The sequence below is a fragment of the Pseudorca crassidens genome, chromosome 16 (genome assembly GCF_039906515.1).
Source record: "Pseudorca crassidens isolate mPseCra1 chromosome 16, mPseCra1.hap1, whole genome shotgun sequence".
Taxonomy (NCBI): domain Eukaryota; kingdom Metazoa; phylum Chordata; class Mammalia; order Artiodactyla; family Delphinidae; genus Pseudorca; species Pseudorca crassidens.
This window is the reverse complement of record NC_090311.1, coordinates 14,217,492-14,279,570: the sequence shown is the minus strand read 5'-3', so window position 1 is coordinate 14,279,570 and position 62,079 is coordinate 14,217,492. Positions and strand designations below refer to the sequence as shown.

Sequence of the window (62,079 nt, the reverse complement as noted above, 5' to 3'; positions counted from 1 at the left end):
ATTGGTTTTGTAGCTAAAATATCAGTGTGAATTAGAGATCTGCCAGTTATTTGCACAACTAACACACAATGGCATATACATAAACTCTTACTGATATAACAGTCTTGTCATGTCTTCACATCATATAGAATATCTAGATTAATATTCAGTAATGAATCAGAATTCATATGAATTGAATTTGAGACAAAATGGGAGGTTCATAACATATTTTCATTATTTCAAAATGCTTAAAATGCGTATTTTAGGATTTAAACTATTTTTTTTCAAACAATCGAATGATTGTTTTGGCACTGCATGGTAGAGTAATACAGTTCACTGCCCGTGTAATACCAACCAAAATAACTGGGACTATTAGAATCAATGTAATCAAAGGCACAAGTTCACTGAAAAAAGGAAATACAACAATCAATAGAAATTGCAGTGTATGAACCTACACTGTCAGTACACCAGCAGATTAGGTCTGCTTTTAGATTTTTTAAGAATTCGTAATTCATACAACTCTTAAGTAGGAAAAATAACTGAAATTATCTAAGTAAAAGTGTGTCTCAGACTGACTTTACTCTGGAAGTAAGACTTTGGCTATATAAAAAGGCAATTTTTAAATTAATGCTCATTCATTAAATAAATTCACTAAATTTTCCCTATACTTAGTTATAACCAAAGCCTAACTAACCCAGAGTAACACTGATACATCTCTGAGGTTCCTGGCATGCCACCATAGTTCTTTACTCTAATGGAAGTTCTTTCAGAAGCAACTTCCTAATTATCAGCCTTCCACTGGGGATAATACTAGGATGTAGAGATAGTTTGCTGCGTATTTTTCCTGCTGATTAATGGAGCTATTTGGCTAGGGGAAAGACAGCAACAAAATGATAGGATGTAGAACATGACCACTGGACTGGAAATTCCTTTCTTTATTCCCTGGCCTAATTATTGAAATGGGAGGAAAAAGCAAAGAAAAGGAAAAGTTTTAAAGTGTGTACAGTCAGGAAGATTTCTAAAGTACTCATTGTTTTATCAATAGTAAAGTTTTCTTCTGTAAAAGAAACAAAAATTGAGGAGCACATTGTCTGCCTATCTTTTTTCTCTTGAAACGTGTAAAACCATGACGAGATTCTTAAAGTCCAAGATAAGTTTGAAGTCATTGTATTGTAATGAATTGGAATCTAGAAATGACTCTAAAACAGAGTCAATTGAGATTTGGTAATTTATTGTAGAGTAGAAATTATGCTAAGAAAAATCTATTGAGTCTTTTACCAGAAGGGCAATCAGTAGCTGCAGATATACAGACAGCATGCACTAGACAGGCCCTGTTCTAATCTATGCTGAGGACAAAGTCCCTTTCTATTTCATACCAATCAGTCATACATAACTGTGTCACATTGTTATGAATATGTCATTTATTTGCAGTTCAGAAAACAGTAGCAGTTCAGTGACATGATTAGAAATAAATATGATATGGTTTTTAATCCTGGGAATAGAAGGGTAAGGTGTTCTGTCATTCAAATATTTATTTATAGTATGAAATTTGATATTTAAAGTTGTTCATTATACTAAAAATATTTTAGTATTTGAAGCAGATTATTTTAGTTCAACTTTCATGTTTCTTCTTGACTCCTCTTCTCTCCTTTGTCATCCTGAAAAACTTAAATGAAGCAAATACATTTGCCTTTCAGAGTCTAGTTCAGAGCATTTTCTGTCAAGGGAATTTTTTTCAAGATGTGAACTAAAAATGAAAAATATTTTTTGTCATTAGCCTGAAGCAGGGATTAGGTCTTGGAGTTTTTAAGAACAGATTTTTCTTTTAATGGAAGAATGGGAAGAATGAAGTTATCTTTGAAAATGTTGGAGGTAGGAAATGAATAATTAGTTGCATTTGTGCTTTCTAAACATTGTATTTTCAAGTTTAAATAAGTTTTTGCTTGGCCTGTTAACGATAAAATCATCATACCAGTGAAGAAGCTTTATTTTCTTATTAACTTGATGTTTGACAAAAGAATAATACTGAGACAGCATTGACTAATATATGAATGAAATAATGTGATAACTGTCTTGTCTCTTAGGGAAAATCGGGATTTCATTGCTTTGTTGTTATTCATTGTACTGAGGGTCACATTCATTAAACATGAGGAAAATTTTTTAGGGTAATGCTGTTTGTAAGAACATATTTACTTTGATTGGAGGAAAAAAAGAAAGCATAACAAAGAAAACCATGACTGATGGTAAAATGCTCTCCTAGCTGCTGCTATGAAAAGTATCAAGAGCAAAGCTGTCAGAACCAAATGCTCATTTAAACAACTGCTTTTGGTACATAGCGAATTTATCTTTAAAAGACCTTTGTGAAATTGACAGCAGCAGAATTCAAATGTCTAGGAAAATAAAGAGTAAATAAAAATGTGAAATTAATAACAATGACTGAAATAAGTAGCTGTGCAAAATGAGGCCCACAGCGGGGGAGAAAAATGATTTTTTTTTTTTCTTACAACCAGAAAAGCTGTACTATTCTGTTAATTCTAGGTTAATTATTGTCATACTTGTAATAAATTGTCATTCTAATTAGTTGGTAAATAAAATCTTGTTAAAATAAAATCCTCTCAATCTACGTTTAATAGATACAAATACAATTACTAATAAATATTTCTGGATAGGGCTTTGTGATTGCTGAGAGAAGGTGTAAATTCAAACCACCATGACATGATGTGGGCAGCTTTCGTGACTTTAGACAAAGAAGCTCCTGGTTGGGCATGGGTGACATGAGAGCAATCATAGAGTCAGTGTAACATCACCTCTAAGATCTGGTGCCAATTAAAATTTATAAAATGAAGGTTATATTTATAAAAATATTTTTATCCAATAAAATCAAAGATCTCTATTGAGATTCTAGTTGGAGACCAAGCATATATCCCAGTTTTTTTCAGGAAGAACTGAGATTTTGATTAATGATCTGGTCCGTGTGAGGTCACAGAGGGCAGTGGGCCTCTTTATTTACTGTTTAATTGCTTGGGCTTCAGTTCCAAAAATCTTAAAAATACATTGCTTTTGAAAATATGCTTACAATAAACTTTTAGACAGCAGGTAAATATTAGAAGATAAGAGAAACTTGAGAATTATTTAAATCACTCTTTTGGTACCAGAAAACATGGATTAATCAGAATCAGTGAATGAATCTTGAATTAATTAAGAATATCCTTTACACTCCATGAGAAGAAAGAGGCAAATCAGTACAAAACAGACTCAAATCAAGTACTATGGAAAATTCACCTTCTGGGTATCTCTTGAAATTAATACCTATTCACCCTACTTTACATTTTCTGCAGATTTTTTTTTCAGTGCTACCCTGTGGTCATTGATAATTTAAGGTGGTAACCTGAGGGATGGCATCTTCTTAAAATATCAAATAATAAGAGTTATATTCATTTTTTCAGTACCTGCTAAGGCAGGAATATGGACTAATGGAGAACTTCCAGAAAGATCAACATGTAAAAGAATCTCTGATTAACGTAAAAGTAGCCCTCTTCTTATTTCTTTCTTTTCCCTATCTGTTGTTCCTTCCATCCATTCTTGCATCCATTCATCCTGGCTCCTAGCTACCTCTTGGAACTCACGCCATACACTCTCCTCCTTGCACTTTCCTCTCTAGCCGCACTGCCGTTCTTTCTGCTCCCCAAATAGGCCCGACTCACTCTGGCCTTGGGATCATTTTGGAAGCTGTGTTCCCTCTGCCTGGGACGCTCCTCCTCCTGATCTTTGTATGGCTGTCTGTTCCTGTAGTCCAGGTGTCAGCTGAAATGTCACCTCCTGGGAGAAGCCTTCCTTTAAACAGTCAGTCTAAAGTATTCACATCATCACATTATCGCACACTCTAGTTTAATTCTCTTCATACTATTTGTGATTTCTGATCTCTTTCTTGTTTGTTTGTTTCTATTTATCACTACTAAACCACAGGTTCCATGAGAGCAGGGATATAATTTGTCTTACGCACCACTTTTTTTCAGAGCCTGGAACAGTGTCAGCATACAGGAAGTGTTCAATAAATGTGCGTTGAAGTATGACTTGAATTAACTTGTTCATTTAACCCATATTTATTAATTGAGGATTTATTGATTATCCAGTTAAAGAAACTGTGTTCATTTATTTTTGATTCTCTTTCTTGGTTGAGTTACCATATCCCCTAATTTTCTTACTCTTTCTGAGCCTCTGTTTACTTAGTTGAAAATGGTAGTAATAATGTTTCCTAATTTCAGAACCCATCTATATAGAATAACCAATAAAAGCATTGAAAAGAGACTGGAAGAAAATAATGATCCCATATTCCATCATGGGAAAAGCTTGTGAGTCTCTCAATGGCAACTTACAGCTTTCTATTATCAAGCTGTTGATTGGCAGGTAATGATTATGAATGCTTACTTTCCACCAGCTGCTAGAATAGGAAGTGAAAATTGTAAGTTGCTTGCAAGCCATGAATGTGCATTAGAGTAGCTTAAAAGCATTATTTCTCCATGGTAATAGAAAATTTTGAAATGTGTTTGCTTTCAACTGTGATTTATTCGGTCTTTCTTGTCTGAAATACAAAGTTTAAACAATTCTGTTTTTAATTCAGCATCATATTTAGAAAAATGTATGAGTGCCATCTGCTGGATTTCTCTGGTACCACCTTGAACAAGATGATAAAATTGTAAGAGTGACCCTTCCTCCCTTTCCTTCTTCCCTCCTTCCTTTCCCATTTATGTAAGTATAAATTTAAAATTTCTCTCCATATATATTTTCCAATTGCTCCATACATAATTTTCAAATACCATGTATTTGATGCTTATTTTCAAATTAGTGTCACATGTACCCTTGAGAAAATATAAAGTTTAAGGGACATAAAAGTGAAATTTCAGTAACATTACAGTACTGTTTTTACTTTTGCTAAACTTAAAAGAGCCTTATTGGTTAATCAACACATTTTCTTTATTTTTGAATTAAAAAATATAAGTAACAGACTTTCACCCTGAGACCACATGAAAAGTTGATGTTAGTTTAAGTTGTTGATTATTTATATAACTTCTGGGTGTGTTAATCTTGATTATTTAGTCTTTGTCTTTAGTCTTCAAATATTCATTCATGAATTATTGGTCCATCGAATAAAGTGAAGTCATTCTACTTAGGATCTTTGGTAATTGACCTGCCAATCAGCTTTATCACCAGGTATGTGTTTCCTTTAAAGCTTTACTTAAAAATTCCTATCTCCTTATCATTTAACATCTATAGAATTCATGATGTCAGAATTCATGTTGTTTCATGAATTAAGTGATTGGAGTATTTCCTAGTGCAGTGCTGTTGATGAAGGGAAATTGGGCTGAATGTCTGTTGACTCCAAGAATATCCTAATAGTTGAATATTTTACAATACTTCATGTGTCCAATCCATCAGCAAATCCTGTTGTTTTTACCTTCAAAATATATGCAGAATCTGGAACCTCTCTTCATTATACCATGGCTACTGCCCTGGTGTAGGCTCCCTGATACTTCCTGTCTTTCTTTTCTGCTTTATTTATGTCTTAGCACTTATCTGATATATTTTACTTATTTATGAATTCTGTCATATTCACCATCTATCGTTCCGACTAGAATGTAGAGGATTTTTGTCTCTTGTTCACTGCAATCTCCCCAGTGCCTCAGACAATGCCTGACACATAGTATGTACTCATATAGCATATTTCTTACACAAACGAATTTGCTTTGAGTTATTTTCCTCTTTCTCAAAATATTTTATAAATTATATTAGTAGGGACATATTCTCGGTGCTTTTGTCAACTCTAAATTAAAATGTCCAAATAAGTATAACTTTCTTATCCTTTACATACAGTCAGTTTGACTATCTCTCCCTATATTTTAAAGTGAAAAATTAGCACCTACTATCAGGATATCATGATAGTTGTGGCATAGGTGACTAAGATATGGTCCTCGTGCTTAAGGAACAACAACAGCGATACTTGGATGAACAATCCAACAGTTGGTTTCACAATTCACAAGAGAGGTGATGAGAATCTCACAGATATGGGGAAGGTAAATTCCGGAATCATAACTATGTACCAGCCTAGAGAGCAGTCAATCCAAATGAGAGCAGCCTCCAGAGAGATGTTTCCAAGAAGATTAAATTGCTAGAATACCTGATATGTTGGAACTATTGAGAGAAGTTTTAAACAATTGGGATAAATTTTTTGGTATAAATCAGTGATAAGTGCATAGAAAACTAAGCAAATGAAAGAAGCAAACCGCAAGGATATCACTAACTCCAGGGAAAACAAAAAGTTGTGCAAGGAAGGAAAAGTAATACTAATCATAATACTAGACAGATCATCTGTGGATATTTTCATAACCATATTAGTGTAAATACTGAATATTGATCTAACTAAAAGTATAACACAATGTTTCAAGGATGGGAGTGGTGTGAAATGTGTTTTTGATGGTGGCAGGCGTTTTGTGGAAAAGAAGACTAAATTCATATCTTCCGTATTGGGAAATCAGTAGATAATGCCAAAACTGAAAAAATAAGTAGCAGCATGAGCGTATCATTTAGTGACATGAAGGCAAATCCAAAAGTAAACAGCCAAAAGAGTTGAAATCATTGCTTGGGAGTAGTGGTGATAAGATGAAAAGGGGAGCAGGGAAGGAGGTATTGTTAGTCTCCATTATTACAAGTAATCTTTCTAGAACTATATTTTGGAAAGTTTGCTTTGTTTATTGACCATAACTCTAGACATGACATGCAAAGCAGATCTTTATTTAAATACAAATCATAAATCCAGTCGTGTGCTAATAAACCAGCTCTTGGGGTGGGAGTGGGTTTGGGGAGGCCTGATTTGTAATGTGTTGCAAAGACTTCTACATGGCCAATTTTGAGCTAACAATAGTTTAACAGCTAGCTTCCAAAGTTCCTAAAATTTAACAATCACTTCTTTCAAGGCAGTGTAAATCAACTTATAAAGACTTCAATAAATGTACCTGTTTTTTCTAAGTAAAAATTCCTCTCTGACTTGCATGAAAAACTCAGTGTTGCTATATAATACATGGTTCTATATTTTTCTTTGCTGTTGTTTTTTTTTCTTTAAATTTAAATCAATTTTTGAGATGTAATTCACATACAATAAAATGCAGTTTTTAAGTGAACAGTTTGATGAGTTTTAACAAAGGTAAACACCCATGTAACTACCACTCAAAGGAAGGGATAGAACAATTTCATCATTCCTGAGAGCTTCCCATGTCTCCTTGCAGTCAGTTCTTAGTCCCACCCCTGTCTCTGCCTCAGGTAAACACTGTTTTGATTATTTTATTTTTTTTTTTTTACTGTAGATTAGTTTTGCCTGCACTTGAACTTTATATAACTGAATTATACAGTGTGTACTCACTTGATTCTGGCCTCAGACAATGTCTTTTAGATTCACCTGTGTTGCATATAACGGCAGTTCAGTCATTCAGCGTACCAAGTATTTTATTATATGTATACACCTCAGTGTTTAAGATTTTATGCTGCATATTGTGTGGGATAACATTGTAATGAATTTTGATTATGACATCTTCTATTAAAGAGTGTTTCATTTTATCCCAACAGTCATTTAGATTACTAGGAAATTCTTTTGATCTTGTTGGTTTTGGTTTTATTGTTTGGGCGGTTCTATTTTCATTATGAACTTAGTTTTAGGGCAGGGCCCTTACTCTAGGGTGTGGTCTGTATACTAAGGCGTGGCTTTCCTGAAGGTCTTAACCCCACCCCTACTTCTTACCCTGCACCCCCCACTCAGGCCTCTTCTCCCACCCTGTTGGGTAGAAGCCTCCTCTTAAGTAGCCCGCCCCACAAATTACAGCTGCTTTGGCTACCTGGAACTTGAGTCTGTGCCTTCTCAGCTCAGGAAAACCACCTATCTCACCTCTCTCTACTTGGGACTTACCTCGCTGTGCAACAGAAACAAAATTGCCGCAGGCTCACCTACCTGTGGTTCCTGTCTCAGAGGCTGTGATTCTGCTCTGCCTGTCCTCCGTGCCTGAAAAAGTTGTCTCATATATTTTGTCCCATTTTCTCCTTGTTTTCAGTGGGATAGCAAGTCCAGTGCCCATTACTCTGTCATGACTAGATAGAAGCAGAAATGTATAGAAGAATTTGACTTTTTAAGTTATAACTTGGATAAAACTAAAAACTGAGGAAAAACAACTAGCATCTTTCCTTTTCATTGCCTCTTTTGAGAAGAGCCTTCAAATGGTAACTGAGCTCCTAGAGAGAGAAGTGGTGCTTCATCCACTGTTCACACTCCAGGGCCGAGCACTGGACCCAGCACTGTCAGCTGTCAATGAATGATTATGTAAGTGAATGAATGAACAAATGACTGAATGACTACACATGCAACAATGCTAAAAACTTTGAAAAATATTAAAGCATGGTATATTTGTCCTTTGATCTCCTCTCCCCCACTCCATAGGATCAAGGCAGATAAGGGACTGGTTAGTTTAGCTGGAGGCTAGGTATAACTGGTAATAGGTGATAAGGGGGCTAGTCTAAGGACCATTGACTTGTTAAAACAAGGAATTAAGAGTTTTTGTTCCTTATAGAATGGAAGGATTTTTTTTTTAAGTTTCTGCTCCTACAGCAGTAGCCACCTGTGGCCCTGGAATCCTGGCCTGCACTTGGCCTCTGTAGCAACACCTCAGAATTTGTCTCTTATTAAAGAAAGGTGAGTGTGTGAAATGAATCTCCTTGGAGGATGAGGTCATCAATGTAATCTCATACCTCTGCTCCTGGAGGAAGGTGGATATGGTTAAGACCTTGTCTGCAAAGATTGTGTGCTTTAGCAAAACTTTGCAGGTACCCCACGGGTAGCCTGGAAAAGGCATGATGTCCCTTTGGAGGTAAAGGCAAACAGCAGCTGAGAGTCTGCTGAAGTAGGCACTGAACAGAACATGTTAGCCAGATCTATAAGAGCAAAATATTTATAGTTGTTGACTGAAGTCAGTAAGTTTAATAATATTGGGTATTGAGTATGAGGCCTTAATGGATAGGATGCCAGCGTTAAGTAGTAATCCACCTTGGGACGCCCTTTATTTTATTCCAGGTTTAAGAACAGGTGAAATTGGGCTGTTAAATGGAGAAGTCGTGAGAATGATCATCCCTCCGTTAATTAGGTTTTATATAGTAAGTTTTTATCCTTGAAGGCTCTGTTTTAATATGCATTGGGTCATATTAACTATTTTAACTGGGAGTCCATAAGGTCTCATTTATCAAGCCAATTTATAAGTCTGAGAACTTACTTTGATATTCATTTATTATTCACTGTGTTAGAGCATTTATACCCAATATGGGATATTTTAGGGCAATGAGTACTATGATTATGGGAAATTTAGGCAAGGCTACAGTTGAAGTGAGAAGGCAGATTCAAATGAGTACATACTGTATAATTCATTTATATCGAGTTCAAGTCCGGGCAAAACTAATCCACAGTGAAAAATAATCAAAACAGTGGTTACCTGAGGCAGAGGCAGGGGTGGGAGTAAGAAACATACAAAGAACTCTTAAAACTCATCAAGAAAGTAAACAACCCGATTGAAAAATCAGCCAAAGACCTTAACAGACACCTCACCAAAGATATTCAGATGGCAAGTAAGCGTATGAAATGATGCTCCACATGACAGGGGAGTTAATGTTTAGTGGGTACAGAGTTTCAGTCTGGGTTACGAAGTTCTGGAAATGGATGGTGGTGATGGCTGCAAAACAATGTTAGTGTACTTAATGCCATTGAACGATGTACTTTAAAATGGTTAAAATGATAGATTTTATCATTATCTATAATTCACCACAATTTTTAAAAAATACTCATTGAAATGAACACTGGATTTTGTTCATTGAACAAAATTCAATGAACAAAATTCAAATGAACATTGAATATTCAGTTAAGTCTGAGAAATACTTTAATGGTTCTGGTATTATTTAGTTCCTTGGGGGAAAACATCTTCCAGGTGGCCATTCCAGAGCTGTTGGCCCATCTGCACACTGTACTGGGTATTTGAAAGTTGGATTCCTCAGCACCCACGGCAGGAAACAACCCTGGTAACTCTATAGTTTTTTGCAAAGACCAATCTGTTAAAAAAAAAAAAAAATGTGAAGGGAGGTACAGGTAAGGGAGCAGCCTTAATGACTGTCCTGTGAATTCTCAGTTTACTTGAGACAGCTGAAGCCAAGTGAGGCACCATCTTCTTGTCTTCACTGGACAGACTTTGATTTTAAAAATTAAATATGGGACAATTGATACTGGAGTGATAAGAAACCCGGTGAGCCTTAATGGCAGTTTTCTTCAAAGTGATAATCCTTGTTATCTACATCATCCATTCTACTTGACTAAATGCTGGAGGCAAAGGACAGTTCAAATAATCACAGACTGCCCAGTATCAGCATAGACAAAACTGATTCACTCATTTAGACTCTGGGTCAGAAACCATCTGATCTAGTGATCCGCCAGTTGCAGGTAACTACTATACAACTATGGTTGTGTCACAAAAAGTCTATTTTGTTGTTGGTGGCTGAGAGCCAAAGATAATTATTTTGTTTTTCATACCTTTCAGTTGCACTCCTCTGTAGGATATTGTGGAAATTGGGGAAGTGTGGATTATACTGATGTATCTCTATCTCTGTCAGCAGTTTTGGGGGTTTTTTCCCCCCTGTAAACCTGCAGTGCTTGGCTCTCTTGCCTCTTCCTGGTCTCCTTCCTATTTGGAGAAAAAAAATCATTGGACACTGTTCTGGCTATGAGGGGTCATATTCCTGAACCTGGATATCCTCTTCTGGATACCTCCTCTCTACCAAGGTTCTGACACCTGACTTCGTGTGAATAAGGCTGGGATTCTCCTTGCTCTTCCTGTCAGAAAGTTCAGGTCCTGTTTATCCAACCACCTGTTTGCTACTCCCACCAGCCTTAACTATTTACACTAAGACTCTTACAATGTCTTCTCTCTGTCCACTACTTCAAAGCGCATGCATCCTCCTTGTAGTCCAGAAAGCAACTTGTGATCAATGTAAATTATATAGACATAATTGTTCTATATAAAAGTTCTAGAATAATGTCCAGAACTTCTCAACTCTGAGATAGGATCAAGGGCTTCCTTTATTTGGTTCCATTGTGAAGATGACGTTGTCCTTTAAGAACGAGCATTTGCTCCCTCAGCACCGTCTGATTTCTTAGTGTGAAGCAGAAGAAATTGTGGCTTGTGTTTGCAATGTTGTGGCACAAATTCAAGACTCAGTACCTGCTTGATATTCCAGAAAGCATCTCTGGGCTGGTGAATTTAATATCATGGAGCAACATTATTCTAGTGGGCTATAAAATAATTCAGCAGTAGTTCACATTTATTGAAGCAAGATATGGTAAAAACTGAGGCGCTCGAAAGCACTAAATATAGGTGCTTAGATTCTTATTTGATGGATAACTGGTGGTCTCTCAACATGTTCCTGTAGTTCTATGTTTGGGACCTTTCTCAAGGGACTTGGTGTAGTCCAACTGGGGTCGTCCCACTAGTCTGAGGCCCTCTTTTTCCATTAACTTAATTGGTGCCCGTTGTTTTCCGCTTAAAACAAGAGAGACATATTTCCGTTTTCAAGTAAATGGTGTAACGTCTGAATCCAGGTGGATTATACAGGTTTCTTTTCATAAGCTCGCAGGTCCCTGAATTATATTTTAGGAAATTTGTGAATCATTTCTTTCCCAGACACTTTTATAAGCTGTCCCCCTGCCTGAGTTGCTGTTGCCCTTCTTTGCACTCTTTCTAGCTACATCAGATGTGGTGCTTATCTGTGCAACAGACCATGTGAGGAAGTAGTCACCGTTGATTGACTCCCAAGAACTGCAGTAGACATTACCAAGTCATGGCCATTTCGAGGGCTACTGCTAATGTTTCCCTGCCTTAAGGTATATGCCCTAGCATAGACCCTCTGAGTAAAACCCTTTTATAGTCAAGGTCACATGAATATTCGTATCCAGTCATGAAATTTATTATACTATTGCTAAGTTTTCATCCTAATGGCAGGTTCACACGAAGTGGCGTTTCCTGAGAAAATATTCATATGGTATCCTTGAATTTGTAGGTAAAGCTTTAGATACCACATAGCCAAAGCCATATTGGGCTTGTCTCCTTGTATTATGATGCATGCAGTTCCTGTGTTCTGCTGACTCTGTGGGCAGTAGCTTTCTCCTTGTGTAATACGGACGTTAGTATTAGGATATATTTCTTTAGTTATCGTGATGCTTGGTTATGTGGTCTCACTGGCTGGGGAATTTACTTGGGCTGAGTTCAGTCAGAAAGTATATGAGGAGGATTTTATTGGTAACTCCATGTAAGATTTTGTCCTATGTTGTCTAAGAAATGCAAAAAATTTAAATGTTGACAAAAGATATATAGGTCTTTGACCTAAGCAACTTAGTTCTTGGTTCCACTTGTGAAGGGGTAACCTTTGAGCAATGTCTGATGTTACGGCTCTGATGAACAATGGTACTACTATAAGTAAAGCAGTAACGATGGAAAGCCTTATCAAAATTCATGAGCAAAGGGCTTCCCTGGTGGCACAGTGGTTGAGAGTCTGCCTGCCGATGCAGGGGACACAGGTTCGTGCCCCAGTCCGGGAAGATCCCACATGTCGCGGAGCGGCTAGGCCCGTGAGCCCTGGCCACTGGGCCTGCACGTCCGGAGCCTGTGCTCAGCAACGGGAGAGGCCACAACAGTGAGAGGCCTGCGTCCCGCAAAAAAAATAAAAAAAAATAATAAAAAAAAATACATGAGCAAATTCCATAAACTGCTCAGAGACATCTGTTTCTTTGTGCAAAGGAAAGCCATTAAAGAAATCCTGGGACATATACTGATCAACATCTAACTCATCAGTACATCCCAAAGTGCTCATTTTAAAACAAAGGATCTACTTAAGTACCAGATGGAGATCAGGAATGATGAGAATGAGTTGATTATGCCCTTCTTGGTCCAGTTTTCTTTTCAACAGAATCCCACCTTTGTCTCCAAAAAATAGATAGAAGGTAACCCAATTCTTCCATTTACCTTTTTATTGGATAAAAAGCAATTCTAACCCCACCTTATTCTAAAATATTGCCATATGCAACACAGGAATTGAAAGGGGACAAAAATTCTAACAATTGATCAAAATGGTCTTTGACATGGCAAAACTTTAGTTTCTAATCCAATGGTATTTCTTTCATCCCTATCCTGTGGTCATCAGAAACCAGCCCAAACTTTCAGATCTCAATAGATGAATACAAATTTTTGAGTTATTTTCACTAATTATTTTCTGTATTTAAAATCAATAACAGTAATTATTCTTCTTTGGGGCTTACCTACAGTCCTGGTTAATGAGATGTTGTCTTCATTTCTCTTCTAAAAAGACTTATGGCCATGGCTACAAATAGAATCTCAACTAATGGCCTTTCACCCATTCATTAATTCCTTCAACACTCTTACTAAACTCTTCCTAATTCTCTTGCACTCTGCTAGGTGTTGGAGCTAAAATGATAAATAAAACAGGGCCCTGCCCTTGAAGAATTCACAGTGTAATGGGGTAGTTAGGCTTGTGCACAACCTCGGTGCAAACTTGGTTCCTGCCAATTAGGAGGTTGCAACTGACAGGTGGCAAGAACACATTATCTTTGTTTAAGAATTGACTAGACTTGGTTTAATTTCCTGCATTCCCCTACTGCCCTTCTCCCCACACCATCCCCTCAATTAAAAACAAATGGGAGTGAAATCTTCTTTGGAAAAGGCTCCTCATAGTCAGCTGTGGAAAATGACATGACATTCGAGAGCAGGGAAAAGATTCCATTTTAGGTCCACACTTGATTTTGTAGAGCCAGGGGGAGATAACCAGTGAGAGCTATCAATTCTGTGTAGTGTTAAAGCAATCAGACGTTTGGGATTTTTTAATTTTATTTATTTATTTATTTTTGGCTGCGTTGGGTCTTCGTGGCAGTGCGTGGGCTTCTCATTGCGGTGGCTTCTCTTCTTGCAGAGCATGGGCTCTAGGCGCATGGGCTTCAGTAGTTCTGGCTCGTGGGCTCGGGCTCTAGAGTGCAGGCTCAGTAGTTGTGGCCCATGGGTTTAGTTGCTCCGCAGCATGTGGGATCCTTCCGGACCAGGGATTGAACCCGTGTCCCCTGCATTGGCAGGCGGATTCTTAACCACTGCACCACCAGGAAAGTCTGCAATCAGGTGTTTTCATCCTGTGTTTCTTAAATGACGGAATCACCTTTGCTTAGCGTTAGGTATTTCATACTTTACTTGCATATTTAATAAACGGACGTAAATGCAAAAATGGACGGATTAAATGGATGGAGCTATAAATCTAAGCTTTTCATTTGTGAGAATTTTCGGTTTGAAACATAATGCAAACATTTAAAACAATTTAAATTATAACCACTTTTATGTGTGATTATTTAAAACAAAGATATATCTGTGTAGATTTTTAGTTTTACATGGATATAATAGCAGATATTAAGGCAGAAAAAGAGAAGCGCATAGGTTATATGACATATTATTCTTTTTCAAAAAAAAAAAATCTTAGCAACAGCAGACTCTATGAAAATAAACTAACATTGAAACATTAGAAAGCCTACCTTTATAATTTGATATTGATAATATGAAAAAGCGACAAATTGAAGTTGTAGAACTGCAAAACAATAAGTAACTGAAAATTAAATACAGTGATGTTGGAATGTCATAACTGAACACTTGTCCAACAATAACCCTCATGTAAAGAGAGTCTATACATGTTAAGTAGCACTGGTGTTTGTAAATTCCATTTTTGCATATGAAATTGAGTAAATCCGGTTATTGCACCTAGTTAAAGGATTTGTGGTTTAGGTTTACATGGTCTGATGGTGATATGTTAGGTTCAATGATAAGTCAAGAAATAATAAATTATGAAAGAAAACTTAAGTAATGAAATATTTCTACTTTTTCAATGTTATTTTTTATTTTAAAGTTTCATGTGTCTCTAAAAAACCGTACATACCTGTTTATATTAATACACATTCAGAAAATATAAAGTAAATTTGGTTGTTTTTCTGACACTTGATTTCTCTCACGTCTCATCTGCTTCACTTATTTCCGTGACTGGCTGGCCCTTGTAAGCATTTGAATGAGTAACCCCTAAGCCTCTATGTGATGCGCAGTCATCCTTTGTTGAAAGATTGTATTAAAGGGAATGACTGTATGGTGTCTGTAAACAGATTCGGGAAGCGAGAGTTTGTCAGAGTGTCTCCAGCACTGTCTAGGGGGGACATGTACCTAACCAGTGGCCTCAGGGATATTGTTACTGTGGAGATAGATGCATCAGTCTTTTCTTAGGTGGATAACAGTGGCCATAACTATCATTCAACTAGCTATCCTTGATCAGATGCTATGCTCACCAAGTAACAGGAACATTATTGATCTGGCCTAGGGGAGAGACCATAATTATCAGGCACCAGAGTATCTTTTCTCCTTAGAAGTGAATTTTTCCTTTACACATTAATAAATTTGCTTTCCAGTTTACATAGCAGCCTCTTGTCAGTTTGGGTGGCTAAATCATTTGCTAGGGCCTTATCGCCCTTAGGTGTAAGAACAGAGTAAGTGTCTTGACCCATAAACAACAGACCAGATCCTGCTACTTATTTATTGGTAACTCAGTGTTCTAAAAATGGTTGGACCATACCCATTACTGTTCAACTGAATTTATGTATGAGTATTTAGAAACAACATTGAGAGGCTCCCCTACCACAATAATTTAGAAATAAAAGTAATCTTTGAAAGCCCACATAAAATGGATGAGCTTAGGCATTGGTGAAGACTTTTGGAGAAATTTGGGGATTATTTAAAATGCTAATCAAAATAGCTTGTGAGTAGTTCCAGGAAAAGATGTTTATACTAATGCTTTTTTTTTTTTTCCTGCTGTATTTTAATCTAATCCAGTGGCTTTACATTTTGAAAAATGTACCTAGCAGGCTAGTTAAATATGAATTTACTGTTAATAGAAGTTACATTAAGGAAGATTGTAGACTGAGCTGCAGGGCTCCCAACCACGGCCTGCAAATGCCAGCACTTCACTAGATGAGGCACAGGCCAAGAGGGTAATGGCCCTGGTGGGCTTTTCCTCAATAAATTAACGTGAGTTTACATTCTTCTCAGAGAGAATTGGTGTTCTCTGACGTGCACCCATTAATATAAGTTAAGAGACGAAGTAGTTTAATTATATATCACGCCACATAAGGCTTTATAACTTGTACCAAGACTGTCAATATTGGAGTCAATAAAAGTTAAGTGACTGTGAAATAAGATTCTGAACAATTAATTTTAAAACCAGAATAGTATGAAGAGCAAATGGAAATTATAGATGTATGTAAGTTTATTACATTAGTCCCATTTTTCTGGTTTGTATTATATAAAATAATTAAGTTTTACTTTAAAAAATCCATCATGATTATACTGGAAAGAACATTGGTACCTGCCTTTCTAGGAATAGTTTTAAATGTGCTGTATTGGCTTTTTAAAACTGGTTGAATTCTCAGAAACATGTTTTAAGTAAATTAAGAATGTTTGTTTTGGGACTTCCCTGGTGGCACAGTTGTTAAGAATCCACCTGCCAATGCAGGAGACAGGGGTTCGATCCCTGGTCAGGGAAGATCCCATATGCCGCAGAGCAACTAAGCCTGTGTGCCACAACTACTGAGCCTGTGCTCTAGAGCCCGCGAACCACAGCTACTAAGCCGGCGTGCTGCAACTACTGAAGCCCGTGCGCCTAGAGCCCGTGCTGCGCAAGCCCGCGCTTGCCACAGCTAGAGAAAGCCCACACACAGCAACGAAGACCCAACGCAGCCAAAAAATTAATAAATAAGTTTATTGAAGAAAAGAATGTTTGTTTTAAGAGCTTGTGTTGGAAAATGATTTCTTACATTTCTGCAAGAAAAAAGTATCTAACTAGCTGTGAGTGGAACAGAAAATCAGACAATCCTGTTTTTTAAAAAATCCTTACTATAGTGATAGTTTTAATAAAACCACAAAGCATTTGTTGGAAAGGATCTTGAAGGTCATGTATAATAGTTAACTTTCTACCAGATGTGTAAATCTCTCTTACGTCACCCCAAATAGTCATGCAGGCTCTCCTTAAACAGTGCCACTGATATTGGATTTATTACCTTTCTACTCAGTTCATAAATCTTACCTTCTGTCTGGTTTTAGAGCTCTTTATGTATATGATGTATGACTTCTACTAGACTGTAGTCTCCTTGAGGGCAGATTCAATATTTAAATCCCTAATATCCTGTTTATAATAAGTGTTTTCCCTGTAACAACGTTCTCAAATGTATTATTATTATTTTTTAAAATATTTATTTATTGGGCTTCCCTGGTGGCACAGTGGTTGAGAGTCCGCCTGCTGATGCAGGGGACACGGGTTCGTGCCCCGGTCCGGGATGATCCTGCATGCCGCGGAGTGGCTGGGCCCGTGAGCCATGGCCGCTGAGCCTGCACTTCCGGAGCCTGTGCTCCGCAATGGGAGAGGCCACAACAGTGAGAGACCCGCATACCACACACACTCACACACACACACAAATTTATTTATTTGGCTGCGTCTTAGTTGCGGCATGCGGGATCTTCATTGCGGCATGTGGGCAGCATGGGGGATCTTTAGTTGTGGCATGCGAACTCCTATTTGTGGCATGTGGGATCTGGTTCCCTGACCAGGGATTGAACTCGGGCCCCCTGCATTGGGAGCATGGAGTCCCAGCCACTGGACCACCAGGGAAGTCCCATCAAATGTATTATTGAAGTAATCAATCAATAAGTTCTAATTTGGGGACATTCTACTTATTAGAAAATTGCTCCTTAAATTGAACTCTTCAACTTCTGTCAGCTGGTCCTATTCCTTTCTGCAGAGTCTCCCAGCCCAAGGGTGGGGCTTCATCTTTAAGGTGAAGCAGCTCCTTATTATTGCTCCCTTGTTCTTCCCTTCCACAGTGAGGGGTTGGGGCGGGGTGGGGAAGCTGATCTCAGTTGATGGGTTTCTTTGAAACAACAGTGGTATTCATTTCCCTTTGCCGCTGCAAGGTCTCAGATTTGACTGGACCTAAATCAACTCCTTTACTCACCAAAGCACACGGCTTCTTTGCTTTGTTTTTTTTTTTTTTTTTAGTTGCAATTCCAGTCATGCTCCATTCTTAAAATTACTTCATGATATCCTGCTCAAGAGAAGAGTTCCTTTCTGGATGGTGCCAAGAGTCAGCACCTGGCTGTGGTAAACACCGAGTCAGTATAGATGGTAAGAAATAATCACTTTAGGGTGGTTTTATGGTTACAGCACCAGAATTATTGTGAGAGAGGTCCCTCCTCCCCTCAGGAGAAGAACTTACACAAATATCTGTGAATATGACTCTTAAAATTCAAAGCATAGACTGTTTTAGAACCACAAAGGATATTATATTACAAAGTTCAACTTCCTCATTTTATAGACAAGGGAGTCACATTCAGAGTGTATTGTCCTAAGTTAGCTAGCTAGTGGTGGTATGAGAAGCAGAGACCAACACCCTTTATTTCTATTATCTCTCTGTGTCCAGAGTACTTTCTCATACAGCTCTCTTCAGATGTCAAATTAGGTTGTCTTTTCTGTATCATGTACTGTCACGTAAAATTTAAATATAAAATCCACCAGAGGGAAATAAATGCTTTGGTTAAAATGTGTCCTGTGATTTATCATGTAAGGAGCTTAAGGGTATGTATTCAATAAACCTCAAGTAGTAGCATGTCATTCTGTCTATAGCAGCCCAAATACTGACTCGCTAGTGAAGAGAGAAAACCCAATTGTCTTCACGTTGCCCCTAAGTCATCTTTTTCTCAGAAAATTTAAATTCATTAAAGTGGCAACTAGACATTTCGGAAATATAGGATCATAAATAAATAAAATTGAACTAGTTAATGAAATAATCCAATATTTAACCTGATTAGAGGTAAATAGTCATCAGTGCCAAAGGTGAACTCTTGGCATTATTTGTTGTGGGAACACATATATTTGTTATATTGGGATACACGTACCAGTTTTACTGTCTCAGTGAGAGCAATACGTAATGGTGATCCTTGGATTTCAGAGAATGGGAACCAGGCCTGAAGCTGATTTTTTAAGTGCCTACATGTACTAGAAAAAAAGGAGAATGGAATGAATGAACTTGTAGAATTGCTTCCTTCTCCATAAGTTGTTGAAAGTTATAATTATAAAAATTTGGACCACAGACAAGAATTTACTTTTTTTTTTTTTTTTTTTTTTTTGCGGTACATGGGCCTCTCACTGTTGTGGCCTCTCCCGTTGCTGAGCACAGGCTCTGGACATGCAGGCCCAGTGGCCAGGGCTCACGGGCCCAGCCGCTCCGTGGCATGTGGGATCTTCCCAGACCGGGGCACGAACCCGTGTCCCCTGCATCGGCAGGCAGACTCTCAACCACTGCGCCACCAGGGGAGCCCTATACTTGTGACTTTTAATTTTTCTTTTAATAACAAAATCACTTAAATTCATAGCATTCTATAAGACTTCGAGAGTTTGGTTATAAAAACCATCCAACAAAGTACAAGAAATACAAAACAATATTTAACATAATCCCATAAAATTCTCTTTAATAAGCTGTTGTATTTCATGTGGTGAAAGTCTAACCTCTATTCCTCATCCATAAAGTGCGGTGGACAATCTATTCTGCCACCTTTGCAGCTTGCTTCTAAGTCTCCAGTAAGATAATTCTCATGAATTATGTTGACAACTGAAAAATACTATACCAAAGTAAGGCTTACTGAAATTCTGATCGAAACTGACCCAACATTGTCTTATGAACATTGCCTCAAAACCAAACATGTTTATTTCCTTTATGATAAAATTTGTATATTGCACTTCGTAATGCATTAATAATTTCTTGGTACTTTTGCAATATGTAGCAGTAACTATTTCTTTGATAAAAATGTATTAAAGAAGGCTGTTAAAATCAAATTTAGAGGAAGACTTTTGAGCAAATTTAGAATAATTTTACTAAATAGTAAATAATTTTCAATTATTTTACCTTAATTTCTTTTCACCTGAAACAGGAAATCAGTGCAGCTAATTATTTAACTCTCCAAGCCTCACACTTCGGAACAGACAAGATCACCCATATCAACATACCTGGATGGAAATCAGATGGCAATGGCAGCAAGACGTGCAATGTATGATGTGAATAAAGGCTTCTTTACACTAGTATGAAAGCTTTATGTTTAATGTGAATGTACTTTGCAAGGTACTAATGTATTCATGGAAATTCTCCATTCAGTTATTCACATTGTCCGTGTCCCAAGGCCTCAAATGAATTACCCATTTCCCATTTATTTTCACTTATTATGAATCACACAGATTATGATGGAAGATTTTTATAATTATTCTTTGGTAAATTCTCATCTTTGACAAAAGATTGAGTGGTGTGATAAATTTCTCATTTATTTTAAGGAAAACATTTCCAAGTTCACTCCATGGAATTAATTTTCCTCTCTTTTATACCAGGGTCAATAGACTGCTAACGTAGTAAGCAATTAATTATTTATAAGCCATATAGTGTGGTAGAGTCAGGCTGTCTGAAATCATATGGTTCTATTTACTAGCTCTGTGGTCATGGGCAAGTTAATTAACCTATCTGTGCCTAGGTTTCCTTCTCTTTAAATGAGTATTAAGTTAGTATATGTAAAAGGGTTAGGACAGGGCCTAGCATGTAGTAGGTTCTCAATACCTGCAAATGTTACTTCTTATTGTGAAATCAGTTGTTCAGGCACCTTGATTTCCTTTAATTCTTACTTTTTAATACTTACAATAAATCTTTTTAGGTGTTCCTAAAAGTAGAAGATGTGAACTGCATTAATTTACACTGGATTAATGGTTTGCTGAAATATATCCATGCTGTAAGCAATCTCCGTGCTGTTGGTGCTGAGATAGCTTATTGTATTGATGTTCTTGTGGTAAGAACTGTTGATTTTTTTAAATTATATTTAACTGACTCTGTATCATAACACCAAGAATTTGGGGGTAATTCTATGTTCTTTTTTATTAGTTTACACATATACTGAACACGTGAAATAATAAGCATTGGTGTATGATAGCCAAAAAGGGAAGTTACTTCCTGTGAAAGAAGTGCCTGTGGTTCTACAAAGTGCCACATGGTGGCAGTGTCCCTTCACAGGCTCCTCACCAAATCCTTCCCCACCCCCCAAGGTTACTGCCACGGTCAGTGTGTAGGACCATCTCCATTCGTTTTCATCACATTGTAAACCTATCCTTAATGATAGAGAAGAAACTGTTTCTGCCTTATGGATGCTATTTGTGTAGAATGTGAAATGCATTTTCCAGCAGAAACTGGGTTCTATGGCAGTGAATTAGGTCCATGGGCCAGTCCAGGCATGACCCTTTAACCTACACGTTTTCTAAAAGAATAAAACAGACTTTGCTATTTATGAGGGATATACTTTGAGACATTTATAACTCTCCAAAAGCTCTACCATAATAGAAAGTAATTTCACACCGTGAAATGCAGTGAAGTAAAGTCTAAAGATTTATGACGCTTTCAGATTCTTAAGGAGAGTTCACTCCTTCCATCCAACAACTATTTCACTCTGCACTTGCTGTGGTCCCGGCTCTGTTCTAGGCACTGAAGGTACATGGTGAGTGAGACAGTGTTTCTGCTCTGGCCAAGTGTGGAAACAGTACTGTGGAGAATTCCAAGGCAACGGGAGGGGGCGTGACAGGACCAGCACCTCACTTAGATGGTGGGTCAGGGAAGGTGGCGTAGAACACTGAGCCCAGTTAGGAAACAGCCTGGAGAAGAGTCAGGGAGCCAAATACTCACCTTCTTCTGCCCCCACTTCTCTATCTGCCCCCCACTTCTCTATCTGCACGCACTTCTCTGTCTGCACCCACTTCTCTGCACCCACTTCTCTATCTGCCCCCAATTTATCTGCCCCCACTTCTCTATCTGCCCCCCACTTCTCTATCTGCACGCACTTCTCTGTCTGCACCCACTTCTCTGCACCCACTTCTCTATCTGCCCCCCAATTTATCTGCCCCCCACTTCTCTATCTGCCCCCCACTTCTCTATCTGCACCCACTTCTCTATCTGCCCCCCAATTTATCTGCCCCCCACTTCTCTATCTGCACCCACTTCTCTGTCTGCCCCCACTTCTCTATCTGCCCTCCAATTTATCTGCCCCCCACTTCTCTATCTGCACCCACTTCTCTATCTGCCCCCACTTCTCTATCTGCACGCACTTCTCTGTCTGCACCCACTTCTCTGCACCCACTTCTCTATCTGCCCCCCCAATTTATCTGCCCCCCACTTCTCTATCTGCCCCCCCACTTCTCTATCTGCACCCACTTCTCTATCTGCCCCCCAATTTATCTGCCCCCCACTTCTCTATCTGCCCCCCACTTCTCTATCTGCACCCACTTCTCTGTCTGCCCCCACTTCTCTATCTGCCCTCCAATTTATCTGCCCCCCACTTCTCTATCTGCACCCACTTCTCTATCTGCCCCCACTTCTCTATCTGCACCCACTTCTCTGTCTGCACCCCACTTCTCTATCTGCACCCACTTTTCTGTCTGCACCCACTTGTCTATCTGCACCCCACTTTATCTGCCCCCCACTTCTCTATCTGCACCCACTTCTCTATCTGCCCCCAATTTATCTGCCCCCCACTTCTCTATCTGCCCCCCACTTCTCTATCTGCACCCACTTCTCTGTCTGCCCCCACTTCTCTATCTGCCCTCCAATTTATCTGCCCCCCACTTCTCTATCTGCACCCACTTCTCTATCTGCCCCCACTTCTCTATCTGCACCCACTTCTCTGTCTGCACCCCACTTCTCTATCTGCACCCACTTTTCTGTCTGCACCCACTTGTCTATCTGCACCCCACTTTATCTGCCCCCCACTTCTCTATCTGCACCCACTTCTCTATCTGCCCCCCACTTCTCTATCTGCACCCCACTTCTCTGTCTGCACCCACTTCTCTGTCTGCCCCCCACTCCTCTGCCTGCCCTTGCCGCTCTGTCAGGGACACTACAGTACAAGGAAGAGCTCAGAGTGAGTCTTTGTCCACAAAGGATAAAATCAGATTCATCGCCTCTTCAGAGAAAAACCAGTCCTAAGCTTTTGTGAATTTCTTCCTTGATCTTGGGGCCTGAACTGCAGGCTCTTAAAGGTCCAGGAAATAAATAGGAGTGGCTTGTAGGAAGCTGGGAGGAGATTTTGCTGAACTGAAGAGGAAAGTGTTGGCTGACTTTAATGTTCAGTGAATTGTTCGCCCCCTCGGAAGCCCAAGGTGAAAAGCAGGAGAAGGTCTAGGGCGAGGGAGCCTGGAGCCCCCGAGAGTAATTCAGGAGCCAGACCTGCAGAAGGAGCAGCTAAGGAACAGGTAGGAGTCTCTTCCCTGCCCCCTCTTCTGTCATTTTATCACAGGATACCAGGATTAGTCCTGGGGCAAGCAGGTGCCTGGAATAGGGTTACAGGTAGATGGGGAAGGAGGAGGAGAAAGCTGAAGGGGGGGAGGGTGAGAACCAATATCAGACACAGTCTGTACAGGAAGATAAGAAAGCAAGCAGAGGTTTTAAATGGTGGCAGCAGTGGGGGACAGGGCCCCCTAACGACAGGAGCCTCTGGGGCAGCCATTCACATGTAAAAATACTCTTCATAATGCAGCACATAATACTGTCATTACTGGTGAAAAAATAAATAGAAGATTTGATCAAATGACAGATTTATCCAAGTGAAGGCAACTGCATGATTTTCACTATTATGAAGAGAGCCTGAAACTTTGCTGAAACTAAAAATGTTTGCTCCTTTGTTCCCCATTAAGTTGACTGTGCGTGTGTGTGTGTAAACTCTCAGGCCACATAGTCTCATTGTGAATATTCTTAAAAACTTTTTCTGAAGGCCAAAGTCATCCCAGACATTTGCTAGAGTTGCCTTAAAGTGGAGAAGACAGACACAGGCAAGGTGGATAATAGCGTGGGCGTGAGCTGCCTTTGCCCTGTGTTGGGCGCGTGCTGGATGGGTTGGGTCTCAGGAGGGATGGGCACAGGCTGGAAGCCACAGCCATGGTCACTGGGCTGTTCTCCTTCCTGCTCCCGAGGACTCTGAGGCCCCTTAGCACAGGGAGAAGAACTCTGACAGAAGGCATCCCTCCAGCCCACCTGATGCTCTCTGCTTCAGCTGGATAAGGATGTAGTTGAACGTGGGGTCGCTTTGTCACTTTACCAGTCCCCATCCTGGGTGTGAGAGGGAGAAACATGTCAGCTCCTTTTTCATTTTAAGCCTATTTCAACCATTCTACTGCTCTTTTAAAAATAGTTGTTCTGTTTTCCTTTGAAAAAATCCTATCAGAAAAAATTTGGATATTCCCCTTCCAAAGTGCACTTGATTGGCCGCAGCTTGGGAGCTCATCTGGCTGGGGAAGCCGGGTCAAGGACGCCAGGCCTTGGAAGGATAACTGGCAAGTCAGCCCTGCAGATGGGCCTTGGGTTTGTTTACATATTTGTTTATGCACAAAATGTCAAGTATCTGAATGCCAAACGGAGTCTCAGAAGCAAATGTAAGACAGGAGAAAATGTGACTCCCCCAAACCAAAACCTGAAACGCTTCCAAAGTGTGAGTGTGTAAATCCACGTTCAAGGGGTGTTCACCGCAGCGTTATCTGTGGTGGCAAAGTAATGGAAGCTGTGATCATCCACTGTCGGGGACGGTTGACTGAATTATGACGCACTCCATGCTTTGCAGTTCCATACCAACTAATAACACAGAATGAGATAGAGCCCTGATGATGGTCCTGTTCGCCCAGTGTAGCTGGCAGTGCTGAACTGCTTTGTTTAAGGCCCGTGCCATTGCAGTTGTGAACATTTTGAATATTGCCCCTGGATACACTGTTAAGTCTAAAAACAAGTTGCAGAGTGAACCCTATGAATTAGGGTTTTGAGGATGATACTTAATTGTATCCCTTCCCTGCACTCTGACTTTTTAGTGGGACTCTCCCAGACCTTTCCCGTCTTGACCTTCCTTGGCCCCTCTGCAGAATTTGACCCGCTGGCCCCTCTGTGCTGTTGGAACCCCCTCTCCTCTTGGCTCCTGTGGTTCCCCATCTTCTTGGTTGTCTTTGTTCTTGTCTGACAGCTTCTTTCCAGGCTCCCTTGCAGGTGCCTTTTCTTTCGCCTTCCCTTACTCGTTGGTATTCTTCAAGGTTCTATCCTAGGCCCCCTCTTCTCTCCTCTCCTCTTCTCATTCTGTCATTTCTCTCTCCATGCTTATATTAACCAGAAAAATAGAAACAAAACCTGAATCGTATGACAGGCTGTTGCGCTGAGTAATGCACACCCACAACTGCGGCACTTTCGTTTCTCACTCATGCCGCATTTCCCCAAAGGCCAGCTGCAGCTCAGCTCTGAGTCCTCTCCACTCTGGGGCCCGCTCTCCACTTAACAGCAAAGAGACTTTGCTAAAATACAAATCTGACCGTAAATCTCCCCTTCTGCAAACTTGTAAGAGCTGCCCATCGACAACCAAGTCATGTCCAAACTCATCGTGGCTCAGGTCGCATCTGGCTCCTGCTTAAAATGCTATCTTCATCTTTCACCAAATTCTAAAACTCTGTGCACCAGCCCTTGAAAGCTAGTTACGGTTTCCCAAATGTGGTTAACCCTCTCGCCTGATGGTCACGTATATTCTCTGTCCTCTTCCCAGGATGCTGCTGACCCCATCTTCACCCTGGCTGGCCTTCTGTTCCCTCACATCTCTGCTTGTATTTCTCATCTCCAGCAGACGCATGTCCTAGTTTCCCAAAACTGGGTTACGTGTTGCTTCTCCGTACTTGCCTAACACCTGTGCTCACCTGTCTCAGCACTGAGCACACTGCATTGTAGTGCCTTCCCCACCAAACAGAAAGCTCCTTGAGGACAAGGCTAGACCTTACTCCTTGTACCCAGGTGCTGAACCCTGTTCCTGGCACATAGTAAGTGCTTGATAAATAACTGTCAAACGTGTAAATGAGTTATGTGAATGATCATAACATTTTAAGGACCCTAGATATCTTACCTTTGTTTTAGTAGACATTTGAACAGCAGACAGTGGGTTGAGAGTCTGGCCACCAGGCTCCTGGTCCATTTTGCACCTAACATATGATGGCCTTGTCAAGTCCCTTCACTTCCCTGGGCTTCGGGCTTTTGTTTTTCTTATAAGGAATGGAACTAAGTGAGCCTTAGCTGAGGACTATGATTCTATTATTTTAACTGTGTTGCTTTGAGATCCATCTTTACATTTTGAAGAGCTCTCATCTTTTATTTTTATATTTTTACATATAAATGTTACTTTTAAGATGGTCTACAATCCGTAACCTTAGTTATATGTATGATATTGCATGTACAGATCCTAGAATAGCCACCTTGACTTTTCTGACTCCGTTAGCTACTTTGGCATTGTCTAGACACAGCCTCACTTGTGTGTAGGAATCCGACATTGCAGTATATACAGACCCTGAATTTATAAATGTAAACAGACCCTACCGTTTATGTATCTGACCCTCAAGCTGAGTGGTGTTTGACCTACATAAATCATATAAGAAAGAATACCTTGCATTCACCATCTATCCTTCCAAAATAACACTATCCATGTACTATCAATGTACTTTTGTATGTCTTAGTTTAATACACATTATGCTTTTTCCTAGGGTTGTACCCAACTGGGCCAGGTTTCCACAGCACTCCAAATGAAGTCAGGCTGGACCCCTCAGATGCCAACTCTGTTGATGTTATTCATACAAATGAAGTTCGCTTCCTCTTCGAGCTTGGTAAGTTTTTAACACAAACTGAAACTACACTGAAACATGGAGGAGAATTTTAGAAGCGTTTATCCTGCTTTTTTAAATTTCAGGTGTTGGAACTATTAATGCTTGTGGCCACCTTGACTTTTACCCAAATGGAGGGAAGCACATGCCAAGATGTGAAGATTTAATTACACCTTTATTTAAATTTGATCTCAGTATTTACAAGGAAACTAAATACTTTCTAAAATATGAGGACTGCTGTTATAAATTCAGTGAGCTCCCTGCTTAGATAGAATCCATGTCCTTTTGTATATAATATAATATAATATAAAAATATGTTTTCGCCCAAAACACAGTTGCATGTATGAAGTTCCCAGCAGTTGTGAGATCTGCAAAGTCAGGGTCCACGTCTTAGTTACCTCTGCAACCCCAGGGTCTAACAGAATGTCTAGCATGTTGTACTCACTCAGTAGGAACAAGGAGGATGTATTCATCCAACAAATATGTATTGAGTGCTTACTATATGCCAAGCATTATTCTAGGAATAGCAGATGTAGGAACGCATACAAAAGACAGAAGTCCCTCCCTGATGGAGCTAATATTCTAATTTGCTAGAAAAACAAAAATAGAATAAGTGCTAAGAGACAAAACAAAGCATGTAATGGGAATATGATGCGTTGGTGACAGTGGGGGTGACGTAGGGGAAGGAGATTTTTGATAGGGTGGCCAGGAAGTCCTTACTGAAAAGATGACCTGAAGGAGTTAGCCAGTTAGGCATTCCAGGCTGAGGGGTGGGAATAGCAAATGCAAAGGGCCTGGGGCAGGAGCCTGTGAAGTTCATGGCAGTGAGGAGCCTGTTGTGGCTGAAATGAAGTGAAAGACAGGAGAGTAGTAGGATGTTAAGTTAGAGAAGGAACAGGGCAGAGGGAGATAATACAGCACCTTATGGACTGTAGTAAAACTTCAGCTTTTACTCAAGTGAGGGGGAGCCATGGGAGGATTTTGAGCAGAGAGGGACATGGTTTGACTTGCTTTTTAACAGAACCACTGTGAGTCACAAATTAAATTAATCACAAATTAAACAAATAATATTTAACCTTTTAAAGTGGTTTCTAATAATAATAATAATAATATCTATAAGGCACTTAGTTATAAGACACCAAAAAGTTATTATTTGGGAGTTCCATTCTCCCTATCTCTACATATCATCATCATGTAAATAATGAACTATGTCATACATAACATATAATAATGCACAGTAATATAACGTATGATGACATAATAAATATCTGGAGGATTCTAAATATCCCATCACCTGATCCCATGTGGTCAGAATAGCTAGATGATGTAATTATTTTATCTTCCATTTGGCTGTTGTAGAGGAAAGACACACAGATCGTGACATTGAGAGTAACTCGACTTTCCTCTTCACTAGAGATAAGTTACAAAGTTTTAATAGCCGTTCTGAAAGAGTAAATGTAATTAGAAATATCTGTTTGCAATGACTACTTAAAAAAAAAAACTGGTGAAACTATGGATACTCAAAATGAGAATTAAAGCCAATTTGACCTAGTGCAGGTAAGCGAAACTCATTCAGAAAAGGCCCATTATAAAACTTATCTCTCTCGTTATTTGCCATATTATGATTTAAAATTAGTTCTATTAGGATAAAATATAGATCATAAGACTCCTTTACATAACTATATTAAGTGTTATATACTGAGCACTTTAAATTCTGTAAAAGAATGAATTCAAATAAAACATACATTTATCATAAGCTATCATTTTGAGATATAATTCCTACAACTTTATTGGATTAAAAGCACATTTATCATTCATGTTAAGTTTTAGATGACTTTTAAGCTTCAAGATATTCTGTTACATTATATTTATTACTAAGAAACCATTTACTTTTAAAATTCATAGCTCCCAATATTCTAATGAACCGTCTTGTCTAAATCACAATTAATTATGAATATAAATCTGTATGTAAAGAAACCTGATGTAAGAGAAGTCCTCCTTTTAAAAAAACGATGCCAATTCTTTATCTCTGCTATGTTGCATTTCTGAAATTATGCTGCCTCAGTTATCTATTGCATAATGAACCATAGTGGCTTAAGAGAATATTGGTTTTATTGCCCATGATTCTAAGCCTCAAGATGCAGGCAGAGTTCTGCCGAGATTCTGCTTTGTGATGTGTCCATTGGACGAATGCATGTGATTGCATCCAGCTGGGAGCTGGGCTGGGCTAAGCTGAGTGGGAAGGTCCAAGATGGCCTTCCACGTCTGGGGTCTTGGTACTAGCTCTCCTCTCTAAGTGGTCTGTTATCCTTCAGAGCTTCTCTCCCCGGCCAGTTAACCTGGATTTCTTAACATGGAGGCTGGGTTCCAAGAAAGCAAGAGTAGATGCTGGAAGGTCTCTGAAGACCAAGGCCCTGGAACTTGCACAGTGTCAGTTCCTCCACTGACTCACACAGTGTCAGTTCCTATTGGTCAAAGAAGTCACAAGACTAGCCTGTAACCCCAACCCAGAAGGGAAAAAAAAAAAACCAAAACAACTCCATCTCCTGAAGGGAAGAAGAGTAACAAGATATTGCAAAGGGGTGAGGACCCAGGAAGGAGTGACTCTTTGGAGGCCACAGTTATAGATAAGTGACTTACCACATACACTAAAACCAAACTCTTGGTTTCTCAAAAGTCAGCCAAGCTGGGTAGGTCATTGGAAGAATAGTCCATGTCAAAGAGTAAAAACATTTTTATGTAAGGAAAAGAGAGTATAAATGACTGGAATGCTATGATAACTTGAGAATGCACAAATGTACTTAGAACTTTTATGTATTATTGCAATAATCCTATTAGTAGCAGTAATGTTATGCCTGACAATGGCAAAACTAATTTGTCTGTAGCATTCTTTACAATACCTCCCACCTGTCTCACCTGGAAGCTCAGCTGAAGGTGTGCACTGGTTAACCTTGCTGGCTGTTCTATGACCGAATAGGAGGGAGTTCAGTCACTCCTGCAGAAACAGGGATACGGAGAATTAATTGGTCTAAGGCGGAGATGCTATGTGCACCATGATACTCAGAGCTCTAAGTGCTTACATCAGAGATCTGGGAAGTGTTGGGGATATTAGTGTCAGAGCACAGTCACCTACATTTGCATTTGTTTATTTATCCTGATTGAATGTCCCTTTAGAGTCACACGAATTCTTTCGTACAAGAAAATGATATGTAATATTGATAAATGTGGAATATCCAAGCCTACACACAAGGTCTGGTGACCTAGACCCAAGTCAAAAAACTATCATTTAAAATTACTTTTTCTAAGAAATGGTTCATAGTATCAGTTAATTGGAAATTGTTTTCACAGAAGTGTTTTCCTTCTTTGATTGCAACCATGCCCGAAGTCATCGCTTTTATGCTGAAAGCATTCTCAATCCCGATGCATTTATTGCTTATCCTTGTAGATCCTACAAATCTTTCAAAGCAGTGAGTAAAACGTTTTGCAGTGTAATTTAATTAGCAAGTCATTTTTTGAAGCATGATCAGCCGACTAAAAATTAGAGCATTGAGTATGTAGCAAAAAAAATGCATCTGCCATTTTGGGAAATAATAGATTCTTTCTGTGCTGAGTACTGAACAGTAACTGGGGTTGCTGGAGGGCTTAAATAACTAAACCAACTATTTGTATTCAGGTTGTTATGGCTCTTTTGAATTATATCCAATTTTGCTGTTTTGGCCATTTGTTCTGCCATAATTAGATGCTACTATCTAAAAGGGCAAAAATTTTTGCGTGTATATATTTTAAATGTCATCCTCAAAGATGCCCCGAGAAGCCTGAACCAATCCATAGCTACAATGAAACATATTACCATTTACTTGGAACATGAAAATTATTTTTATTAAAATTTAATTATTTATACAGAGCAGAGCTGAGGCGTAGATAGCTCACAGGAGATCCATGCAGTTCAATACATTATAAAATGCCAAATCTGATTTTGCTTGAGTCAGAAAGCACGTGGTCCCAGATCTGAGCTGAACGTATTTTTCATTTGGTTATCGTTGTGAAAAAAGGAGAAAGAAAATCCATTTTGTAGCGGGAAGTGGAAAGGTTTTGCTGCTTGTGCGTTAAAGACACCTACCCCCTGTTTTATCAGGAAAGAAAAATGTGGGGTTTCCAGCCGAAGTGTGTTGTGATAGCATTTTGTGAATAAGTACAGTGTTGGGACAGGAATAAGCATTTCCCTCCTTTTACAGAGCAAGGTGAGTGAGCCCTCAGGCTGTCTTCTCGGTTTCCTGAGCAAGTTGTCCTTACTCATATTGTGGCTGGTGAACTGCTGTTCTTGGAAAGCTTGCCATCCAACCACTGGCACTTCCTCAAAACCTTCTTCAAGCTCCAGATGCTGCTCTGAATGGCTCAATGGATGCTGACATTTACGACACCAAAGGCAGGTGGAAGGAAGCAGGTTCTCAGAGTCACAGTGGATTCAGAGTTAGTGGGGTTCAATCTGCTAAACTGGAGAACCACAGGCTCCTGTGCCACATGGATGCCGATCATGGCAACAAACTAGAGAACATCAAGTCAATTTCCTTGAAATGTTTTATTGTACTTTTACCCAACAGTCATAAAAAATGAGATGAAATTTTAAAAAATAAATAAAATAAAATAAGGAGGGGTTTTAGTGCCAGGCTGTCTGATTCACATTTTTGCTCCATCACTTGATAGACGTGCAACACTGGACAGACTGTTTACTTCTCTGGGCTTTAGTTTCCTGATCTGCTAAATAAGGAAAGTGAAAGCATTATAATAATAAGGGACTTTGTAAGGAGTAATTGACCTAAATGCATATAAAGTGCTTCAAACAGTGCCTTGCACATGGTAAGCACTCAATACATATGAGCCCCTGTTATTTTGTTAGTATTTTTATTCATTAAAAATGGAGTTTTAAATGGGGTGTTTTACTATAGTCCTAGCCTAAGTGTCCATGGTTTAAAAATTGAAAAGTTCAAAACCTAAAATAGCAAATACTCCAACACTGCTACCCAGATTTTTTTAAGTTAATATTTTGTTAGTTTTGCTTTAGATTTTAACACATACAGATAAAATTGAAGTACCTTACATTTCCTTAATGCCCTTCCCTAAGGCAGACTTTGAAGCAAATCAATATACATATATCATATAAATAGTATCATACTGTATCTTTCTGAATTTGTTTTTAAATTAAATTTTATAAATTTAAGATCTACATTGATGTTTATAGACCTATTGTATTTATTTTGTAGGAATCTGCCACAATTTATTTATTCATTCCCCTGCTAATGTGCATTTTGGTTGTTTGCAGTTTTTCTTATTAAAAGCGATTTTGCAATGAACACCTTTGCATATCGCCTTATGTGCTTGTGTAGAAGTTTCTTTATGACATATAATAGAAGTGAAATTGTCAAAGCATTATGTGCATTTCCATCTTTATTAGACATTACCAAATGTCTGTCTGCAATGTCTGTTAATTTATATTCCCATAAGAAGCAAATGAGAATTCCCCACTCCATGTCTTACCCATACTTGGTATTGCCGATTGTCTTAATTTTTGTGAATCTGCTGAGTATGAAATTGTATGTTGCTTTAATTAGCATGTTCCTGACAACTGGTAAGACTGAGTATCCTTTTACATAATCATTGACTATTTGAGTTTCCTCTTCTGTGGATTGTTTATTCATATCATTTACTAATTTTTCTAACAGGCCCTTTTTCTTTTCCCTCAGTTGTTTTTGTTTTATTAAGTTTTGTTTTTGCAAACAGGCAGGATGGTCTGTTAGGCAACTTAGTCATTTTTAAATGCATATATACTTTATTTAGATTCCAAAAATTTCTGATAGTTTAATAATACATCCTGAGTTTATTGAAGGTGAACATTTCTAATTACCTCTTATTTTCTGTCACCAGGGAAATTGCTTCCGTTGTCACAAGGAAGGTTGCCCAATGATGGGTCATTTTGCTGATAGATTTCACCTCAAAAAAATGAAGCCTAATAGATCGTATTATGTTTTAAACACAGGGACTCTTTCCCCATTTTCCCGTAAGTATTGTAGCTGAATTTTATTGTAATGCTTTAAGGCACTTATCTTCTAAAATTCAACAGTTTTTACTGAGTGTCTACTAAATAAGTGGGCATTGGGCCAGACTCCAAGGATGCAGTGAAGAACAATGCAGTGAGTTTAGGCCGGGGGAAAGCAAAAAAAAAAAAAATCAGTTTCAATCCTGAGTAATAAACTTTCTTTTGGGAGATTTTCAAAGGAGGAACTTCTGCAACCAGCTCAGGGGAGCCTTCTGAGGGGAGGTGATTTCCAAGCTGACTCCTGAAAAGTGAGTAAGAGGGAGAAGGAAATGGAGTATTCCAGGTAGAAGGAACTGCATATGAAAATGCCTGGAGGTAAGAGAGAGCTGGAACTGAAAGAAGATCCCCCTGCTTGGATTGTAGAGACCAGGAGGAGGGTAACACGAGACAAAGGTGGGAGAGGAAAATTGGATCAAATAATGAAACTGTGCTCCATGTGGGAGGTTTGGGCTTTATCTTTGGGCAGGTAGAAGCAAAAAGGAACTGGGTGAATGGATTTGAGGGATGCAGAAAATGGAGAAGTCAAGGATGATTCTAGGTGGGTGGATGATGTGCCGTTTGCTGAACTTGGTAACACAGGCAGAGAGGCTGGTTTGGAGTAAGTTGATGGCTCAGTTTCTAACATGTTAGGTCTGAGATGCCCTTAGGACTTGGGCGGGTACAGTTAGATATGGGTCTCGGCCTCTGGAGATGTGGTCTACGGTTACAGATTTAAGCATTTAGACAGTAATCTAAGCTATGAAAGTAGACAATGTAATTACCCAAGAAGACTGTGTCAACTGAGAAGAAAGAGAGCAGAGAAAGAGGCCCCTGTGAAGGAGACTGAGGAATGAATAGAGAGAAAATACAAAGCTGTGTGGGAGCTAGGGCAAGAAAGATGATGAGGAAGGGAGGGATTCACTGCACCAAATATGCTAAAAGGTCAGATGAGACAGGGGCCCAAAGGGGCTCTAGGGGTGAGCCACCAATTCCGTCATTGCTGAGTTTGGGGTTTCAGTGGAGAGGTGACGGTGGGAGCCATACGGCAGTGGAATGGGCTGAGGAGGGAAAGGGAGCTCTTTGGCAATGATTAACTCACAGATTGAAAATTCTCTCTAGTAAAATTTTTCCCCTTTCAGAGGCTTTTCAGACAATTTTATGAAGAATTGCATTTTTTTCTGTGTTATTAAGCATACAACAATTTCAGAATTCAGAATAAAAGATCTGTTTAGCTCTAGATTTTTTTTTAGTTACACTTGACCATTTGCAAGGGCTTTATCCTATTGACAGGCTTTGTGCTGACCCAGACCTGTATTGGCTGGGCATTCCTAGTACATAGCCCTGCAGGAGAGGAAGGGACAGTTTACTTTGCCTCTAAGTCATTTTAAAAGCACAGACCTGGGCTTCCTTGGTGGCGCAGTGGTTGAGAGTCCGCCTGCCAATGCAGGGGACACAGGTTCGTGCCCCAGTCCGCAGAGCAGCTGGGCCCGTGAGCCATGGCCATTGAGCCTACGCGTCCGGAGCCTGTGCTCCACAACATGGGAGGCCCACATACCGCAAAAAAAAAAAAAAAAAAAAAGCACAGACCTTATTGCTCAATAGGTTTTCTAGATTTTTTTCTGGATTAGTTGTCAAACTATGGCAAATTAAAACTTGGCTACAGAAAGCATACATGCCACAGATTACAAATTTAATGGATGAGAAAAGACCACACATTTTCTTAAAGTTATAAAAATGTCTGGAAAATTAAAGAATTTTCTTTAAAAAATATTGTTAAGCTATTTACATTTACAAAATCAAAATGTGAACGTTTATATGTTTTTTAAAATATAATTTCTCACCAAATTCACTCGAGCTATATAAAGTTGTATTTTTTCATGGACGTGAACAGCCCTGTTCCACTTTAACCTTGAAAGTTGTATTTACATTAAAGTAGCCAGGATGTCATGCTTTCCGTGTGTTATAACCCTTCTTTCTCTTTATTTCCAGGTTGGAGGCACAAAGTGTCTGTCAAACTTGATGGAAACAATGTCACTCAAGGAAGCATGTTTCTCCATGTAGGTGGAACAACAGAGAAGACAGGGGAGTTTGGGGTTGTCAGGTAGGTAAGGACGAGGACCTGGCAGGTAACAGTGCTGCACTCAGTTCTTAGTTCATCTGGCTCAGTAAGGCTCAGTCTTTTCTTTTCCTACAATACCACCAGCTATCTTTTCTTTTTACTTTATATTTTCCAAATATAAAATAGAAATAATAATATCTACAGTTCCAGCTACAAACAGAAAATGTTAGGAAATTGATAACATGAAAATACAGATCTAAAGCAAGGGGAAAAAATTGACAGGAAACAAAATATACTTTTAATCCAGTCCATTAGTGTTATACAAATTTAGGTAGATCTCTTTTATTTTTATAGATTCCATACAAATTAAGACATTTATATAAATTGCCAAATTCCTAATAAGCTTTCTAAGTAGTACCCACAGGTATATGCTATATGCTGGGACAGTCAAAGGTAGGAATAATTCAGTAGAGACATTCACTGTGCACGTTGGACTGAAGTCCCCTTTTATCTTGAATTTTCCTTAATATTTTCTTTGATCAGCCTTAGCATTTTTGTATTACATCTTTCATTTTCATTGCTTAATTTGACAATCATTTCAGAATTAACATTATACATACTAATTAGAGGTTAGCGTTGTGCAAACTGATGAACGGATTAGATGCATTGCCTCTGTGAGTTCCGTTATCTTCAAATACTGGGCAAAGGCACAAAAAGCAGGGATTTTATGGTTGTCCGTTGAGGGCTGCTTCGGATCAACCGCTCTGGCAGCATCTGTGCTCATCATCTCACCTTGGCGCACCTGCCTCTAAAGATGGGTACGGTCAGTGATTGTCTTGATTCTGGTTCATGCACAGGCTCCAGCCCGTGGCTTCTAGCCCTGCCTCCTGCCGTTTGGCTTCGTTCATCTTCAGCTCAGCCACGTTACCCTGATTACTCCACCCAGCATTAAATAGATCCCCCCCTTTCCTCCCTTCCTGACTTTATCCATGCTGTTCCATGTTCCAAATACCCTTCCGTGTCTTAGCATGTCTCATATCCACTTGCTTTTCATATCTCCACTAAGCTATTCCTCTGAGAAGAGTTCAACACCATCTTGTGTCTGTGGCTCTGAGGCCCACAGTACACTCGCTGCCTAAGGCTGTGGGCTTTGTGTCCTGCCCAAAGGCAGCTGACGTGGGGCAGGTGGAGAGAAAGGTGCAGTTCCTGCCCCTTCTAAGATTTGTGACAATGTTTTGACATCTCTATACTTCTTTTGCTAATGTCTAAAGAAGCTATTTGTAATGTCCTTGCATAGTTATCCAGTCCTCTTTTTTAAGAATAATTAAGCATTTCAGGTCCACAGTAGATGTCTTATCTTGAAATGAAGCCACTAAATGAATTTGTATGCTAGTCTATTCCCACTCTTCGGTCAACGTTTAAGAGTCTGGCATCACCGTAGATTATATTTTAGTTATTTGGGTTTTCAATGACACTGTCATGAAGAGCTGCACTGTGTGTGCACTGTGTGAAGGCAGTTCATGGGGCAACAGGGGAATTACCCCAATAATCTGGAAGAAAAGTTGTCTTCTGGTAATTAAATCAATTAATTTTACATGTAATGGAATAAGGCCCTAAGAATAGCAACATTCATTCGTTCAAACGTTCAAATGCCTATTATATACCGGGAATTGTTCTAACTGCCGGAGAAACAGACACAGGTCCTACTCTCATGGAGCTTACCTTCCAGTTAGAGGAGACAGACAATACATTAGCAAAGGAATAAGGAAATAGCAGCAATAGAGAAATCTCATCTGGTCTACTTTTGGCATGCATAAAATATGCCTTATGTCTCAAGATAATCTACTTCTCTCTGCTCTATTTCCACACTCACCAAAACATCATTTTTATCATTAGTTTGGTTACCCAATTCTTTTCATACAGATGAAGAAGGTACCAGGGAAAGGGTAGGAGAACATTTTGGTTAATAAAAAGGAAGCATTTCCCCATTGTGAGCTGATAAACAGGCTTCTAGTTCTTATATGAGTTTTGTGTGAATTTAGTCTATCATTGGTAGTTTGATCATTTCCTGGTGTCAATAAAATCTAGTTTCTGATGCCACAAAGCCAAGACCAGATCTTTTATTATGGAGTACTCATCCCCTAAAAATCACCTAGTCAAGCTTCCCATTTACCTAACCCTTTTTTCAAGCTTCAGAATCATGCTGTTCTGAGAGGCTGACCAAAGTGAATGGAAAGAATAAATCTCCTATAAGCAAATGCCAGAAAATGAAATTTTCTCTTCCATGGTACACAGAGATGTTGTCTTCAACTTCAGCCTTGTGAATACCCGGTGCAAGCTTATGAGTTTATTTTTCTCTTTACAGTGGAACACTGAAGCCAGGCATGACTTATACAAATTTAATTGACGCAGACATTAACATTGGAAACATTGCAAGTATTGAGTTCATTTGGAAGGAACTTTCATTTGAACAGTCTCAGAATAAGCTGGGAGCAGAAATGGTGATAGATATATCTGGAAAATATGGATATGAGTAAGTCTTACTTTTTCCTTTGCACTTTCAAACATAGTTTAAACTTTGCAAATGACATTTAAAACCCATATATAATTTGAAATTTGAAAATAGTATAAAAATTTGTGCCATTGAAAGTTTTCAATTAAAGGAGATAAAAATTATTTAAGAAACCAATACTATATTTGTGAAAGTGTTTATAAAATAGTAACTACTCATTAATTAGAAGACCTACCTATGTCTTCCACCCCACCTACCCTGGAATCATATTAATATCCTCTTTTTTCCCCTTTAAATTTTTCAGATCTGCCTTCTGTAGCTAGAACTTTGTAGGACCTAATATTGCCCAGATCCTGAAACCATGCTAATTCCAGATATAATCTCAATGGATTTACTTAATGGGAGCAATGGAAAAATTAAGCTGGTATCCAGACCGAGCTTGGCCCTTGTAAATGAGATAGAAATGTATAGTTGCCTTTTCTCTATATAGAATGTTTTTCTTATTGACAAGCTTTTATATGTCCCTTAAAACCAGACTGAGCCCTGGGATTCTGGGTTATCAGTGACAAAATAGAGCTGAGTTAGTATTTCCCTGAATAAGAGGAGTTGTTACAAGTAGGTGGTGTAAACTCATCAGAAAATGAGCCTCTGTCTGGTTGAGTGTTTGAAGTACATTTAGAGCATTTCCAGGTGGAATAATCCTTGTTCTAAAATGATTTGAAGAATATTTACTATGTTGTTAAATCTCACTAAGACAAATTATGTCTATAGTTCATGATGTATAGTAGATGATAACCCTGTGGGTTGATACATCTATCGATTAATAATAAAAACTAATGAGAGCGCGTTAGTGTTTGCAAGGTGTTCCTTGGTCTTCAGGGAGTGTGTGAGGTAAGAGATTTTGGAGCTTATCTATGATGTATGTCTCAGGTAGTAATGGGCCCTGAGGATCATCAGCCCCTCCTTCTAGAAGCCCCCACCGCAGAATTACTCATCTCCCTGGGCCTTGAAGTTCCCGTTGCAAATTTTTATTTAACCTAAAAGCAGCATTTCATTTCTAAAGCCCTTGACTAACGCTTTGTGTTTATAATAACAATATTGTAATATTTAAATGTGTCATTTGTGTTTTTTCTTTTATTTTGCTTCAATTTCGTCTAATTCAGTTGTCCTCAGCCAGTGAAAATAAAAGATGAGTGTTTTTATTTGTTCTGTTCTCTACCACTGGGCTCAGTGTTTGGCCCATAGCACTGTGCTATGAATATTGTTGAAAAGAAATGATGACAGATACTCTGCAGAGGGTTTCTTGATTCTCCTTGTGCCTTGTTGCCAACTGAACCTTAAGAAGAGACCCATGGGTGTACGTGAACTTGAGTTGTGGCAGAAAGCAGAGAACAAAGTGGGGTGACCTTCCCGCTGAGCAAGGAGGAGATAGAAGGTTGATTGGAGAGCAAGGCTTAGTGGAAGGAGGAGAGGAGATAAGGGTGTGTTTGGCGTGATCCGGCTGAGCACCCTACCTCCCTGGTGCCACATCAGCCTGAGGCCCACACCAGCCCAGGAACAGGGAGGCCATGAACAGCCCTGTAGGAGGCTCCGAACCCTACTGAGTAACTGCATCGCAGCCCCAGCACTCCTGAGCAACCTGGCAGTGGAGTTGGTCCATGGCTCTGGGGGATGGAAACCTGTTAGAGCAGCTGCCCCGGGCCTGCACCGCTCTCTGCTCAGCCTTTCTTCCTTTCAGGAGGGGGCTGCCAACTGGGAGGAAGAATTATGAATCAGGATGCTGCACTAGGCTCTGTGTGTCCTGGCTTGCTTCCTTGTTCGAGGCGTCTCTGGGCTGGCTCTTTCTAAGCTTGAAAAGACAAATTGGAGTCACTTAACTTCTGGGAACCCTATTTTAATAAACTATAGGCTTTCTGTCCCATTGTTCTTAATATCTGTCCCCTTTTTTGCATTATAAGAATGTCATATGAAGAATAGTGCATGAGCTATCCAGGCAGATCTGAAAGTTCAAGGTGACAACGTTATTTTCTGTGTGTATTGCTGCCTAGGAAAGATCTTAAAAAAATGATTCCCTTGCTCTCTGAGCACCCAGCGTTAACTATAGCAGAGTATTGGGGGCAAAGGCTGTTAGGAAATTCTTCTGCTTCTTGAGCGAACTGCCCTTAATGCTGAAAAGTGACTTCCAATCCCATTAGCCATCACTTTCTCCACTGCCCATTGCCATCAGTTCACACTCGTACCTCGTCATCACATTACCCACAAATGCCCTCCTCTAAACTTGCACATGGGAGCATCCCCCTCTTGGACCACAACTGCTTTCCCTTCAGGCCGACGGAGTGAACTACTCAGTCCTTGCAACTTCTGTTCCATTACCTTTCTACTTTCTTGAAACCCACCAACCCATTTCCTTTCATACCCAGCTTACGTTGCATGATAATTTAGTTTAGTAATAATGCTTATTAACACCCTAAACTCCTTTTTTTTTTTGCATCCTGTTGGGCAAAACCTCAACCGGAGCACACCCAGTGTTCCTCTTCCTCTAGGCCAGCACTCAAATAGTTGAGGGCTACTGGGACAGTCATGTCTCAGAGAAGACATGTATAACTATAAACTGATCATCAACACTGTCCTGAAATTCTACCTGGTTTTTGGTTTTTTGTTTATGTGTCTGTTTTTCACTTTTTAACACCTCTTACCCCAAACTCTCCACCTACTTTATACAGAAAACAGAGGTCATCAGAGAGCAAATCTCTCCTCTTTTTAATCCAAACACGTCAGTTACTTACATCTGCATCCATTTTATCCTTTTTCTTTCTAATAAGGAAGCTGCCCCATCTGCCACCCAAGGCCAATGCTTGCCTCTGTGCTTTGGATCTCACTCTCTCTAGCCTTCTTGGGAATCCTATCCTATTGGTTACATTTTCTTTCCTTTGCACATTCAAGCTCTCATTGCTTTAGATTTTTTAAAGTCCAAGTCTCTCCCATTGGAGGAAAACAGTCATTCTCAACCCTGTTTTCCCCTTTAGTCCCATCTGACCTGAAAATAGCTCTCACTCACTTTTCCAGTGACTGCCAGGTATGAAGTTGAATGGGAAGTTTTACTCATTTATTCCATCCCTCAACAGAACTCAGCACTGTTTTTTCTTTTTACTTTTTGTTGTAGAAATTTTCAAATATTCACAGCAGCAGAGAAATTGGTTAAATAGAACTCCCAAGAACTCATCAACGAGTTAAATGATTTTCAGATTTTGCCAATTCTGTTCTAAGTGTGTCCACAAACACACACCCCCTGTTTTTGTTTTGTTTGTTTTTGCTGAACAATTTTAAACCAGATCCTATGTGTGATACCATCTCTCCCATTTACACATCGGTATGAATCTCTAAACAATAAATTTGTTGAACATAATCATAATATCTATTTTAACAATAAGTTTTAAATGAATTTAAGGTTAACCAAAAGAATTAACCATAATTCCTTAATATCATCTTACATTCAATTTGTTTTTAAATCTCCCAGATTGTCTGAAAAAGCTCTTTTCGGCAGTTGGTTTGTTTAAATTGGGATCCAAGCAAGATCCACAAATTGCATATGATTAACATGTCCCTAAGTCTCTTTTCATCTATAACAGTTCCCCTCCCCCTTCTTCCACACCAGTTGTTAAATAAACCAGGTCACTTGTCCTGTAAAATTTCTCACATTCAACTGATGGGATCCCCTTGGTATCATTTAGTACATTCCTCTCTCCTGTGTATTTCCTGTAAACTAGTACTTAGGTCGGGACACTTGATGGGATTCGGGTTCCTGTCCACTGAGCAGTGGGGATTGACCCCCTCCATGCGAGATGGGTAATTTCTACACCTTACTTACAGCTCTCAAGTTAACCGGTGATCTTTTATTCATTCAAAGGATTATCTATGTACTCACTTTATAAATTTGAAAGGGCTATACCAGTTAGAGTTGTAGGTAAAACAAAATACTGATGGGCTTCAAATCTAGTTGCTAAATGGCAGGCTAAGAGGAGAGAGGTGACTTGAAGAAGGTTTACTAGGGTTTGTGCTCCAGGAAGATTGGAGGAAAGGGGCAAATTGTGTAAAGATCCAATTACAGAAGAGGCACTGAACTCTGCACTATGCCTAGGGCTGGAGGAGGTGGATCATAAATGTTCCTGCAGAAGTTGAGGAAAATTCAGATACCTGGTGGAGTTGTGTGTCTGTTTCCCCAGGCTCCTCAGATCAGAGTGAATAATAGAAATTACCCTGCTTAACAGAGCCCTCAGGTTGTGTTGACGCTGCAGCTCTTCAGAACAAGCAGGGGGTCTCAGGAACAGAAGTATAATTTATGCCAAGTTATTGTTTCTCAGCCTTTTAAAACCTAAGCTCATGTTAGATAAACATAAAAATCTCGTGTTCCTCCTGGGGTCTTTACTCCTACACTTGGGAAAATCAATCTTTTTTTCATATACCCTCTGGCCAAAAAGATTTCGTAAATCTTTACTTTCTGCAGATTGTGTAATAAAAATGATAGGTGTGTTTTCTGTTATGTTTTGTTATTTTTTTCCCCAAATGCATACTTATAATACCAGATGGGCTTCTTTATTTTACACATGATTCTCTAAGAGTTCTGCTCTAAATGATTTAAGTCTTATACTCAGGAGAGTGGAGTCTTTCTATTAGATTTCTCTCCAATACGAGAGAATGTCTGAATGTCTATATAGACTGGGCCAAGATTTTTGGTAAATGCTTTGTCCCATATACAGTCTATTTTCAAAGTTTGAGTTTTGCAAATATTTAACCTTTCCAGCGTCATATATCTTTCTTTTCTTTTTGGAGGCTTTTTTTCATTCATTCATTTAAAAAACATTTATTGCGTTACCCTTATGTGCCAGACATTGTGCTAAGTCATAAGGTTATATGAAAAACAAGAGATAGTCCTTACTCTTGAGGTACACATAGCATCACAGAGGACACAGGAAAATAAATCCTTGATTATAATACATCATGACAAGGACTGTGATAGAAGCAGGCACAGGGGTGAGAGTGGCATAGAAAAGAGCCAGCTTACTCAAACTACTCTCACACCTTCATCCTTCACTCACAGATAATGATAAATAGAGCAGTAAGTTTTTTTTTTATTTTTTTATTTTTATTTTTATTTTTTTGAGCAGTAGGTTTTCATTTCTGAATTCTGTGGTTGTCATACATACTGTTATAAGAGATTCTATTTGGAATTCAGTGTACTTTATTTTTCCAGTACCTGTGGTCCTGGAGAAACAGAACTGACATTTCTCTCAAACATTCACACATAAATCTATCCATCAAGGATCTACTGATTGTCAACTGTGGTCAGAGGAGCAATAATTTCCTTGAGGGTCCCAGGAGGAGGGAGCAAAGGCCATGCCCAATAGATTTAGGATGACGCTAACCAGAGCATGACTAATCCACTCATCTTGGACTCATGTAAGACCCAGTCCAGTGGTCCTAACGGAGTCAACTGCAGAGCAATGCCTATGCATCATGAAGACAGATGCAATTACCAAACTTCAATCCATCATTTAGGAATAACCACAGCAAACCTAAAATTTAAAATAGCTTAAGGCTAGAGATTTGTGTGTGGAGATGAGAATACCACTTAAAAGTAAGGGAAACAGCATTTTTTTCCGGACTTTTACCTTGAAGAGCATGTGGGCAGCAGGTGATGCCTCTGGACGCTGTTCATTAATATGAGGTAAGACTCTCAAGCTCTTTGGTTAAATAAGAATTCTATTCAAATCATAATACCTCATGCAAGAGTGAGAAAAAGGAAGTGTTAGTGATTCCCTTCTGGATTAAAATGAAAAGGTATGCACACTTGTAGCTTCTGGAAAGCAGAAAGGAATTTAAATTTTATCTCTACAACAAAACATTTTTAAGTCAACCAGTCAAAATTAGACCTTTCACAGGATGAGGTTTACTTTCATGGGATATAACATCACCATCTAAAGTCCAGGTGTTTGACTAACATTTTCATTATACACAATGCCATTTGCTTTTTCTCCCAAGCAGCAAGGGAAAATGCCACATTTCCCCTGTATTATTTGCAGAGGTTTCTTTTACCAGCACTTACAAAGCCTTGTGGATTTTCAAGGACAAAAACTGTAATTCTATCGGTTATCACAAAGAGAAAGACAAGCCCAAGGAGTCCAAAACACACAAGTTGGAAAAAGAAAACTAGAAAACAAATGGAATATGGGACACATGCTATTTTGTACCAACAATGCAGATGATGTTTTCTGAAATCTCAGAAACAGAAGGTTATTTCTTTTCGAACTTTGAAAATATCTTAAAATTTAATGTAGTGAATGTAGAGCACGGAATTGTGAATTGGAGGTCTGGTTCTGATTCCAGAATCAATTAACGAAGTGAACTCAGACAAATAATTTCACTTTGAGCCCCAGCATGTCCACCTATAAAACAAAGATCATATGTATGATTTCTGAGATAGCTTTCTCATTCTGAAATCCTTCGGCTAATTAGGTGAGGGTATGTATACCTAAATGAGTGGATAGATGGGTGAATCAATCATTTAAAAATAAAATTTGGATTTTCTTGTGTGTTCATAATTCTTCCCAACCATATAATGCTCTCATTAGGGATCTATATGTTTTTATGATGTACATTGATTGGCCCTAAAAAATTCATGTTTTCTTAAAGTTTGATTTGTCTTTTTATTGTGGAAAGCCTTGCTTGAGTTTAATATATAATTTATTAAGCTGCCCTCTAGTGGAAGGATGAGCATATTGTGTCATCCAGTGACAGCTTAATAGTCAACAAACCACTGTACAACACTGTATAAACTTTTAATGAATCAAACCTCAGTGCTATATGCAGTGAAACTTTTAGTTCTCAAGATTGCAATATATCACTCTGGTTAAGTTCCCTTTAAATTCTGATTTGGAACCAGTCTTGAAATTTAAGAATAACAAGACATGTAAAGGTAGAATATCATTTTTAAAACTTCCCCCATCATTGAATTGTTGCTCTTGGAGGAAGAGTGTGCATTGAGTTATAAAACATAGAGGACGTTTTGTTCACCAAATGCATGAATTACATCAGTAAAGGAGGAGAAGTTTTGGGTCCCGGACTCTTTGCTGGTTTGCTGTTGATTTCCCCCAGCACATGTTTCAGGTGGGACAGGGACTGTGCCTGTGGAACCAAGAAGGTGAACACTAACTATAGTAGTGATAGTCCAACTTCACAGAATGTCTAGCGTGTGGGGGCAGAACGGGCACACGTTGTGGGTGTTCTTCAGTTATCTGTCATCAGCTTATATAAGAACTTAGAAGTCTTACTCACTAGCCTCTGTTTCAGTGTAATTGCTGTTGGTGTTGTAATCAATAAAGATATTTCTCTCCAGAGACTGAACTTTCTCCTTAGTTGAACAGCACCCAACAGTGTGTGAACACAACATTTAAGCTCTGTCCACAAGCCAACTTAACACAACTAACTCGTCAGTTTTTTTTTAAAAAAGTGACGAGCAATTTAGTCAAGCAACAAATTTGATTTTTTTAAATAGAATTTCACCAGTTATTGATTCGATTTTAATATATCAATGCACCAATTCATCCAAAATATAACATTGGTTGTATGTATAGAGAGTGTTATGGAAAAAATAGTTAGAAAGGATTGGTTCAAGACGGTGGAGTTGAAGGACGTGCACTCACTCCCTATTGCAAGAGCACCAGAATCACAACTAACTGCTGAGCAATCATTGACAGGAAGACACTGGAACTCACTAAATAAGATTCCCCACATCCAAAGACAAAGGAGAAGCCGCAATGAGACAGTAGGAGGGGCGCAATCACAATAAAATCAAATCCCATAACCACTGGGTGCATGACGCACAAACTGGAGAACATTTATACCACAGAAGTCCACCCACTGGAGTTAAGGTTCTGAGCCCCATGTCAGGTTTCCCAACCTGGGCGTTCGGGAACGGAAGGAGGAATTCCCAGAGAATCAGACTTTGAAGGCTAGTGGGATGTGGTTGCAGGACTTCGACAAGACTGGGGGAAACAGAGACTCCACACAAAGAAGTGTGCACATCAGGACCCAGGGGGAAGGAGCAGTGACCCCATAGGAAACTGAACCAGACCTACCTGCTAGTGTTGGAGGGTCTCCTGCAGAGGCTGAGAATGGCTGTGGCTAACCATGGCAAAGAGGACACAGGCTGCAGAAGTTTGGGAAAGCATGCTTTGGCATGAGCCCTCCCAGAGTCCGCCATTAGCCCCAACAAAGAGCCTGTAGCCTCTAGTGCTGGCTTGCCTCAGGCCAAACAACAACAGGGAGGGAACCCAGCCCCACCAACCAGCAGACAAGCAGATTAAAGTTTTACTGAGCTCCGCCCACCAGAGCAACACCCAGCTCTACCCACCACCAGTCCCTCCCATCAGGAAGCTTGCACAAACCTGTTAGATAGCCTCATCCACCACAGGGTAGACAACAGACGCAAGAAAAACTACAATCCTGCAGTCTGTGGAATGAAAACTACTTTCACATAAAGATAGACAAAATGAAAAGGCAAAGGACTATGTACCAGATGAAGGAACAAGATAAAACCCTGGAAAAACAACTAAATGAAGTGGAGACAGGCAACCCTCCAGAAAAAGAATTCAGAATAATGATAGTGAAGATGATCAAGGACCTTGGAAAAAGAATGCAGGCAAAGATAGAGAAGACGCAAGAAATGTTTAACAAAGACCTAGAAGAATTAAAGAACAAACAAACAGAGATGAACAATACAATAACTGAAATGAAAAATACATTAGAAGGAATCAGTGGCAGAATAACTGAGGCAGAAGAACGGATAAGTGACCTGGAAGACAGAATGGTGGAATTCACTGCCATGGAACAGAATAAAGAAAAAAGAATGAAAAGAAATGAAGACACCCTAAGAGACCTCTGGGACAACATTAAATGCACTAACATGCGCATTATGGGGTTCCAGAAGGAGAAGAGAGAGAGAAAGGACCCGAGAAAATATTTGAAGAGATTATAGTTGTAAACTTCCCTAACATGGGAAAGGAAATAGCCACCCAAGTCCAGGAAGTGCAGAGAGTCCCAGGCAGGATAAACCCAAGGAGAAACACGCCGAGGCACATAGTAATCAAACTGACAAGAATTAAAGACAAAGAAAAATTATTAAAAGCAACAAGGAAAAAATGACAAATAACATACAAGGGAACTCCCATAAGGTTAACGGCTGATTTCTCAGCAGAACCCCTACAAGCCAGAAGGGAGTGGCACGATATATTTAAAGTGATGAAAGGAAAAAAGCTACAACCAAGATTACTCTACCTGGCAAGGATCTCATTCATATCCAATGGAGAAATCAAAAGCTTTACAGAAAAGCAAAAGCTAAGAGAATTGAGCACCACCAAAACAGCTGTACAACAAATACTAAAGGAAGTTCTCTAAATGGGAAACAGACGAGAAGAAAATGACCTACAAAAACAAACCCAAAACAATTAAGAAAATGGTGATAGGAACATACATATTGATAATTGCCTTAAATGTGAATGGATTAAATGCTCCAACCAAAAGACACAGGGTTGCTGAATGGATACAAAAACAAGACCCATATATATGCTGTCTACAAGAGACCTGCTTCAGACCTAGGGACACATACAGACTGAAAGTGAGAGGATGGAAAAAGATATTCCATGCAAAGGGAAATCAAAAGAAAGCTAGAGTAGCAATAATCATATCAGACAAAATAGACTTTAAAGAATGTTACAAGAGACAAGGAAGGATACTACATAATGATCAAGGGATCAATCCAAGAAGAAGATATAACAATTATAAATATATATGCACTCAACAAAGGAGCACGTCAATACATAAGGCAAATGCTAGCAGCTATAAAAGAGGAAATCGACAGTAACACAATAATAGTGGGGGGACTTTAACACCTCTCTTACACCAATGGACAGCTCATCCAGATAGAAAATTAATAAGGAAACACAAGATTTAAATGACACGATAGACCAGATAGATTTAATTGATACTCATAGGACATTCCATCCAAAAACAGCAGATTACACTTCTTCTCAAGGGCGCACAGAACATTCTCCAGGATAGATCACATCTTGGGTCACAAATCAAGCCTCAGTAAATTTAAGAAAACTGAAATCATATCAAACATCTTTTTCAACCACAACACTATGAGATTAGAAATAAATTATAGGGGAAAAAACGTAAAAAACACAAACACATGGAGGCTAAACAACACGTTAATTAATAACCAAGAGATCACTGAAGAAATCAAAGAGGAAATCAAAAAGTACCTAGAGACAAATTACAATGAAAACACGACGATCCAAAACCTATGGGATGCAGCAAAAGCAGTTCTAAGAGGGAATCTTATAGAATAAAATTATTTCTTATTCTCAAGAAATAAGAAAAATCTCAAATAAACAATCTAACCTTACACCTAAAGGAACTAGCAGAAGAAGAAGAAAGAAAACCCAAAGTTAGTAGAAGGAAAGAAATAATAAAGATCAGAGCAGAAATAAATGAAATAGAAACAAAGAAAACAATAGCAAAGATCAATAAAACTAAAAGCTGGTTCTCTGAGAAGATAAACAAAATTGATAAACCTTTAGCCAGACTCATCAAGAAAAAGAGGGAGAGGACTCAAAGCAATAAAATTAGAAATGAAAAAGAAGAAATTACAATGGACACTGCAGAAATGCAAAGCATCATAAGAGACTACTACAAGCAGCTCTATGCCAATAAAGTGGACAACATGGAAGAAATGGACAAATTCTTAGAAAGGTATAACCTTCCAAGACTGAACCAGGAAGAAATAGAAAATATGAACAGACTAATCACACGTAATGAAATTGAAACTGTGATTAAAAATCTTCCAACAAACAAAAGTCCAGGACCAGATGGCTTCACAGGTGAATTTCATTAAACCTTCAGAGAAGAGCTAACACCCATCCTTCTCAAACTCTTCCAAAAAATTGCAGAGGAAGGAACACTCCCAAACTCATTCTATGAGGCCACCATCACCTTGATACCAAAAGCAGACAAAGATACTACACAAAAAGAAAATTACAGACCAATATCACTGATGGATATAGATGCAAAAGTCCTCAACAAAATACTAGCAAACAGAATGCAACAACAAATTAAAAGGATCATACACTGTGATCAAGTGGGATTTATCCCAGGGATGCAAGGATTCTTCAATATATGCAAATCAATCAATGTGATACACCATATTAACAAATTGAAGAATAAAAACCATATGATTATCTCAATAGATGCAGAAAAATCTTTTGACAAAATTCAACACCTACTTATGATAAAAACTCTCCAGAAAGTGGGCATAGGGGGAACCTACCTCAACCTAATAAAGGCCATATATGACAGACCCACAGCAAACATCATTCTCAATGGTGAAAAACTGAAAGCATTTCCTCAAAGATCAGGAACAAGACAAGGATGTCCACTCTCACCACTATTATTCAACATAGTTTTGGAAGTCCTAGCCACGGCAATCAGAGAAGAAAAAGGAATCAAATTAGAAAAGCAGAAGTAAAACTGTCACTGTTTGCAGATGACATGATAATATACATAGAGAATCCTAAAGATGCCAACAGAAAACTACTAGAGCTAATCAATGAATTTGGTAAAGTTGTAGGATACAAGATTAATGCACAGAAATCTCTTGCATTCCTATACACTAACAATGAAAGATCAGAAAGCGAAATCAAGGAAACAATCCCATTCACCATTGCAACAAAAAGAATAAGATACCTAGGAATAGACCTACCTAAGGAGACAAAAGACCTGTACTCAGAAAACTATAAGACACTGATGAAAGAAATCAAAGATGACACAAACATATGGAGCGATATACCATGTTCTTGGATTGGAAGAATCAATATTGTGAAAATGACTATACTACCCAAAGCAATCTACAGATTCAATGCAATCCCTATCAAATTACCAATGGCATTTTTTACAGAACTAGAACAAAAAATCTTAAAATTTGTATGGAGATACAAAAGACCCCGAATAGCCAAAGCAATCTTGAGGGAAAAAAACGGAGCTGAAGGAATCAGACTCCCTGACTTCAGACTATACTACAAAGCTACAGTAATCAAGACAACCTGGTACTGGCACAAAACCAGAAATATAGATCAATGGAACAGGATAGAAAGCCCAGAGATAAACCCATGCACCTGTGGTCAACTAATCTATGACAAAGGAGATAAGGATATACAATGGAGAAAAGACAGTCTCTTCAATAAGTGGTGCTGGGAAAACTGGAAAGCTACATGTAAAAGAATGAAATTAGAACACTCCCTAACACCATACACGAAAATAAACTCAAAATGGATTAAAGACCTAAATGTAAGACCGGACACTATAAAACTCTTAGAGGAAAACATAGGAAGAACACTCTTCGACATAAATCACAGCAAGATCTTTTTTGACCCACCTCCTAGAATAATGGAAATAAAAACAAAAATAAATGGGACCTAATGAAACTTAAAAGTTTTTGCATAACAAAGGAAACTACAAACAGGATGAAAAGACAACCCTCAGAATGGGAGAAAATATTTGCAAACGAATCAATGGACAAAGGATTAATCTCCAAAATATATAAACAGCTCATGCAGTTCAATATTAAAAAAACAAACAACCCTATTAAAAAATGGGCAGAAGGCCTAAATAGACATTTCTCAAAAGAAGACATACAGATGGCCAAGAGGCACATGAAAAGCTACTCAACACCACTAATTATTAGAGAAATGCAAATCAAAACTATAATGAGGTATCACCTCACACCGTTTAGAATGGGCACCATCAGAAAATCTACAAACAATAAACACTGGAGAGGGTGTGGAGAAAAGGGAACCCTCTTGCACTGTTGGTGGGAATGTAAATCGATATAGCCACTATGGAGAATAGTATGGAGGTTCCTTAAAAACTAAAAATATAATTACCATATGACCTAGCAATCCCAGTAGTGGGCATATACCCAGAGAAAACCATAATTCAAAAAGACAGATGCACCCCAATGTTCATTGCAGCACTATTTACAATAGCCAGGTCATGGAATCAACCTGAATGCCCATCAATAGATGAATGAATGGGTAAAGAAGATGTGGTACATATATACAATGGAATATTACTCAGCCATAAAAAGGAACAAAATTGGGTCATTTGTAGAGACATGGATGGACTTGGAGACTGTTATGCAGAGTGAAGTAAGTCAGAAAGAGAAAAACAAATATTGTATATTAACACATACATGTGGAATCTAGACAAATGGTACAAATGAACCAGTTCACAAGGCAGAAATAGAGACACAGATGTAGAGAACAAGTGTATGGACACCTAGGGGGGAAAGCGGGGGTAGGGGGGTGGTGGGATGAATTGGGAGATTGGTTTTGACATGTACATACACTTATATGTATAAAATAGATAACTAATAAGAACCTGCTGTATAAATAAATAAATAAATTCAAAAAAAATAGAGATATGGTAACTTGAATGTCACAGGGTTAAATAAACACCTTGATTAGTGTTTTATAGGGCGACATTTGATGTGGTTTCTGTAATAATTCTTTATGTTAAATTTTGATTACTTCTCCCAGCAAAATGACAATAGTCAGTTCTATGACAACTGTTTTTAAAGTTAGAAGCATTCCATTTTTATGTAACTATGGAAAAATGCTATGATTAATGAATCTTTGAGGTGCTGATACTTCTTGCACTGAATGGGGCAAAACCCTGCCATCTCTTTGTAGCTCTTGTCGTCGGAGTAACTCAGGTTTCAGGGGTTCTCTGCATCTTTAATCCTCACACTTTATGTCCTCTCCTTCTGTGGTTCACTCCATTTACGACAGGCTGGTCTGCCACACTACTGGAGAGGTTAGAAGGAGGATAAATGGGGCCAGTGGGTGAATCACATGTTGGTAGAAACAGTGAAAGCTGGAAAACTACACTTAATGTACATGGTGTAACCCAGGTCACCGTATAGGATAGAAGCCCCCAGGAGAGGGACTGCCATGGTTTGCTTTTATTTATTTTAATTGAAATAAACATACATACAAGAAAGTGCACAAATCAGAAATGTACAGCTCAATGTAGTTTTTCAAAGTAAACACACCTACGTAAAGGATTTTTAAAAGAACAGTAATGGCATTACAGAAATCCCCTCTGTGCTCCTCTCAACCATTACAAATTACTAATTACTAATAAGGTAACCACTATTCTGATTTCTATTACCGTAGGTTAGTGTTGCTTCTTTTTCTTAATTTGATACAAATGGAATCATGCAGCATTTATTCATTCTCATTTTGGCCAACGTTATGTCTATTGTTGCAAATAGCAATAGTTTGATCTTTTTCAGTGTTGCGTAGAATTCTTTGGCATGACTATTTATCTATCCATTCTACAGTTGGTGGACACTTAGGTTGTTTCTAGTTTGAAGCTATTGCAAATAATGCTTCTATGAATATTTTTATATGTATGAATATTTTTGAGTGTATATTTTGTGTGCATTGTTTCAAGTATAAACCTAGGAATGGACTTGCAGATTCATGAAGTGTGCACCTACTCAGCTTTGCTAGGAGCTGCCAGGAATCTTTGCAGGGGAGTGCAGCCATTCATACTGCTGTCAGCATTGGAGAGTTCTTTTTGCCTCCACAGCCTCACCACACTTGGTATTGGCAGTCCTTCTATCCATAATTTAGCCATTCTGGTGAGTGTGTAGTTATATCTCATGTTGGTTTTAATTTGAATTTATCTGATGACAAATGATAGAGAAAGCATCTTTTCATGTCCTTACACGGCATTTACATATCCTCCTTTGTAATTATTAAACATTTATGCCCATTATTGGTTTCTCTATATGTCACTGATTTGTAAGAGTTTTTTAATATATATTCTGGATATGAATCCTTTGCTGGATATACATATTGCTAATATTTTCTCCTTGTCTGCTTGCCTTTGCCTTTTTGCTTCCTTAATAGTGTCTTTTGATAAATAGAAGTTCTTAACTTTAATCCATTTTAAGTTCAATTTATCAGTCTTCCTCTTAAGGATTATATTTTTAATGTTATGATTAGGAAATCCTTTACTACTTCAAGTTCATGCAGATAAGCTCCCATAGTATCTAACAAAAGCTTCAGTGTTTTATTTTTAAAACCAAGGAATTGATTTTTTTAGTATGGTGTGAGGTAAGAGGTAAGAGGAAGATCCATTTCAATATGGATATTCAGTGGATACATTCTTGAAAAGATCACCCTTTCCCCCATTGAATTGCATTGATGCCTTTATCATAAGTAAGATGATTTGCATATCTGTAGGTCTGTTTCTGGACTCTTCTGTTTCATTGATCTTTTGGTCTATCTTTGGGCTCATATCTTAATTACTGTATCATTATAATTAATATTGACATCTGACAGTGCAAGCCCTCCCAACTTTACTTTTATTTTTCAAGGTTGTCATTACTCCTCTTTAACTTTTATCATTTCCATGTAGCTTGTTTGGGGCAAATTGACATATTTACAATATTGATTATTTCAATCCATGATCATAGTATATCCCTCCATTTAGTTAATATACATATACATCATGAACTGATGACTACAGTAAAGCTAACTAACATATCTTCTCCTCACATAGTTACCATTTTCAGTGTGTGTGTGATGAGAGTACCTGAAGTCTTTTAGCAAATTTCCAGTATTCAATACAGTATTATTAACTATAGTCATCATGCTGCACATTAGATATGTAGATGTATTCATCCTATATAACTCCAAATTCTCCCCATTTCACACACCCCCAACTCCCAGTAATCACCATTCTACTCTCTGCTTCTGTGTATTTGACTTTTTCAGATTCCACATATAAGTGAAATCATGGGGTTTTGTCTGGCTTATTTCATTTAGCATAATGTCCTCCAGGTTTACCTATGCTGTTGCAATGGCAGGATCTCCTTTTTTAAAGCTGAAGTATATTCCATTACCGATATCTATATCACAATTTCTTTATTCATTCATCTGTCATAGACACTTATGTTGTTTCTGTATCTTGCCTATTGTGAATAAAGCTGCAGTGAACATAACACAGAAATCTTTTCAAGGTATGATTTCACTTCCTTTGGGTATATATCCAGAAAAAGGATTGCTGGATCATACAGTAGTTTTATTTTTAGTTTTTTGAGGAATGTCCATGCTGTTTTAAATAGTGGCTATACCAGTTTACATTCTCACTAACAGTGCATAATGGTTCCATTTTTTTCCCACATCCTCACCAACGTTTGTTCTCTCTTGTCTTTTTGACAACAGTCATTCTAACAGGTGTGAGGTGATATCTCATTGTGGTTTTGATTTGCATTTCCCTGATGATTAATGATGTTGAGCACCTTTTCATATACCTGTTGCCCATTTGCATGTGTTCTTTGGAAAAATGTCTATTCAGGTCCTTTTACCATTTTTATTTTTTAAAATTTATTTATCTTTGGCTGCATTGGGTCTTCGTTGCTGCGCGCGGGCTTTCTCTAGCTGCGGCGAGTAGGGGCTACTCTTCCTTGCGGTGTGCGGGCTTCTCATTGGGGTGGCTTGTCTTGTGGAGCACTGGCTCTAGGCACGCGAGCTTCAGTAGTTGTAGCACGTGGGCTCAGTAGTTGTAGCTCACGGGCTCTAGAGCGCAGGCTCAGTAGTTGTGGTGCATGGGCTTAGTTGCTCCGTGGCATGTGGGATCTTCTCAGACCAGGGATTGAACCCGTATCCCCTGCATTGGCAGGCGGATTCTTAACCACTGCGCCACCAGGGAAGCCACCTTTGACCATTTTAAAATCAGATTGTTTTTTCACTATTGAGTTGTATGAGTTTCTTATATACTTTGAATATTAACCCCTTATCAAATATACGGTTTGCTAATATTTTTCCCAACTTGTACGTTGTATTTCATGTTGTTGATTGTTTCCTTTGCTGTGCAGAAGTTTTTTTAGTTTGATATAGTCCAACTTGTTTACCTTTGCTTTTGTTGCCTGAGCTTGTGGTGTCATATTCAAAAAAATCATTGCCAAGGTCAATGTGAAGGAGCTTATTCCCTAGTTTTTCTTACAAGAGTTTTATAATTTCAGTCTTTGTCAATCTTATGTTTAAGTCTTTAATCCATTTTGAGTTGATTTTTGTGTATTCTGTAAGATAAGGATCCAATTTCATTCTTTTGCAGGTGGTTATCCAGTCTTCCCAACACCATTTATTGAAGAAACTTCCTTTCCCCATTGTGTTTTCTTGGCACCTTGTCAAAACTAGTTGACCATATATGATTGGGTTTATTTATAGGCTCTCTATTCTGTTCCATTGGCCTATATGTTTGTTTTTATGCCAGTACCATACTGTTTTGATTAGTACAGTTTTGTAATACAATTTGAAATCAGGAAGTGTAATTCCTCCAACTATGCTCTTCTTTCTTAAGATCACTTTGGTTGTTTGGAGTCTTCTGTGGTTTTCATCAATTTTAAAAGATTCTCAGCCAGTACCTTTTCAAATATTGCCTTCTGACTCATTATATTTCTCTCTCTTTCTGGGACATCAAGCACAAATGTATCAAGCTTTGTCTTTGTGTCCCGTATTTTGTTTATGTGCTTTTCTATATGTATCAGCTGTATTCTCTCTGTCCTTTAATCTGACCTTTTTACTGACCTATATTCCTGTATACTAATCTTCTATTGTTTCTGACCTGCTATTAAACCTATCTACTGAACTCTTAATTTCAGTTATTGCATTTTTGTTCTACATTTTTCTACTTGCTTCCTCTTTATAAATTACAGTTTTCTAGTGAAATACTCCATCTCTCCATCTACTTTCTTGAACATTTTAATCATAATTACTTTAAAGTCCTTATCCTAGTACCCAATGCAATCAAAATATGTTGTTGTATGACTAACTAGAATAGTGTATTTTAGAAAAACTTTTCTTACAAACTGGATTAACCTGAAAACAGTTTTATCTGAAATTCTATGTATAAATTTGCATGGTTGGAGACAGAATTGTGGTATATATAATTTATTTTATAAATAAAAATATAATTAGTTTATATGTAGTGCAGAATCTTTGAATATAATGTTGAAAGTGAAATATGAATCACTTGTCACTTCTTTTCAATAGTATTAAACTTAAGCTTGGCAATATAGTCATTTAGCAAGTAAATTACTGGGTTATTTGTTGAGTGGGTAATATTGATCAGATCGGTTACACTGTAAGAGGGAATATTATTAGGTTTAGTTAGTAGAAGTAAAATAAATTTGAAGAAGATTAAACAGGTTTACATGACCTCATACAAAAATCGAAGTCAGGAAGAAGTCAGCAGATTTTATAACTAAAATCCATTGAACATACACAGTATGCCAGCTATAATTCCAAGGGCTTTGCACATTTTCTGATTCAGTTTTCACAACAACCCTATGAGGTAGGTTTTATATACATATGAGACACCTGAGGCACAGAGAGGTTAAGTGACTGGCCAAAGACCATGCAGCAGGTCAATGACAGAGACAAGATTCATATCCATACAGTCTGGCTCTAGAGTCACTAAGTAAAACTGCAGACGGTGAATTAGTTGGTGTCATTGAGAACCGATAGTTTTGGCAGGGGAGAAAAAAGGTACAGGTGCAAAATTAATGAGCTAATGTAAAATCTTATAATACTGAATTTGAATTGGAAGTTCCAGTGTGAACTCATAATCTATTTTATCTTCTTTAAAAAAGCTTTTTTTAAAGCCAGTTTCTTAAAGGCCAAGAAACAGGGCTTCCCTGGTGGTGCAGTGGTTAAGAATCTGCCTGCCAATGCAGGGGACACAGGTTCGATCCCTGGTCTGGGAAGAGCCCACATGCCGCGGAACAACTAAGCCCGTGCACCACAACTACTGAGCCTGTGCTCAAGAGCCCGTGAGCCACAACTACTGAGCCCACGTGCCACGACTACTGAGGTCTGCATGCCTAGACCCCGTGCTCTGTAACAAGAGAAGCCACTGCAATGAGAAGCCTGCGCACCACAAGGAAGAGTAGCCCCCGCTCGCCGCAACTAGAGAAAGCCCACATGCAGCAGCGAAGACCCAACGCAGCCAAAAATAAATAACTAAATAAAAATAATTTAAAAAAAAGAAACAATGACAACCCAGTAGTGATGAACACCCCTAGCATTCAGATTGTGGCCACTAAATGCTATTTCCTGTTAAAAAGAACCAAGGCTCCTTGGAGCAATGGCTGGTTCCACATAAAAGAGAAAGCTAGAACATTTTTTCAGACCCAAAAGCAGGGAAACTATCAAGTGTTAGTAGGATCATGTCAAAAAGACTGAGAAGCCAACAACTCCTTAGAAGCTCCTACTGGTTGCAGATAGAACAAAACAAGCATCAATAAACAGTAGTTATATGGCAAAGGACTGAAAGAATTTAAGTATATTTTATCCATGAGTTCCAACTTATAATTTAAATAAAAACAAAATTTTATTAATCACCTTTGAAGGATATTAAACTCATTACTTTGAAAATTGACAAATAAATGGGAAATTGATCATTTATCCTGCCTTTTCTATATGAACTGTAACTCAGGGTAATTAAATACTTACAAAAGAGGCAAGTAATAGTAAAGAGGCAAATTTCTCTTTATAGTAATATTCCAGCTAAAATATAAAAAAGGAATGATATAAGTAGAATATCATTATTTTTAAACCCTAGAAGGAGCTAAGCAATGATTATCCCATGACTGCTAGCATCACAGAAAGAGACAACCAGATATCAGGACATCAGAGTCTAGGAAGATACTGTCTTTCATTGCTGTGTAGAATCCTTAAGCAGCAGCTTTGACAAACAACTTTCTCGGCATTCTGCTGGGAAGGATTCAGGTTTTGGTTCTCCCGAGTAGATTTTATCACTGTCTCCCAAACTCGCGTGTGAATCCGAGTCATCACAGGATGTTTTTTTAGATACTGAATCCTAGATACTGCCCCTGAGTGTACGAGCCAATAGGTCTCCGTTGAGGAGTTGATATAATAAAGTTCCATAGGAATTTCTGATATCCGGTCAGGTATGGGAACTCTTGATTTGTGTCACTTATTGTCCCCAAAGCCTCACCTAGTATCCTGCATGGAGCAGACTGTAGGCAGGTGAAGCCTTGGGATTTTTGGAGAATCCGTCAAATGGCTGATGTTCTCAATCACTCCTCTGCCTCATTGCTGGCACCTTAAATTCCACCACCGGCACTTAAAGTGTTCATCTTTTTACTGCAAAATAACTAACTAAAGATGGGAATGGAAAATGTGATGCCAATTTTCACTCCCAACCCACAGTCCCACTACTAACTGATCACCGTCCTTTTTCCCACTGAAATCAGATGTGACCTCAGAATCCTTCTCACTCCAATAATCCAGGCAGTCACTACCAGTTACTTATTGTTGATACACAAATCAAAATTTGTCATCCTGGGCTCAAGGTGTGACTCTTATCCCTTGTGCCCTTTGAGCAGGCAGAAAAGTATAATCTTTTTACATTTCTTAACATGCATAGGGTTCTGAGAGTAGAAGATGGTAAAGTGGGAGAAATCCAGAACACTTCACCTATTGAGGCTGATGATGGTGGATGTATTAACTCCTTCAACAGGTACGTACAGAGTTGACCATGTCCAGGTACCCGGCTGGGCAAAATACAGACACAGTCCTATCCCTGTGGAGTTTTCTGTTCCACACTTCACAGGGGGGATCTGTCAAGGGGCGAGCATGTGGTTTGGCAGTTTCAGAGGAATAAAGAGATGAAACAATTGTGTTCACATGCCTTTGATAAATATGGAATGTAACACTTGCTATGATTTCCACAGAAATCTGGTTCCCTTCTTAACAACTGCAGCACGTACTGTAAGGATCCAACAAGTCCTGTAGCCTCAGCAACCATTTTACTTAACAAGAGCAGTTCTCAGATTCCCACATCATTTGTGGGTTTATTTGTCAACTGAACTTGTTAATTTGCCTAAGTTGTTGTTACTCTTGTGTTTGATATAGCCCCAATTTTACGAAAAAGGATCAATGGCTCAAAAGTTATTCATTGAGATGGAAAATCAGAGATGAAAATAGTAGCAAATACCATAGTACGGAATAATATAACAAACACAAAACCAGCTCTGAGTCAAATGAATCTGGAAGGATGAGAGGAACTAGCTGAATGGCAAAACATCTTCCATTTTCCTTCAGGGCTCCAGTATACAAATATTTCTCCAAAAGTAGCGTAAAGTTTTTGACACTCTCCTTTCATTTTTAAGCAGAACATAGTGACCTCTTTGTTAAGTATATTGAGTATTTTTTAAAACAAGCAAAACGTCATACCTTCCAGTATGAGGTTTATTAATAGCGGATGAGATCAAGAACACAAAGGCATTTTTCAAGCTCACGTTCCTTGTAGCAAAAACAGGTACAAGTCACAGAATCACAGAGGAGTTTACAAAACCAGGTTCAAGGTCAGAGACAGACACTTTTGAGAGAGCACAGAATAAGCTATTGGTGAAATTCCTTTATCAGATGAAATTGTTGGACTTTCATAGCATTATAGAGGAGGAAAAATATATTTTTCCTCTACCCTTTACATCGTTGACTGGGAACCCTGTAATAAAAGACGTTAACAAGAGAAAAGCGTACAAATTTAGTTAATATAAGGTTTATGTGACACAGGAGCCTTCGTAAGGAAATGAGGACTTGAAGAAACAGTTAAGCTTGAGTGGTTTTATGCTAGGTTTGATGAGGAGTGGAAAGTCATGGGAAGATGTGATGGGGCAAAGAGGATGAGCTAAGTGTAATAAACTGGGGGAAATTATCAAGGCCTGTTCATTCACATTCCTCTCTGCGTCCCTTCCTCTGGGTAGAGGGAGGGCACCTCTCACATAGGGTGCTCCAGGGAAGGGCAGAAAGTCCTCCCTGTACATGCCATTTCTAAAATTCCTTCAGTTTAAAATGTTCAGTATGCCAAGGTGTCATCTTTTGGGGCAGCATGTCCTGAACCCCATCGGTACAAACAGCATACCACCCCATGGAATTGCTATCACTGTGTGTACCCTAGGCACATAGCTGTAGAAAACCAGACATGTAAAGCCGTGCGAGGGGAGCTGTTTGATGACTTTTCCTCCTCCTGCTGAAAGTCCATGCTGCAGGGGGAAGGACTTCCACAGAGTAAACGACAGGTTAGTGAGCCATAAGAAAAATTGGAAAAGGCATACTGGGATCAGTACAGACAGCAAAAAGGCTGTGACTACACAACCGGGAGGCACCAGAAGTCCAGTTAACGCATGCCTGGCTTTGCAAAGAACAGCGGGTCAACAAAACGCCTTCTGATCCTGACACTGTGTTGAAAAAAGTGGTGACATTTTGAATATGATCGTGTTATGGCCACGGAACGTGTGTTTAGCATGCTGTGTGCAGAGAAGTGAGCTTAAATTCCGAGGGGAAGTGTGTTTACGTGAAGGAGATCAAAAGCATTTTCAATACACATTTTCAATGCCCCAATGATATCTACTCCACAATTTCAAGTGAGGTACCTCAGCAATATATTCATTCATTTTTATTCAAGAACTGAGAGCCTGAACCTCTCACTTCTTGAATAAAATACATGTTTTAATGCTGATGATAAAATTTTGGAATTTCTAAGAAGAGCAAACTGTGGTGAAAAACTACTTGATCTCCAAGATTTTAATATTTACTGTCACTTGATAATTTTCCCCTCCACTTCCTGCACCTCTGTTCCTGCAGCCAAATAGGCATAGTTTTAAGAAAAAAGAAGAAAGCTCCTTAATATCCTCCTTTAAGGTGTTTAGAATGCTAGATTCTCAGCTATTCTTCATTCTCTGTAAAACACACCGACTGGTATCTACAGCACAGTGACTCAACTTGTGCCTATACTTACGTGTGATCTCAAAGATATTTGCCAATTGTACTTGTTAGTATAGGTAGCTGGTTGAATTAAGCATTGGGCCATCATCATTATAACTGATTATACCATATCATTTTAACTGGTCATATTAAAGCACACACCAGAATCTCAGGAAGAGCTTTGAAAATCCCAACATCTAGACCACTCTGTAGCCCAATTTACATCAGCATCCCTGAGGTGTGTCCCAGGCATCAGTATTTTCTTTAAAGATCTTCAAATGATTCCAATGTGCAGCCAAGGTTGAGAAACAAAGGTTGATCACAAGCCTATATCTTAATTAGGGAACAAAAGAAAAATTTCAGCACAAATTATTAGCTTGGTGGGTTTTTCCCCCCTCTTTTTTATCACAGCTCACAACAACCAGGCTATCTTCACTGGTTCTGACAAGTTTTAGCTCTTTCCTTTTTTGATCCCTTTTACTGAGTAGTGGCTTGTGACAAGTCTTGTGATTACCATTTGGGAGCTCTAGGATGTAACCAAGCTTTATATACCTGCCAATGAAGTTTGAGATATTGTGAAAGAAGGCCTCTTCCCTCTACCCACCCCCTGTCCCCAAGAAGTCCTACATGCATAGGCATATTCAGACACCTTAATAGCCTGCTAAGCAGACAGAGAATACTTTAAAAGAGGTTGAGAAAAAATAGCACAGTGGGGCTGGGCTGCAGAAGAGCACTGAAGGGCAAGATTTCATGCCCAGGAGGGAATTACTGTACAGATACCCACGTAACGCTAGTGTAGCAGCGAGGATCGCTGGTGAGGGCGGCTCCCCAGTGCCGCCAGGTGTGGGGGAAGCAGGAGACGATGCCTCTTCTTGAGAAGAACCGAGGAGAGAGGAGAGGTTAAAGGCTGTCAGGCCTGTATCCCCAGGCCCTTTGTGGAATTCCGCTGCTTTGATGAGCATCATTCTCGAAATCCAGTCACTGCCACCTCTCTAGAAGCCACGTGGGAAGCCACGGGAACAACTGGTGATCTTTCTGCAAGTCCTTGTTTCTCATACTTTCAAACTCATGCTCACGAATTTATTCGACAAATATTTGCCTCAGGTAAGAGCCTGTGTGTTTGAAAAACAGCACAGGATACAGTTTGGCCAGAGCACAAGGGAGGAAGTGAGAGGACATAACGTCAGGGAGAAGAGAGATCAGCCTTATAGGATGTGGTAAGGACTTTGGAATTCATTCATTTCAAGAAAGTTGGGGAACAAGTGGAAGATTTTGAGCATTTCTGTAAGTTAACTCCATAATAGAATAACTTTATCCTTAACTTTTGCAGAGCTGTTGGCTAAAGATGTGTCCAGTTTTTGTGAATAGGTTCGCTATTAACAGACTAATATCAGCCTGGTGACTTTGGTAATCTTATGTTTTTTTCTTACATTCCTGTTGGGTGTTTTATTTAATGAGTTGATCTTCCTGAAGCATGACTTCCTTGCAACTTCTCTGCAAGTAAACGTCTTCTTTTCTCTTCTCAATGCTTTGGTTTCTGAGTCATTCTCTCATCGAACCCACGGGCCTTAGTGACATCCTTGTGCTCAGAAAGGAGAGCAGATTCATGAGAACTGCCTTTCCTCCTGCCAGCAGC

General features: G+C 38.8%; 1 protein-coding gene across 1 annotated transcript; it reads left to right on the top strand.

Annotated features, from left to right (window-relative positions):
* Positions 1 to 20,093: 20,093 nt before the first annotated feature.
* On the top strand, positions 20,094 to 37,889 carry PNLIPRP3 (pancreatic lipase related protein 3; the record flags this gene model as incomplete). The annotated part of the gene is given in 10 exon segments (XM_067708863.1): positions 20,094 to 20,234; positions 20,883 to 21,014; positions 24,429 to 24,537; positions 26,761 to 26,880; positions 26,964 to 27,090; positions 30,224 to 30,344; positions 32,800 to 32,932; positions 34,940 to 35,051; positions 37,375 to 37,542; positions 37,826 to 37,889. Coding segments are annotated over 10 exon segments (1,227 nt in total), but the record flags the coding sequence as incomplete, so codon positions are not given.
* Positions 37,890 to 62,079: the final 24,190 nt, after the last annotated feature.